The sequence below is a fragment of the Carassius auratus genome, unplaced genomic scaffold (genome assembly GCF_003368295.1).
Source record: "Carassius auratus strain Wakin unplaced genomic scaffold, ASM336829v1 scaf_tig00011856, whole genome shotgun sequence".
Classification (NCBI taxonomy): Eukaryota; Metazoa; Chordata; class Actinopteri; order Cypriniformes; family Cyprinidae; genus Carassius; species Carassius auratus.
The window spans coordinates 117994-190082 of NW_020524245.1; the positions used below are offsets into that span (position 1 = coordinate 117994).

Consider the following 72089-nt stretch of genomic DNA (forward strand, 5'->3'; position numbering starts at 1 on the left):
TGTGTCAAGCCAAGTCAGGGGAGTCTCAAAATTCACACACAAATGCAGTGAAGTTCACAGACCGCAAGCAGTTTGTGAATCAAGATATATGTGTGTGTGCATCAGAAATACATTTCTGAATCTTGTCCTGTGCATTTGTGAATCTTGAGTGCATTTGTAAATGTTGTTTGCATTTCTGAATTGTGTGTGTATTTCTGATTTTTGTGTGCATTTCTGAATTTTGTATGCATTTGTGAATCTTCTGTGCTTTTTAAATTTTGTGTGTGCATTTGTGAATTTTGTGTGCATTTGTGCATCTTGTGTGTGTATTTATGAATCATGTGTGTGCATCTATGAATCCTGTGTGTGCATATGTGAATGTAGTGTGTGCATTTATCTATATTGAGACTCTTCTGGCTCCATACTGAAATGGCCAGCCTGCAGTCCAGATCTTTCACCCATAGAAAACATTTGGTGCATCATAAAGAGGATGATGTGACAAAGAAGACCCAAGACAGTTGAGCAACTACAACCCCTGGCAAAAAGTATGGAATCACCCCTCTCAGAAGATGTTCATTCAAATATTTAATTGTGTAGAGAAAAAACCAAGCACATATATGCCACAAAACAATTTTCACTCAAAACAATATTCTGGCTGTATAAAACACTTAAAAAACAACAAAGAAAGATAACTATAGTCAATTACAAGTGTTTTTACAGATCAAACAGAGGATAAAAATATGGAATCACACAAATCTGAGGAAAATTATATGGAATCACCATGCACTTTGCATTTCTAAAACAAACACCTGTATCTGATTACAACTGCTAATTAGTCTGCAGTTAAAAAAGAGTGGTTGCACACATTAGTGATGTGTTGAACCAAGATGATTGACATAACTCATGGCTCCAACACGAGAGATGTCAGTTGAAACAAAGGAGAGGATTATCAAACTTCTCAAAGAAGGTAAATCTTCACGGAATGTTGCAAAAGATGTTGGTTGTTCCCAGTCAGCTGTGTCTAAAATCTGGACCAAGTAAAAATCAAATGGAAAGGTTGTAAAAGGGAAGCGTACTGGTAGACCAAGAAAGACATCAAAGTGCCAAGACAGAAAACTTAAAGCAATATGCCTTGAAAACAGAAAATGCACAACAAAACAAATGAGGAACAAATGGGCAGAAAGTGGAGTTCATGTCTGTGACCGGACCGTAAGAAATTGCCTAAAAGAAATGGGATTTACATACAGAAGCCAAACGAAAACCATCATTAACATCTAAACAGAAAAAAACAAGGTTTCAGTGGGCTAAAGAAAGACAATCTTGGACCGTGGATGACTGGATGAGAGTTATATTCCGTGATGAATCACGAATCTGCATTGGGCAGGGTGATGATGCTGGAACTTTTGTTTGGTGCCGTTCCAATGAAATTTATGAAGACAACTGCCTGAAGAAAACATGCAAATTTCCACAATAATTAATGATATGGGGTTGTATGTCAGGTAAAGGTATGGGAGAGATGACAGTCATTACATCTTCTATAAATGCACAAGTTTATGTTGAGATTTTTGGACACTTTTCTTATTCCATCAATTGAAAGGATGTTTGGTGATGGTAGCATAATTTTTCAGGATGATAATGCATCATGCCATAGGGCAAAATCTGTGAAAACATTTCTACAGGAAAGACATATAATGTCAATGGCATGGCCTGCAAATAGTCCGGACCTCAATCCAATTGAAAATCTGTGGTGGAAATTAAAGAAAATGGTCCACGACAAGGCTCCAACCTGCAAAGCTGATCTGGCAACTGCAATAAGACAAAGCTGGAGACAGATAGATGAAGTATACTGTTTGTCATTAGTTAAATCCATGCCTCAGAGAATTCAAGCTGTTATAAAAGCCAGAGGTGGTGCAACAAAGTACTAGTAGTGTTTTTATTTGGTGATTCCATATAATTTTCCTCAGATGTGTGATTCCATATTTTTTTTTCCTGTTTGATCTGTAAAAACACTTGTAATTGACTATAGTTATCTTTCTTTGTTGTTTTTTAAGTGTTTTATACAGCCAGAATATTGTTTTGTTGAGTGAAAATTGTTTTGTGGCATATATGTGCTTGGTTTTTTCTCTACACAATTAAACATTTGAATGAACATCTTCTGAGAGGGGTGATTCCATACTTTTTGCCAGGGGTTGTAGAAGCCTGTATTAGACAAGAATGGGACAACGTTCCTATTTCTAAACTTGAGCAACTTGTCTCCTCAGTCCCCAGACGTTTGCAGACTGTTATAAAAAGAAGAGGGGATGCCACACAGTGGTAAACATGACCTTGTCCAAACTTTTTTGAGATGAGTTGATGCTATGAAATTTAAAATTAACTTATGTTTCCCTTAAAATGCTACATTTTCTCATGTTATAACATTTGATATGTCATCTATGTTGTATTCTGAATAAAATATTGAAATTTGAAACTTCCACATTGCATTATGTTTTTATTCACAATTAGTACAGTGTCCCAACTTTTTTGGAATCTGGTTTGTATGTATATCCCTCTTTCTAAATCTAAAGCTGTAAAAAGAATCACTAATGATATATCTGTATATGATGCGAGTTGGTGGAAAGTTTGATAGCATTACAGTGGGTAGAAGTTAAATCATCTGCTGTAGTAATTTGCTCCGATTCGTTTTCAGTTCTTACTAGTTTAAGTTGAAAATTTGATTCAAGACAAGATATATTAAAATATAGAAATTATAAAGAAATATATAGAAATTTTACCAAATCTATATAGACTTAAGACTTATAATTGAGACTTAGCAGTATTTTTATAGACTTAAGGGTAACGAGTTGGTGTAATGTTGTAATGTTGGTGTGGAGGGTAACGAGGATGTGGACAAGATAGCCAAATAGGCCCTTAAACAATGTTATTTATTTAGAAATACCTGTGGGTAAATCTGAATTGAAAGACTTAATTAAAACTGATATTAAAAATATTTGGCAGGAGAGGTTGGATAAAGGAAATAAAGGTTGTCATCTGTATATTATACAAAAACACGTTGGATTGGTAAGAATTAGATATAGCAACAGAAAGGAAGATACAGTAATTTCTTATCTGAGAATTGGTCATTCTGCTCTCATCAAATCACTTCAAATGATAGGGAAACAAGGTTCAGGTCAGTGCAATAAATGTGGACTTCCAGAAACTGTAAAGCATGTAATAATCAGTTGTATGGCATATGAAAGGGAAATAATTCAATTGAAAATGTATTTAATTTGTGTTGGCATGCATTTTTTTTACTTTGCAGAACTTAACAGTTCTTTCAAAGGATATGAAGCTCTTGTTTTCTTTTTGAAAGCAACAAAGTTATATAAGAAAATATAGAAAGGTAGGGTAGGTGTTAATAAATAAAATAAATAAATGTCTCTCTCTCTTATGATATCAATGCCTCACACTCCATCCCAGTGGGTGGCGGAATATGCACCAAAGCTGGTTTACCAACCGCCATTAAACGTCAAGGAAAGAAATAAACATTACCGCTAAACAAGTAATTCACCAAAGAGCAGTGTTTTGACAGGCTTGCACAGTTGTTGTCCGCATAGTGTTTCAAGAGCTGAATTATTATTAGTATTAGTGGGTGTGCTCTCGAGACAACCAATCGCGCGCTTCTGTCATCGCAACGCAACGACCGTATTGAGTTCACCAAATCACTTCAAGTTACGATTGATAGCATGGCGGCTAATGTTGGGGGCGTGCGGGAAAGTTGGGAGATTTAAACAACTTCTAAAATAATATCACTAAATCCAGTACTAATGGACGAAATATGTGTCGTGTAATGTGAATGATCAGCACCGCTACAAGTCCAGCGCGTATGTTACTTTTAAATATGGCTAACGTTACTCGAGAGACCAGACAATACCGACGGGCCACGATGATAATCAAGCAAGAGCAGGACGACGATTCTGACGCGGAGGAGTCGACTATTTCGTTTAAGAAATCAGAAGGACGCGAGTCGCAGATCATCCACAGCGGTCATTTTATGGTTTCTTCTCCTCATACTGATCACCCGCCAAAGAAAGGTTACGATTTCGACACTGTAAATAAACAAACATGCCAGACGTATCACTTCGGAAAGACTAGCACGTCGCATCTCTCTATTGATGCTTCCCTGACGAAGCTCTTTGAGTGCATGACGCTTGCCTACAGGTGGGTTGGGTAGTAAACAAAAGATCGATTCACAATCTGTTTGATCTCCAGTTGTACCGACCACAGGAAATATTATTCCGCCATTAATAAAGCATTCATATAAAGCTATTAACGCGCTGCTTGCTGGGCACAACGTTTCTAGACAAATCAGTACGCATTTAATTCTCTAGTCATGAGGTGTAAACATTCGTTTGTGATGGTATTGGTGGTGATACAAAATAACAACGTTTCGAATTGGTTTTAGCAAGCAGTTTATATATATATATATATATATATATATATATACACACACACACACACTTGATACTTTGATCTATAAACAGTAGTCAACATTTGAAGTGGATCAAAACCTTTCATCAAAGTTGTCCAAAAGCCAAAATGCTTTCTTTTCTTAGAACAACTCAGAACTTTTTGATCCACTTCCAATGTTGACTACTATATATATATCTATATATATTTATATATATATATATAAAAAAATGTATAGCTAAGTCACGTGAGCCAATTTTAAAATATCTTGTGTGAACAAGCCTGTTGTTTACATTATTTTTGATAATAAGTTATAGAGTGCGTAAATGATGACAGAATTGTCACTTTTTGTGTGACAGTGTAGACACACTCCTATAAAATTATGCAAGGATTAATACGTTTTACAAAGTAAGGGAGAAATTTACTAGACAACTTCACATCAGCAGCATAGAAAATAATATTATTATTTTACTTATGAATGAATTATGCTTGAGAATATCAGAACAAAACACTCTTAATGATGATTTGTTTGTGACAGCCCGTAATTGTATTTGTGATTTTATTTGTTAAGCAGTGGTGCAGCTTTCGTTTTAGAGTAAAGTTTAATTCTAGAAGATATTTTTAAATCATTCAAATTTTTTTTTGCCAAAACAGAACTCATTTTGTTTATTGACATTGCAGAGTGCCACATTTAGCCTGTACAGCAATATTCCAAAGAAATCTGCAGCTTGAATAAGGAGTAATTTACAACATATCTCTTGAATAATTTTAAGTGACTTCTCCCTAAGATACAAATATGACCATAATAAATTGTTTCTTTTAACATTTTGGTAACATTTTAGTGGTATTTAAAGACAATAAGAAGGAATGAAACAATGCAGTAGACTCAAAAAAAAAAAAGTCCAACAATAAATATTACAAGAGAGAAAAAAATTAATTTTATTTGTCATTCAGTGCCTGTCCAATATTTTGGTATTTCTGTACAATGTATGTGTAAGCTAGGTGACATGAACCAAACATGCAGTTAAATAGTTAATTGCAGCTGTTTGTGTGACAATTAATAACACCCAAAATGTCATGATCCGATAGCCCTAAAATTTATACCATGGGTGCACCTGTGTCTTGCTATTAAAAAATAAAAAATAAATAAATAATATATCTGTTTTGTTTGCATAAGTGGAAGGTTGGTGTCACCAAAATGGAAGAATTTCAAAGGTCTCAAGCTTCTGTGGAGAGACAAGATTCGCCTCAACAACGCCATTTGGAGAGCCTGGTATATACAATGTAAGTCCAGTTATTAGCACACATACCACTCAGAAATTGTAAAACATGAGATTATTAATTTCCATCTGCAATGCCTCTCTTTCCTGAAGATGTAGAGAAGAGACAGAACCCTGTTTGCCATTTTGTCACTCCTTTAGATGGCAATATGGACTCAGGAGTACATCGACCGACAGAGGTGAGTCTGTAATTATTTTTTTTATCTTTAGATTTGAATGTCTAAAAACTGTTTTTTTCTTGCACAAAGGTCATTTTTTGGGGTACTTTATTTTTTCCTTTGTTTACCTAGGCAATAGCAACAGAAGGAAAGTACTGGAAAAGGAGAATTGAAATTGTCATAAGAGAATATCATAAATGGAGAACATATTTCAAAAAAAGAGTAAGTGTATTTGCTCTCTACATTAAATGTACAGTACTGTATAACCAAGTTGTTATTTATAAAGTACTGTTCAAATTCTATTTCATAGTTACAGAAGCACAAAGATGAAGACCTGTCCAGCCTTCTCAAGGTAATTTTAAAAGGATTTTATTTCTTCACTATAAAGTTAAACTATAGTTAGTAATTTAGCATGAAAGTGTACGTGCATGCTCTTACTGAGGTTGTTTTCTTTTATTTGTTAAACTAACTTTGCTGTTCAATTTCAGTTTGCCATTTATTCCTTTAAAGAGATCAGCACTAAACAAGAGAGTTTAGTCAGGGTAGACTGTTTAATTTTACACAAATGAAAACAAGACTGTGAAGGAAAGGTATAAACTCTCTGTACTGTCTTTTTTATTATAAACTTTTGAAAGACAGCAGTTTGCATTAACTTAGTTTATTTATAGATACGTTTACCGTACTTAGTAATTATATATAGAGAGAGCCAGAGCCAGATCATGGATGATCACGATTGGCTGGCTAGTGATGTGGAATGAAGTCAGTTTTATTTACAGCCAAATGGCTGTTCCAAAATCTGTTTAAGCCTGCAGTGAAAGACAAGAATGCATTGAAGATGTTTGTCATGAGCTGACAGAGGATATTAGACATCTACCCACAAAGATAGTTAAAGCTCAGGTTTTGGGACACATTTTTATTTTGAAAATAAATCAGCTTTCACTTGATTTGAGTATACTCTGCCTGTGGTTTAACCCAGGGTATAAATGCTGCTTCTCACAAATTCCATCTCTGCAAGCACTGTGAGTTTAATGTGCATTAGGAAATGCAATGCATGCAATGTTCACTTTCTTTACATTCACATTAGCATAATTTTGTGCATAGAAGATTACAGCATTTGGCACATGTTCTACTGAAAATGTGCAAGGGGTTTGATCGGAGGATGTAAAACATAAATATTGTATTGTACCTTGTAGTCGCTGGTTCTTGTGAAAACTACATCCAAGTGGTAACACCCTTAAAAAAGTAACTTCCCTTTAGGAGTATAGGAGTCTGTTGTTCTTTGTGTCTGGATGTCTCAGCCCTAGAAATATGAAACATTTTCATATGAAATAAAATTGTCAAGTTCGTTTAAATTGCAACGCTTGGCAAAATATTCACAATAAAATATTTTGGCCAAGTCGCACAGCCCTGTATCATTTTTAAATAAATGTGTTTCATGTTACTAATAATCAACATCAGAGAACCAAAAATATGTCCTTAATTCTCTTAATATTAATGTGAAAACTCCAAGTTGTTCGGCTGACAAAAAAGTTTGGAAACTCCTGGTTTAGCCCTTAGATCAAACAGATTTTTAACTCTTTGCCCACCATTGACGAGTTCCCATCATTTAGAAACCAACGCTAGCATCTATTGACGAGTTTTTCGTGTTTTCACTGAGATACACTCTTCTGAACAAGTACAAAACATCCCGAACAAAAACACACATGAAAAGAATGGAGAAACAAGCTATCTCTTATGTAAACAGATGAATCTTAAAAAATAATGCAAACATTAGCAATAGACCACATATAAATGAAAACTGCATAATGTTACAGACTAAAATGTTGAACCAGGATTTGTTATATATCTGTGCAAGCTTTGGAGGTATTGATGGAAGTGATTTACTGGATTTATGCTTTGATAATCATACTGAATATTAGCCAGATGTAGTTTTTTAGTTTCTGAGAAATAAAAAAAAAAAGCATATCAAAGAACACATAAGGTTTTACATGTCTTAATCAGCCTTACTTTTTACATAAACCATGAGAAACTGCAAAAACTTGAATTTCGCGCTTTCATTCAAGTGTATACTCACATCAGCGGCTCTTTGGAAGCCTTTTCTCTTTTGGAACTCTTTCCTCAGTTCAGTGACTATTGGAGGAGCTGGAGCACTAAAAGAGTTCATTCATCAGAGGATCATATATGCTGATATGCTTATTTTGAGTCGGATTGACTGTGATACATCAGAGAAAAATTGTTTTCATTGAGATCTTTTGTAATTTTGTAGATCTTTGCTGCTCAAGCCGCAGAAGGTTTCAGATGGTTTGGTCCTATTTGGTGAACTGGTTCATTTAGTTCACTAAAAAGAACCAGTTCAAATAACTTTCGACTGCTAGTGCATATGTTAGTACACACGCTTGATGCTTGCATTTATCTTTGCATGAACCTTGAGTGTCTCTGTTGACCTGGCCTGCTTGTTGCATTTTGACCTCCAAAGGGGGCAGAGGAACAGTTTTCACTCTTTGGGGAAGTGTGTCCAGACACCTGCCGTGTCCTCTTGTGCCAGGATGAGGATTTCAGTGTGGGAGGCCGTCATAGATCCCGAAAGAGTCATGATTCACCTGTTCCAATGGAGATGGACTCGCTCTTCGACATGGATGTGCTCATGTCTGAATTCTCAGACACACTCTTTTCCACACTGGCTTCTCATCAACCTGTAGCATGGCCCGATCCGAGGGAAATTGGTGAGAAATGACAATCATAGTCTCCCATGTTAACATGTTTATTCAAGAATATGGCAAACGTTCCCTAAGCCTCACTGTCTTCTTAGCCCATGCAGGTAATGCAGACATGATCCAGCCAGGCCTCATCCCACTGCAACCCAATCTGGACTTCATGGACACTTTTGAGCCTCTGCAAGGTACAAACACCTTAACTCTTGTTAATTGGCAAAATATGGATTGATTTGTTGACAAAATGAGTGCTTGTGTAATTAATAAGCAGCAAACTAGGAGTTTATTGAGGGATAAATCTTTGTTAAAGGGTTAGTTCGCCCAATTTGCAAAATTATGTCATTAATAACTTACCCTCATGTTGTTCCAAACCCGTAAGACCTCAGTTTATTTTTGGAACACAGTTTAAGATATTTTAGATTTAGTCAGAGAGCTCTTAGTCCCTCCATTGAAGCTGTGTGTACAGTATACTGTCCATGTCCAGAAAGGTAAGAAAAACATCATCAAAGTAGTCCATGTAACATCAGAGGGTCAGTTAGAATTTTTTGAAGCATCAAAAATAAATTTTGGTCCAAAAATAGCAAAAACTACGACTTTATTAAGCATTGTCTTCTCTTCCGTGTCTGTTGTAAGACAAAACAAAGCAGTTTGTCATATCCGGTTTGTGAACGAATCATTCGATGAAACCAGATCTTTTTGAAACAGTTCACCAAATCGAACTGAATCATTTTAAACGGTTTTCATCTCCAAAACGCATTAATCCGCAAATGACTTGAACTGTTAACTTTTTTTATGTGGCTGACACCTCTGAGTTCAAACAAACCAATATCCCGGAGTAATTCATTTACTCAAACAGTACACTGACTGAACTGCTGTGAAGAGAGAACTGAAGATGAACACTGAGCCGAGCCAGATAATGACTCGTTCACGAGTCAAGAACCGCTTCTGTCAGACATGTCCGATTCGAGAACCGAAGAGCTGATGATACTGCGCATGTGTGATTCAGTGTGAAGCAAACCGACACACAAGAGCGTCTGAACCTAACTGATTCTTTTGGTGATTGATTCTGAACTGATTCTTTGCTAATGTTATGAGCCCAAGTAAAACGAAGGCTTGCAGTCATCACCAATGACACCATTACGTCGAGTGCAAAAGAACCGGTGAACAGTTTTCTTCAACCAGTTTATTGAATCGAACTTTCAGAAAGAACTACTGGTGATCCGAAAACCGATGCAAACGGTTCTTGACTTGTGAACGAGTCATTATCTGGTTCGGCTCGGTGTTCATCTCTCTCTTCACAGCAGTTCACTCAGTGTACTGTTTGAGTACGTGAATTACTCCAGGATATTGGATTTGTTTTAACTCAGAGGGAGTTTCAGCCACATTAAACAAGTTAACAGCTTTAGTCATTTGTGGATTAAACGATTCAGTTCGATTTGGTGAACTGTTTCAAAAAGATCCGGTTACATCGAATGATTCGTTCGCGAACCGGATATGACAAACTGCTTTGTTTTGAACTGTCTTACAACAGACACGGAAGAGAAGACAATGCTGAATAAAGTCGTAGTTTTTGCTATTTTTGGACCAAAATGTATTTTCGATGCTTCAAAAAATTCTAACCAACCCTCTGATATCACATGGACTACTTTGATGATGTTTTTCTTACCTTTCTGGACATGGACAGCATACCATACACACAGTTTCAATGGAGGGACTGAGAGCTTTCAGACTAAATCTAAAATATCTTAAACTGTGTTCCGAAGATAAATGGAGGTCTTACTGGTTTGGAACTACATGAGGGTGAGTTATTAATGACATAATTTTGTAAATTGGGCGAACTAACCCTTTAACAAGAGAAATACAGTAAAAACAGTAATTTTGTGAAATATTATTATAGTTTAAAATAGCTTTTCTTTTAAAAAAATATTTAAAAATATAAAGTTTTGACACAGCCAAATCAGTATATTAAAATGATTTCTGAAAGATCATGTGACAATGAAGCTTCACATCACAGGAATAAATTACATTTAAAAAAAAAAAAATTAAAAAAAAAAACAACAAAAAAAAAAAAAAAAAAAAAAAATATATATATATATATATATATATATATATATATATATATATATATATATATATAATTACATTTTGGTATTGTTTCACAATATGACTGTTTTGAAAAAAAAATGGTGTCTGATTTTTGACTAATTCACTCTTTTTGCTGTTGATTTTATATCAATCAAACCATTTTTTGGAACATGATAATTAATATAAATTGGTCTGAAATTCAATTAATGTAGAACAAATTCACTGAATCTGTTGGAGTAGTTCAAGAATTAACAGACTGAATCAAATATTTTGTTTTACTTTCTCTCTTTTTTTTTTTTTGTAACTAGATTTGTTTCACACCCTGCGTCAGCCAGCCCTCCCCTCCATTTCCCCCACTACCCCATCAGTCACTCCCTTAACCAGCAGCAGCTCCCAAACACAGGTAACAATCCTGTCTTTGGATTCACAAATTTGTAGGGATGTAATTGGCCCTGTTCTGTAAGAACTTTCTGTCCTCCTACACAAATGTGCATTTGCTTTGTGATGATTATAAAACTCAACATTGTGAGTATAACCCATTAGAATGATTGCATATTATTACTGAACATTTGTGCATAGTATAATCAGACACCGTGAGTTGCACAAAGGTCTCAAATAAGCACCATTTTTAAGCAAAATAAACAAAGGTCTGTTTGAAGGACAAGTTTAGTATGCTTGTTTGGAGAACTGGAAAGTATGGGTGGGTTGTATATGGCAAAACAAAAAAAATATTATTTTAAAGTGACAATGTTTTTTCCCCAGTTGGAAGAACCATTGTTATGTATTACACTCATGTAAAGAACTGATTTTTTACTACGATTAAACTAAACTGAATTAACACAAAATACAACCGCACAGTGTCCTTCAGAAAAATCCTCCATGTCCTGCACTTTCTTTGTTTTTCCAGCATCTTCTTTATTATTTGAACTAGGGATGTAAATTTTCGATCATTTCCATGATCGTTCGTCATTTAAATTAATGATCAATTAATAGATTAAAGGGGGGGTGAAATGCTATTTCATGCATACTGAGTTTTTTATTCTTTTAAAGAGTTGGATTCCCATGCTAAACATGGACAAAGTTTCAAAAATTAAGTTGTACATTTGAAGGAGTATTTTTGTTCCAAAAAACCTCTTCCGGTTTGTCACATGTTTCGGAAAGTTTTTTTCGAGTATGGGTCTGTGTGACTGTGAATGGAGCGGAATTTCCTTATATGGGTCCTAAGGGCACTTCTGCCGGAAGAGCGCGCGCTCCCGTAGAGCAGAGCGGAGCAGAGACATTCACTGATCAGAGCGAGAGCGTCGCGAAATGTCACAAAAGAAGTGTGTTTTTGGTTGCGAGGGCAATACAACCCTGCACAGATAAAAAAAAAAAAAAAAAAACATTAAGGGACCAGTGGACAGAGTTTATTTTTACGGAGCATCGACGGAGTTGTGCAAGTGTTTTTGTTTGTTCCCTGCATTTCGAAGATGCTTGTTTTACAAACAAGGCCCAGTTTGACGCCGGATTTGCATATCGTTTATTTCTTAAGGATGATGCAATCCCTACGAAAAAGGGTCACGGTTGTGTGTTGGAACTGCAGGCGGTGAGTAAAACTGCTTCAAATATCTCTGTTGTTAAAGCTATCGGCTATCAAGTAAACAACATGCGATGTTTTCATCAAACCTTTCATCCACATGTACAGCTTAAAAAAAAAAAAAAAAGACGACATAAAGTGGAACTTAGTCATTTTCCAAAATCCCTAAGCAAATATATACAGTTTCAATACATACTACATAGAGATGTTGTTGCTGATGCTGCTCTTGTTAAATTTCAGCCTCTGGATCTGATTCTGGATCATAAATATACGACTGAATCTGACTGTTAGCCATGGTTTGTTTTGGATGATGTTTTTTTCCTCATGGTAATGTCACCGCTTCCAAACGCAAAAGCCTACTCGTGCTCGTGATTCTTTAGCTCCGCCCACACGTCACGCCTCCAGGCGCTCGTGTTTTTCCCGGGAAAAATCAGTACAGACTATCTTTCTCTTATAAATATAATAAAACTAAAGACTTTTTGGAGTTATGAAGGATGCAGTACTACTCTATAGGTACTCAAGATTAACAGGATATTGAGTGAAAACGAGCATTCCACAACCCCCCCCCCCCCCCCCCCCCCCCTAATCATTAGCTTTGATGCTGCAAAATGCAGCTATTGCAGCAGCACACGGCATGTCAGGATGTGCAAAAGCTACTCAAAAAAAAAGAAATAAACATTATCACCCTCTAACCAAAAAGTGTTTTAGTCTGAATAAAATGCTAGTAGCAGGACTATTAAATAAATAGACGTGATTATCATTTGATAAAATGAAGAGCGCACCATAAGTTTGAGATCATTTAAAGGGGTCACATGATGCAAATAAAATGTTTTTCTTTCTCTTTGGAGTGTTACAAGCTCGTTAAAAAGACTAAAGTCTAAAATCCAAAGAGATATTCTTTATAAAAGTTAAGGCTCGTACAACCCCCCGCCCCCCACACACACATCTCTATGTCAGTATGTGGGAAGACTTGCATAACACTGCCCAGATGTTCACGCAAAGAAAGAAGGCATACCTTTTAATCTCGTTGTAGTATTGTTGTTGCCGCCGCCACCATGTCGTGTAGACGCTGTGTTTTTCTCTGTGAAAGCAAAACTACTTTGTTTGGCCTTCCAAAAGAAGACGATATATGCTTCGTCATGCCTGGAGCTGATCTGTGCTGGTTGCTGAGGAAATACATCAACTTGCACTATGGATCAGCTTGCACCGTGGACGAAGTGTAGTCCAGCAGTCATCACATGTGGCATCCGCAAGCCCGACGGACACTCCTTCGTAGAATCCGCTGGCCGCACCGTTCTCAGGCTGGCCTCCGCTCACTCAAGGCCACGGTGTGTGACGCTGTTATGTTTGGCCTTGCAGAAGAGGACACAACTAGAAATCATGTTTGTATATCATGTTAATAATGGGTGTTATGTTTAGGTCTCGTTGCTCTGCCTGGACAGGGCATTACAATATGTTAAGGAGCGTAACATTTCTGTCACACGCTTGAGGTATTCGGCCAATCACAACGCACTGGATAGCTGGCCAATCAGAGCACACCTCACTTTTCAGACCGATGAGCCTTAAAAAATCAAGCGTTTCAGAAGGCGGGGGCATAGAGGAGAAACTATAATGTACAGTATGTGGGAAATAATGTGTTTTTTGAACCTTTAATCGCATAAACGCATTTTATTACACCTAGGACAACAGATAATGTTTTTTCATTATGTTTTTGTCATATGACCCCTTTAACTACGTTGGCTGTTTTGTATCCCGTCACGGAGACCACTGAATGCTCCTCTTTAAATGGTTTTGTGGTGCTTGTTGTTGTATTTTAAAACACAACTGCAGTGTGTTGAACTGACATTGACATTTAAAAAAAACATATAATTATCCCAAACGTAACTCTGGTATGTGATGCTGTGCAGTCAGAGAACCGCTTCATTGGCAGCAAAACACTTTTTTTGTGAGTATTAAGACCAGTACTTAATTTTATCCTGCTGGATCCTGTTCCGGAAAATGTCAGATTTTGAATTTTTGCATTCCAGTAGGCCTATTTGTTTTTTAAAAATCCTGCATTTACAATTCATTAGATGGTGACAGTGCATGCGCGCATACGAGGATAGACCGAGCGTGGGTTTGGCTGGATTTATTTGGAAGTCATTGCTCACATCTCATTCGACACAAATCCAAATGTTTGTATAAGAATTTTATATGTTATTAAACTATTATTTATAATGTAAAAGTGCATAATCCAGATTGTTCTGAACATGTGACAAGCTTCATATTAAGTCCTTTTAAAACTGGTAAGACATAGTTTATCATTTCGTTTCGAAGTAGTTTAAGCAGCTTGGCCCATCATATACTTAGACAGAAAAGCTCTGACTGAGACACAGACTACTCTGCTGTTTAATGTGTTTGAGATGTGCTGTCTTCCTGAATGCAAAACATTCACAGGTATATCCTCCATCTTTAAATGTTAGAAAGCCATGGAAATATTTAAATGTTTCTGTCTGAAGTGAATGAGACTTCTATTCTGGGATTCTCCACTAAATTTCAGTGAACGAGCACCGCCTCGTGCATGTGCGCCAAACAGAGAGAACTCAAGGGATAGTTCACTCTCAAATTAAATTTTGATATGTTTTAGCTTACCTCAAGGACATCCAAGATGTAGGTTTCTTTGTTTCCTCAGTATTTCCCATTTTGATATTTTTAGGTCCAACTGTTCTTGTCTGTGACTCACATAATGGAGGTCTATGGTCACCACCTCAAAGAGCATGCACAGAGGAGTCAAAATTAAACAATTCCCAATCGTAAGTACACATTGATGACCTAAGACATGAAACAAGCAGTTTGTGTAAGAAAACGAACAGTATTTATATCGTTGCAACCACATCCAACTGATCTGAGTGCACGAGTGCTTCCCGATGTGATGTTCGCGCGTGCTCTGGCTTTAGTCTGTGCAAGCATGGAAAGCCGCGGATGTGATCTCTCGTGCATGCACATCACTCATTGTTTACCACACGCTACGGCACCAATCTGCACTGTATGAAATATAATGCAGTAATTGTAATTAATTAATTTGTTTATAATGCACCCTATAATCGTTGCGACACATTACTCGCTCTATTGACAGCGTGCCATTGGGTCCCTCTGGCGTCGCCTCCGGTTTATACGTGGTTTACTAAACACAACGTGCAAAACGCTGGGTCTCAACTGTGGAGAAAACTCAGGATCTTCAGTCAGGCAGGTGTGTGTTGCGATACTGTCAATGTCCTCGTCGTCGTCTTGTAGTTGTTACATTCGTGACAAAATATACTCTCCACTTCTGTTGGCATCTCACAACACTTGCTACTAAAACACCACCAATTTTGAAGAGATCTCTGTCTCTCTGAGGCTTAAAGGCTGCTGCAGCGGATCGCTCCTGAGTACTTGGTCTGTGTATTCTGGTTCAAATTAATATGGTTGTGAAAAAAATACAACGTTGTCTATGGATATATTGAAATCGTCTTCCATTGCAATTTCCTGTACGTCTAAATATGTTTTGATCTTCACAGTGAAAGGTAATACTTCTGAAATCTGTGTAAACCATAGGCAGTAAGTGTAAACAATGAGTGATGTACACGCGCGAGAGATTGCTTCCGGCGCTTTCCGCGCTTGCGCAGACTAAGCCAGAGCGGGCGCGCACGTCACATCGGGAAGCACTCACGCACTCAGATCAGTTGGACGTGGTTGTGTACAAGAGGTAAAAACGATATAAATACTGTTCGTTTTCTAACACAAACCGCTCGTTTCGTGTCTTAGGTCATCAATGTGTACTTGAGATGGGGAATTGTTTAATTTTGACTCCTCTGTGCATGCTCTTTGAGGTGGTGACCATAGACATCCATTATGTGAGTCACAGACAAGAACGGTTGGACCTAAAAATATCAAAATGGGAAATACTGAGGAAACAAAGAAACCTACGTCTTGGATGTCCTTGAGGTAAGATAAAACATACCAAAATTTAATTTTGAGAGTGAACTATCCCTTTAAATAGGAGCGCTATAATAATAATCATACAAGTAAGTGTATTTTTTTTCATGAAAGCACTGACTGTAAAGAGACTGCAATGGAATAATCAAAATAGCCTAACATAACTCATAAAGCATTTTTAGTTTAGTGAATTTAACTTCTGCTTTAAAAGCCTTATTTTTGTTTTTAGATTATAATGGTACGATTTTAGAATGAAATGTGATTTTAACCCTTTTTTGCACATAATATAAAGGCTTACAAGGTTACATTAACTTTATTTGTTTTAGTAGCTTTTAATATGTATTGTTTTGTTGGACAACATTGGGCGGTAATTGAAATAAATAGATATTAAATACAGATTTGAACACCCAACACTGCACTTTTTGCATGTATCCTTGGTCTGACACACCCATTTCAAGTCTGTGGGTCTCTACTAATGAGCAGTTGATCTGAATCAGGTGTGTTTAAGAAACACGCTAAATGTGCAGTGATAGGGGTGCTCCTGGAAGTAGATTATGTAAAACTGGTTTTTCAGTAAGCTTTATAGTGTCAGTCTGTATTAATGTATGGAATTGTATCTTCTACCACAATAGCAAACATATTGCAAATATTCCTACTTGTGTGATTTAGTATTTGTTTTTCTCAGATAACTATATGGCCACTAGAACGGTAGGAAAGAGCCTGATGTCTCTGTCAGAGTGTGCTGATATTCAAATCTGTTGTTTGTTAGGCTCCTTTGCTGTCATCCATGCCGCTCTCCACAGAGCTTCCCTCTGTGCCACTGGACTACCGTCTCATCCCCTCTGCTCCATTGTCCAGCCACCTCTCAGTCTCCAACCAGGACAATGGTAACGCTGTTGGCCCATCCTATCAACAAACCTACATGCCTCTTTTCCCAGAGCAAGTGACTCCCTCCGTCCCATCACTCCTGCCACCGCCAGCTCCTCCTCTCCCACCAGCCCCACAATCTCTTCAGTGTGGAGGTGTTTCTGCAGTTGCTACAGTCCCCCAGCCTGTCCCAAGCATCCCACCTCCATCCGTAATAACGCACACTGCCCCTTCCACAGTAACCCCCACTGATGCAGCCACTACCTTCAGTCACAGAACAAGCTTTGAGCTGCCTACTGCACCATCTCCACAGCCTGCAGCCTCAACCTCCACCTCACTCAACTCACAGCCAGTCAGCTTTGCCTTGCCCAAAAACATTCTGCCCACTGTCTCTAGCAAAAAGACCAGACATACACGGAGACCGATTGTCCCGGCCAATCCGCTGCCATCTCCTCAACTCATACTCACAGGTTTGTGTCTTTCCTCAAAGCAGATTTAGTAACATGCTGAGACTGCATTAAGAAAAAAAAAACACAATGAAAAATGTTTTTTCAAAAAAAAAAAAAAAAAAAAGGTAGCTGTGGTTGTTAGAACTTTACAGTACAGTATAGTAGCAACATTATTTAAATTGAAGATGCAAGTTTTACAGGTTGAAATCTGTTGCAATCTGTGCTTTTTCATTAACTAGAAATATATTAATATAACACATTTTTAATACACTAGGCTTAGGCTGTAGTCTGTGTTACTGGTGTTCAATACATACATCAATTACATGTTGTGTAACGGATCACAGTTGATCCATGATCCGTACGGACCAGGCCTCATGGTTTGGCATGCACAGGGCTCCAGACTCGTTCTTCTCACTGGTCGCTCTTTTGCAACTACCTTTCATAGTTGGTCGCATGAGCACATGGTTTGGTCGCAGTTGTGGGAACATGGGATTAATCAATGCATGCTGATGAGCGTTTATCTTATTTTATAGTTCTATGGAAATGAAAGAGGTTAGTTAACATTCAACCTGTTCTTTTTTATTAGTAGTAGTATTTGTGATTTGGATTTTGTCAATGGGAGTTCCTCTTTTGCTATGTTATAAGCCGCAGGCTTCGGGGGCTTTCGGTTTTGAATTTGTCACGTTTTACAAGAAAAGACAATTGTCTGTTTTGCTTACATCTATACCTTTCACCTTTTAACACTAAAACAAAAGATGCATTCATTGTTGTTGTTCTTATTAAAAGGCAAAACAAAAATAAAACAGTAAGAAACAATGACAAACAAGCTTAGAAAACGTTTATGAAGCAAGATTACATTTATTTCACCCCACTCCCCCATGCCCATTTATTTCTTGTTTGCTGTTCCAAAAAAAGATCTGACTGCAATATGATCCGAGCCGTGAGTTTTGTGATCTGTTTCACCCCTGTATACATGTTCACATCACACCTCCCATTGTTTTGCTTTTTCTAGAGATGGGCAGATGGAGCCTTGTGAAGTTTTTCAGGCTTTTTCTTGATTGTACCAAAAAGATTCAAAGCTTTAAAGACAGACCCTACCATTGACATCTGTTGGTTAGATGCAGTCATAGCAGCCACTTATTATTCACACATCTTATTGATTCCAGTTTTAACACAAAAACAGTACTCAGCAATTGAAGCTGTGTCTTCATTCTGATAATCATTGTCCAGACATGAACTTGTTACTATGTTACTATGAAGCAGGGAGTGAACACAAATCATTTCATGTCTCCTTATAAAGAATGAAGCTGCACCAAAGATTCAATATTTTTACATTTAATACAAGTGTATTTTTCTTTGTTTCTTTTATTGTTTTTGAGTCTTTCATTAAAACATATACTTAGCTAGTGGCTTGTTTAATCCACCATTTTCAAGTATTCAGAGTAAACTCTACAGTCCCTAAATGTCAAAAACAAAATGTGCAGATTCACAAGTATATTAATCAGTGGCAAAATTTTCTCACTGTGGCATCCCTCCCTGTAATATACTGACAGTCACCATAAAAAAACACAGTTAAAATCAAAGCGATGACAGTTCACCGGAAGTAGACTTTCCACATGCTGAGGTAAATACCAAAGGCAGTAAAACTTAATTTAACAACATAAGTTGAAACGTGAAATCCTAATGTACATTACATTATTTTACATTATTTCAATGAAAAGCAATCAAATGTGAACCATCACAGAGAATGCTTGTATGTTGATGTGCATTAAGGGTGTGTGTGTGTGTGTTTTTATGTTCGTATGCATTATGTATGTGGTGTGAAAGCAACAGAATACGTTGTATTTTTTGTGTGCGTGAACAGGTACAGGGCACTGTTGTATTAACCTGTATGTGTAATCCACACAAATTGCACAAAGGTCTGTTTACATTTATTTACTTTAAATTAAAATTAATTGTAACTGTATTAACCTGCTTGGCAGTCATCCAGAAAATCTGTATTATCTGTATGAAAAACAGCATTGTTATTGCTTTAAGTTTGTTCTCATTATTTACATCTCCCATCATAACCATTCACAGGTCCCACCAGTGCTGTCATTGTCACTCCGTCCCCTCTCAACTCGGATGTTGTCCCCACCACTGGTATGGTCATTGCCTCCTCCAGTATTCCTTGTGTAAGCATTTCATACTTCATGTCCTATCCTATTTGCAATAGTTGTTTGTATAAAAGGGTTGTGTACCATTCAGAGCTAATTTGAGAGAAACATTTAAATTCCAATTCATGTATTTGAATTGAGGTAGCATTAAGATTTGAATGTAAAAAAAACAGGGTAACACTTTAGAATACTGTTTCTTACTTACTACATAACTAATAAGGAATTATTGAAGAACTAACAGGTGATTATTCATTAACACTTAACTCACTACTGTTAACTACTAAGAAAGATGTGTTAACTAATCAGTATGTAATATAATATTATGACTATGTTAAGTAACAGTTAGCTAATCAATAACTAATGTATTCTGTCATACCTCCTGAAGAACTACTATTAATTATCTACTAGTTAAGATTCAAGAAAAATAACTATGAAGTAACTACTAATGAACAGTTTTAAACAATTACATTGAATTGTGACCCTTTCATATAAATTTTATTAGCAATAGTAGTAGTAGTATAAAAATGCAATATTAATAAATGTAATACATTTTATAGAGGTTTTGCCTATGTAGTGAATTGTTTTGTGAGTGTTTTGTAAGAAATCAGCTTCCAATAGGAACCCTACCATGACCCCAGTACCTTGCGGTAACTTACCTTAGTTTTTATATTTTATATAAATTATCATTCATTAAATTTCTTTATGTAAGGCAAAGCCTGCGGAAAAGTGATAATACAGGTATCCAATTTGTAATTAATAAAGAATTATAAAATAATTCTGCAGGACTTATTTTGAACCTGAAACATTAGGCCTATTCTAAAGTGAAAATATTGGGAACCCATTAGTAATTAATAAATCATTATCAGATAATTCCTGAATAATTACTTAGAATCTGAAACAGTATTCTAAAGTGAAAACATGGGCAACCCATTAGTAATTAATGAATAAATAATTCTGCAGGACTTATTTTGAACCTGAAACATTAGGCCTATTCTAAAGTGAAAATGTTGGGTTACCATTAGTAATTAATAAAGAATTATCAGATAATTCCTGAAGAATTACTTAGAATCTGAAACAGTATTCTAAAGTGAAAACATAGGGAACCCATTAGTAATTAATAATTAATGAACAAATAATTCTGCAGGACTTATTTTGAACCTGAAACATTAGGCCTATTCTAAAGTGAAAATGTTGAGAACCCAGTAGTAATTAATAAAGAATTATTAGCTAATTCTGCAGGAATTACTTAGAACCTGAAACAGTATTCTAAAGTGAAAACATAGGGAACCCAATAGTAACTAATAAAGAATTATCAGATAATTTTGCAGGATTTACTTAGAACCTGAAACAGAATTCTAAAGTGAACCTATTAGTAAATAATAATAAACTACATCATTTTGACTGAAATCTTGGTTATTTCAGATGAGAACATTTCTTAATACAGCATATTTTATTCCATTTTAACATGTATACTGCCCACATTCTAACTAATTTAACAAACATTTCATAATCAAAAGTTAAACATTTAGAAGCAAACAAAATCCATATTTCATTTCCATTATAAGCTAATAAGTGGGCTGTAACAAAGTTGTTACCGTAGTAGTACTTTGTACTTGTCCTTTTACTCAAGTAATTTTGAAAATGAATAGGCCTACTTTTTATTTTTACTGGAGTAATATTTAATTGGGGTATCTGTACTTTTACTCCAGTACTTGATTTGTGGGCCACAGCCTGATTATTATAGTGATTATTTGCGTAAAAATGTTAATTAGTAGTAACTTCATAGTTATTTTTCTTGAACCTTAACTAGTAATTAATTAATTTTAATAGTAGTTCTTCAGGAGGTTTCACAGAATATATTAATTACTGATTAGTTAACTGTTACTTAACACAATCATAAAATTATATTACATACTGATTAGTTAACACATCTTTCTTAGTAGTTAACAGTAGTGAGTTAAGTGTTAATGAATAATCACCTGTTAGTTCTTCAATAATTCCTTATTAGTTATGTAGTAAGAAACAGTATTCTAAAGTGTTACCAAAAACAGAAATGGAATTTAATGACTTTTAGTAATTTTATTACATTTTCAGTGAAAATTAACGAAAAAAAGTCATTATAATAAACAATAATATTAATAATAATAGTTTTTTTAAGAATATACTGCCATTCATAAGTTCAAAATCTGTGAGATTTTTTTAAATGATGTTCTACATTTTTTATATACATTTTTTATATACATGTCAATTATGTTCCACAAGACTGCATTTATTTGATCAAAATACAGTAAAGAGTGATATTGTGAAATATTACAGTTTAATAGTTTTTTCTATTTTATTTTAATTCTGTGATGCAAAGCTGAATTTTCAGCATCATTGCTCTAGCCTTCAGTGTGACATGATCCTTTAGAAATCATTCTAATACGTCGATTTAATGCTTAACTTTTTTTTTTTTTTTTACATTTATAAATTATTTTATCTATTTTTTTTTTTTCTTTTTAATTATCAATTTAGTCCATCTTTACGAAGTAAAAGTTAACTTACAACCACAAACTTAATACATTCATTTTATGAACCATTGTGGAAGTTCACTACAAGTTCCAAAATGATCCCAAAGTATTTTTGAATTTTAGTTCTTGTCTTTTAACAATGGCCTCTGATCCTTATAAATCATGTAGTATTTCTTATAAAAAAAAAAAAAAAAATATACTAAAAATGATTGATGACTTATCTTGCACTCAAAGGTTTTGTTTTTATTAAATGCTGTCTAGAGTGATAATGTTCTCATACCTTAATACAACTTGTCTCTGATTAGCAGTAATAGGTAATCAGGGTGCATGGCTACGATGTAAACTAAAGGACTGTTGGTTATTTTTATAAAATAGACTATCTTTTTTATGCCTGTTCAACAAGCAGAATGTTGAACTATTAAAAAAATAATTCAGTAAATTCCTGTAATTCCAATTGAGCATCCCATGGAGTTTAATTTGTTACATTTCTGATTCATAAATTAAAAGGGAGCTAATTACTGCATTTTGAATTCTGCTCAACCCTGGTAATTAATAATTCAGTTTGCCCCAAGTAATGCATAATTACATTTTTAAAAATCGCACTGCCTTGCAGGGTTCTGCTGGTTTTCATATTCTCTCTCAGACACAAAAGTCGCCGCAACTTATCATACCCAAAGAAGAAACTACCACCACTATATCCACCAAGACATCAGTGCAGTCAGCAAGTACAGGTTAGATTCAGCCCAGTCACCTTCAGTTTAGGCTGAAATGGCATTGTTTTTATTTTACTGGTGGTTCACTGAATCTAGGATTCTGAAAAAGCTTTTTTTTTCTTTTTCTTTAGTACATGATGCTCGAGTCTCAGGTCAAGGTTCACCATTGGGAGCAGAACAGGTACCAAGCCCACAGTCACCTCTCAACCCCAGTGCAGGCATGGGCAAAAATGAAGGCAGTCAGGTAATAGTTCATGATATGACACTCTGTTAAAGTACCCAAATTTATGTGTGTACAGAAATGTAAAAGGTTAATTTGCATCTTTCAAATCAGAGTGCAAATCTAAAAACTTATTTGATGTAAATTACATTTATTGCAACTAATGGTCCACTGATAATGAATTTTTAAAGGCTTATGATAATCGCAGAGAGTACTGAATGGCTGATATAATGCTATGGTCGATTTAATGAATTCATTCTGTGTGATTTAATTATGGAATAAAATAAGTAAAAATTATCAACACATTTAACATGTTCCACTCTGGCCCAGACATGTATGTCATCTTACATCAATGCAGACTGACTGCGTGAAGTAGTCTATGAAAATGCAGTTATATGCCCCTAAAGTTCAAGAAATGACAGACAGATTTCTTTTTCTCCCCCGCGGGAAGTTACTGCATCATCAGAGAGAATTGGAGTAGCAGAATACAGGTAGAACTACCTTTTTAATGTTCTCAACAATAATAATAATATAGGTCTAGCTACAGCTGATCAGCCTTCTAACTAGTTTAAAGGGGGGGTGAAATGCTATTTCATGCATACTGAGTTTTTTACACTGTTAAAGAGTTGGATTCCCATGCTAAACATGGACAAAGTTTCAAAAATTAAGTTGTACGTTTGAAGGAGTATTTTTGTTCCAAAAAAACCTCTTCCGGTTTGTCACAAGTTTCGGAAAGTTTTTTTCGAGTATGGCTCTGTGTGACGTTAGATGGAGCGGAATTTCCTTATATGGGTCCTAAGTGCGCGCTCTTCTGCCGGCAGAGCGCGCGCGCTCCCGTATAGCAGAGCAGAGAGAGGCTGTGCACAGCCTGATCAGAGCGAGAGCGTCGCGAAAAGTCACAAAAGAAGTGTGTTTTTGGTTGCCAGGGCAAGACAACCCTGCACAGATTACCAAAAGAGAAACAGCATTAAGGGACCAGTGGATGGATTTATTTTTACAGAGCATCAACGGAGTTGTGCAAGTGTTTTTGTTTGTTCCCTGCATTTCGGATTGCACATCGTTTATTTCTTAAGGATAATGCAGTCCCAACGAAAAAGGGTCACGATCGTGTGTTGGAACCGCAGGCGGTGAGTAAAACTGCTTCAAATATCTCTTTGTTGTTAACTTAGCTATCAGCGCGTAAGCACATCAAGTAAACAACATGCGATGTTGTCATCAAACTGCACTTTCCACATGTACAGCTTAAAAAAAAAAAAAAAAAAAAAAAGACGACATAAAGTGGAACTTAGTCATTTTCCAAAACCGCTAAGCAAATATATACAGTTTCAGTACATACCACATAGCATACCGCCTTTGCTGATGCTGCTCTTGTTAAATTTCAGCCTCTGGATCTGTGTCACAGCTTCCACATGCTCTCAACTCAAAATCCTACTCGCGCTCGTGATTCTTTAGCTCCGCCCACACGTCACGCCTCTAGGCGCTCGTGTTTTTCCGGGGAAAATCGGTACAGACTATCTTTCTCTTATAAATATAATAAAAATAAAGACTTTTTGGAGTTATGAAGGATGCAGTACTACTCTATAGGTACTCAAGATTAACAGGATATTGAGTGAAAACGAGCATTTCACCCCCCCTTTAAAATGTGTTTGTTTGTTTTTTGTTTGTTTTTTGACCAGACAAATAGCCTGATTAAAACAAGTAATTTGAATTCTTCAAACTATATTAGTCTACATTAAACATCAATTAATACTGGATGGTGTATTTCTGGAATCAAGTTCGCGCTGTTGAGGCTCACTCTGTTTGTTTCTTTGTGAGAGATTTACTGTAAGTGCAAATGAGCGTAACCGCACACATAAAGAAACTCAGAAGAAGCCCACTGAGGTGAAAATTCTAAAATGTTTAGTTTATTCATAACATGATATAGTTAAGTAACATACCATGACAAGTGAGCAAATTTTCTGTATTTTCTCACAATGCAAAAAAAACAAAAACATTCAAAACACCTACAGTTTGCACACATTATGTGAAGTCTAGTGCGCTCTCTCACTGCATGATTCAGTCTATTAAAATACATTCAGAATGATCACAAATTCAAGACATGGGTGCAACACCTTCATATAGTTAATCAGTTTTAATGTTATACTGATTTTTTACAACACTTCAATAAACTATAAGTTAATTAAGAGACTTAAATTTTAGATTTTGTATTTCAACAACAGAAATAATTCCAAACAAAGCCACGGTGCTGTTTTGTGTCTCTGAATTCCCTTTCACTGCGATTCCGGAAAATACACGGGTAATGTGTCCTGGCAATTGTTCCCAGGTCACTTTCACACTGCCAGTGATTTTCTAGAATATGTGCGTGCGTTCACACACAACCCGTAAAGGTCCCGTAATGACACATGATATCATGATATGACATCCAGTGTGCGAGATGAAAACACTAAGCACGTTACCTTTCACTTAAGCTGGCGAATGATCTCAGCTTCAACGTGGATTGTGAGGAGCTAACTGATTTCTGCTTCATTACAGTTTGCACATATATTTTCGTTTTGACCGTTGATCTGCCTTCAAAACAACTGGTAAAAGAGTCTAACAATAACATGGGTAATCACTACGACACACCCTTTAAAGCATTGGTTCTGGCTTTTGTTCACACAGCGCTCGTTCCAGGACTGAACCCAGCAATGTTACTAGGTCCCCAACCTGGGATCGATCCCGGAATCAATCCTGGGACATGTTTGCGTTCACACAGAAGGTGACCCGGCAATGTTCCGGCAATTTTCTGGATCCAATGTGCAGTGTGAAAGGGGCTAGCAACATGATGGTGTTTCATTCCTGAATTAATCAAACATTGGACTTACAATTGCAATAACTCACATATTAACAGTGACTTACTGCCATCTAATGGCAGTTTACATTTTACATTTAAAGTATTTTTTATTATTTAAAGGGGGGTTGAAATGCTCGTTTTCACTCAATATCCTGTTAATCTTGAGTACCTATAGAGTAGTACTGCATCCTTCATAACTCCAAAAAGTCTTTAGTTTTATTATATTCATAAGAGAAAGATAGTCTGTACCGATTTTTCCCGGAAAAACACGACCGGCTGGAGGTGTGACGTGTGGGTGGGGCTAAAGAATCACGAGCGCCAGTAGGCTTTTGCGTTGAGAGCATGTGGAAACTGTGACATTACCGTGAGGGAGAAACCATCATCCAAAACAAACCATGGCTTACAGTCAGATTCAGCCGTTTATTTATGATCCAGAATCAGATCCCGAGGCTGAAACTGAACGAGAGCAGCAGCAGCAACGACTCGCTCCGAGCGGGGCTCTAACCCGGGTCTCCGGCATGGGAGGCGAACACACTAACAAGGAGGCAAAGATATTTTAAGCAGTTTTACTCACCGCCTGTGGTTCCAACACACGATCGTGACCCTTTTTCGTTGGGATTGCATCGTCCTTAAGAAATAAACGATACGCAAATCCGTCGTCAAACTGGGCCTTGTTTGTAAAACAATCATCTTCGAAATGCAGGGAACAAACACAAACACTTGCACAACTCCGTTGATGCTCTGTAAAAATAAACTCCATCCGCTGGTCCCTTAATGCTGTTTTTTTTTTGGTAATCTGTGCAGGGTTGTCTTGCCCTGGCAACCAAAAACACACTTCTTTTGTGACTTTTCGCGACGCTCTCACTCTGATCAGCCTCGTTGTACGGGAGCGCGCGCTCTTTTGGCAAAAATGTCCTTAGGACCCATATAAGGAAATTCCGCTCCATCTAACATCACACAAAGCCTCGAAAAAAACTTTCCGAAGTTTTCAGCATGGGAATCCAACACTTTAACAGTGTAAAAAAACTCAGTATGCATGAAATAGCATTTGACCCACCTAAAAAAAAAATCCAAATATCAGTATTCAATGTTTTATGTTTAATATATTAAAACATTATGTATTTGTAAAACTAGATATTTGTAAAGGAATATAAAAAAAAAAAATTAGTAGAATTAAGTATGTAAAAGTTGATAGAGCACAAATATTGCTTCATAATTGTTTGCACCACCAAAAATCTTGGTGATGCGGTGCTTTAGTGGGATAATTTGCATGGAATATTGTCTTCTGATATGAAACGTTCATCTTGGTAATAAATATTAATTACAAATATAATTTATTACAGTGATGATATTTTGTTTTCTTTTTACGTAAAACACATTAAATATTACATATGTATGTAATATAATCTGTATTTCCATTACAGGTTCAGGTCTTAACCCCTTACTAGTCACCCCGCATTTTTCAGCATGGAGACAGAAATGACATACCCAAAATAAAAAGGTTTCTGCTCATGATTCTTTCTGACTAGTTACTAGGGCTGTGAATCTTTGGGTAGGCAGCAATTCGATTTGATTCACGATTCATAGGTTTTCGATTCGATTCAAGAACGATTTAGAATGATTCGATTCGATTCACAATTTAATTCGATTCCATTATAAAGATTCGATTTTGCATTCTTTAAGTGCATTCACAGGATTATTTAAATGCTTCCCCTAAATTCATTAAATGCTTAATTAAGGGGGCAAATTACAGCAACCTTTATGGTTAGAGAACCATAGGTAAAAAACAAAACAAAAAAAAACGCTAGTTTAATGATGATATGGCGTGACATGACATACGTAAAAATGTATGTAAGCCAAGATTTAAAAAAAGAGCTTTAAGAGTATTATGCATAGGCTAAAATTATGTCACACCAGGGGCATAACTTCATTTCAGAAGTGACAGAAATGTCAAATACAATCATTTTATGTATGTATTTATTATCATAATTATAATAATCTTTATTTATTTATTTATTTATTACAAGGAGTTCACTTATTTTTTTATTACTTTTAATTAGCTGTAAGAAATAAAATACACTGCTGGACCATAATCAATCATTTGTAATCTATATTTTTTTCCTAATGGCAATTTTATTGTTTTATATACTACATTTAATTAGCAATTATTTCAATTTTCTGCACAGAATAAGGTAGAAAATATACTTTATAGTTTATGTACTGTAATAAATTATCAGTCAATTAGCACTGCATCATTCATAAATTTTATTCATTCATTGTGGGTTTTTTTACGTTTCATCAGTTCATTCTGCTTTTATTCAGTTTAGCTTCAGATAAAGCCTGGCACGTCTATAAGAGTGACATCAATTCTCTTTCAGTGTGAAAATTATTTCTCAAATTCACAGAATAAAATGCTGTAGTAGCTTTTTAACTTTTCCTCTCCATCAGCGAATGATGTTTCTGAGAGAAAACGCGCCAGATGTCTGTTTGCTAAAGCAGCAAACGCTACTTTCATGCATCTGATTATCAGATAAACCTCCCACTCTTATTTCAAGATCGTTGTTAATGCTGTGGTTATTTTAACAGTTTCCTTCATACATTCGGTTCGTCAGCATTGTTAAAACACATGTATCATTCAGTGGAACAGTGTGTGTGTTTTAGACACTTACATTTCTGCTCTGTCCATGCAATAAATACGCAGCTTTTGACTGCTCAGGTAACGCCATCAGTAAGATGCAGAGAGCCATTGAAAAACTACAGAAAAGTAAAACTACTTCCCTTTATATTACTGGCCACGAGTCCTAAGGAGAGATCACACATCAGCTGCGTCAGAGACGAACGGAGCTCTCGGGCGTTAATAGTGAAGCGTGTGAAGGAGATATAAGAGGCACGATTCACAAACGCTGTTCAGGGCCTCCATTAATTCGTGCTTGTAGTAATTTAATGTGTTTATATTTTGAAAGCATTGAATCGCTATAGAAATTGCGATTCATTCGATTCTTAGTGTTTTAAATCGATTACTGTCCGAGATCGGTGATTCAAAAATCATGTTTCAAGATCGATGCATATGAATTGTCAAGGTTTGTAATCGAGAAAACGAGTGAATCGTTACACCCCTACTAGTTGCATAATCAACATATGTTCACAAAGCTGACACTTCGAAGTTTACTGTTCAACAATCAGAATTAGAGATATATAAGCTCAAACATAAAAATAAAAATATGAAAAACATATTTTTTAAATGTATTAAAAAAAATGTTGATGTAGGATATTATTTTAGAAACATAGTGTAGCTAAAGCCACAAGTCTACCAAAGCTTCAATTGAAATTTCATAATATAATCTGTAAAACTGTGAATTTTATGAAATATTTTACCACCAGTTCAATCCCGAAAGAAGAACAGACTGGTGTGACAGAAACAGTGATGAAGGTCAAATGTGTTTGCAGTACACAAGCCACGGATGGTTAAGACAGCTGACTCCAGTGTGTGACCGTCTCTCTCTCTCTCTGTCTCTCACACACACACACACGATGAGCAAAACTCCACATCTGAACTGTCAATAACAAGTACTTAAACTGCTAACTAAACATACTTACAGTAGTTGATTCAGAAGCACCAGATTGTCGTAGCAAAGTCAGAATTACCTCCTCTCCTAGGTTCACAAAACAGTCCTCCATAAAATGCGTTGCTGCTCTGTTGTAAGTAATATTAAAGATTCCTAAATGCATCTACTTTTGGAACATGTGGGCAGCATTACGCAAACACTTAGAACATGTTAGAACAAGCCGTTTTAGGGAGGCATGGCAGAGTCTTAACTTTGATGAAGAATATCTCTTTGGATTTGAGACTTTTGTCTTTGCAACTTTAAAGATATTCTTCATGCACCAAGAGCTTGTAACACTCCAAAGAGAAAGGAAACATTTATAAAAAATAAACTATTTGGTGTGAGGTAGTTAGCAGGTCCCTCTAGTTCTGTTCGTTTTCATGTTCCCTCCCCCTCAGTTCATTTGCTGCGTTGCATTTGCACTGCTCAAAGGACAGTCTGACTGTATCCAGTGTAGACCATTGCCGCGTTTCCACTGCAGGAACTTTACCCAGGAACTAGGGACTTTGGCCTAGTTCTCTGTGTGTTTTCACCACAGGAACCAGGAACTAAATAAAGTTCCAGGTAAAATAATGCCCCTCAGAAAGTCCCTGCTGGTGAGGTAGTACTTTTTCAATGTTCCGGAACATTCAGGGGCGGGACTTAGGCGCTAAACATCCTGAATGATTGAGTTCATGCAGCATTGGCTGGGTTCATCCACCATTTATTCAGATCATTTTCAAAATATAACTGTTCTTGTGTCATGAAATGTAATTTTAAAAGTATTTCAGATGAGAATGAAGTTGTTTAAAACTCAAAATCTGTGGTTTATTTATAAAGACAGCACCTATTTAAAAATGTGTTTCGCCGATCTCGGAGACGTTAGCTCCACGCGATTAGCGGGAGCTCAGTAATCATGTATCCGCCGAGAGCAGCCTCACCTCCCCTAGACCTTCTGATGTGTGCCGCTGGCTCTGATGTCTCTTTAGTGGTTAAACATAACATATAATATGTTTTGGGTAAATCTAACAGGTTATCTTTGGTCTGTATTCAATTTATCTATTTGTTAAAATGAAAATTAAAAAAGGCAAATTTATATATTACTTTTCATTGTAATGACTGTATATACACATTTCATATAGTACATTTCTGCAACTGTTATTATGTTTAAATGAAAACGAAAGGAGGCAGTGGTATTTGATATCCCATTTTGTTTTATTGTAAATATACAGAGAGAAAAATCTTCCCGGTACTTTAAACCGCGGTGGAAACGAAGAAAGCAACAGGTCTAGGGGGAAAAAGTTCCTGGGAAAAAAAGTTCCTGGTACAAATGTTCCGGGTAATTTCGGTGGAAACGCAGCATATTTGTTGATGTGTTGCTCTGTAGGCAGTGTTTTGCTGAAAAAAAAAAAAGGCCAAAGCAGAACTGTTGTGCTTATCTAGTTAGTCAATAATTCAGTGATTGATTCATAAAGACAGTCATTTGCTTTGTTTCTGAATGAGTCAGATGTGTAAATGAATCAGTTGGATGAGTGACTGAATAATTGAAAATGTAATTTACTGACATTTTTTTCCCATTCCTGATGGGTTTTTTTTATTTTTTTTATTTCAATATTCATTTAAAAAACATTAATGCCTCTTTAAAACCCATTCTCATACCATTATTTATGTAATTCTAAATGCTGTGTAAATGCATTCATGCCACCGGTAAACAGTCTGTGTAAATATACATAAATGCCACTTCAGATGCAGCTTCTGAAAAACGATGTTAAGATCATAATGTAGCCTTAAACATTTGTGTAATAAATTCTATGCTGAATGTAAGTATTTATTTCTAAAGTTACTTTTGAAATGTCTATTTATCTAATCATTTATCTAATTATTGTTGAAATATCAAAAATAGGTATCTTCCTATTTATCAGTCTGTCTCTATTTGTAATTTTGTCATGATTTGACACAGAGCCGCAGAGTGAATCACATATCTGCTGAGCAGAAGAGGCGATTCACCATAAATGCCTGCTTCAAGACGTTGTGCAATCTTGTACCAACTCTCAGGTCTCAATCAAATGTAAATCTGAATTTATCTTACTTCACTTGATTCTTGAAATCACAACCTGATTCCTACTTGTTTTCTCTGCACAATTGTAATAAGTTTTACAATTGTGCATTGTAAATAATCAAAAGTAATTTATTTTGTTACCCACTACTGGGTTTCCAGATTAGTAATGCTGCAACACTTCAAAAAACAGTCGACTACATTGGCAAACTGCAACTAGAGAGACAACAGATGCAGGAAGAGACCAAGAGACTACGAGAGGAGATTGATGAGCTTAATACATCTATAAGGTAATGTTTATTGCAATAAAGTAGACTTTATTTTACTATTTTAAAGTATTACATTTGGATAAACTGCTGCTTCATAGCCAGGCTATTTCAGTGTACAGATACCTGTGAAGGGGAGCTCAAAAAACATACATGATTTTAAACAGGTAACCTCTGTAGATGAACTGTTAAAGATGTCCATTATTTATTGCAGCTTGTGCCAGGAACAGCTTCCTGATACAGGAGTTCCCATCACACGCCATTGCTTCGACCACATGAGGGAGAAGTATGACGACTATGTGAAGAACAGAACTCTGCAGAATTGGAAATTCTGGATAGTATCCTTTATCCATATTAGATTTATTCTGTAGCCACATGGCATATGAATCAGCCAAGTTTGGGTCGTTAATAAAAATAAAATAAAAAATGTACCCAACCATGAATATTTAGTATACAGGTCCTTCTAAAAAAAATAGCATATTGTGATAAAAGTTCATTATTTTCCATAATGTAATGATAAAAATTAAACTTTCATATATTTTAGATTCATTGCACACCAACTTAAATATTTCAGGTCTTTTATTGTTTTAATACTGATGATTTTGGCATACAGCTCATGAAAACCCAAAATTCCTATCTCAAAAAATTAGCATATTTCATCCGACCAATAAAAGAAAAGTGTTTTTAATACGAAAAAAGTCAACCTTCAAATAATTATGTTCAGTAATGCACTCAATACTTGGTCGGGAATCCTTTTGCAGAAATGACTGCTTCAATGCGGCGTGGCATGGAGGCAATCAGCCTGTGGCACTGCTGAGGTGTTATGGAGGCCCAGGATGCTTCGATAGCGGCCTTAAGCTCATCCAGTGTTGGGTTTTGCATCTCTCAACTTTCTCTTCACAATATCCCACAGATTCTCTATGGGGTTCAGGTCAGGAGAGTTAGCAGTCCAATTGAGCACAGTAATGCCATGGTCAGTAAACCATTTACCAGTGGTTTTGACACTGAGCAGGTGTCAGGTCGTGCTGAAAAACTAAATCTTCATCTCCATAAAGCTTTTCAGCAGATGGAAGCATGAAGTGCTCCAAAATCTCCTGATAACTAGCTGCATTGACTCTGCCCTTGATAAAACACAGTGGACCAACACCAGCAGCTGACATGGCACCCCAGACCATCACTGACTGTGGGTACTTGACACTGGACTTCAGGCATTTCACGGTGGCTCTGGATGTTTCTACTCCAGACTCAGTCCACTGCTTCCGCAGGTCCCCCAAGGTCTAGAATCGGTCCTTCTCCACAATCTTCCTCAGGGTCCGGTCACCTCTTCTCATTGTGCAGCGTTTTTTGCCACACTTTTTCCTTCCCACAGACTTCCAACTGAGGTGCCTTGATACAGCACTCTGGGAACAGCCTATTCGTTCAGAAATTTCTTTCTGTGTCTTACCCTCTCGCTTGAGGGTGTCAATGATGGCCTTCTGGACAGCAGTCAGGTCGGCAGTCTTACCCATGATTGCGGTTTTGAGTAATGAACCCGGCTGGGAGTTTTTAAAGCCTCAGGAATCTTTTGCAAGTGGTTTAGAGTTAATTAGTTGATTCAGATGATTAGGTTAATAGCTCGTTTAGAGAACCTTTTCATGATATGCTAATTTTTTGAGCTGTATGCCAAAATCATCAGTATTAAAACAATAAAAGACCTGAAATTTTTCAGTTGGTGTGCAATGAATCTAACATATATGAAAGTTTAATTTTTATCACTACATTATGGAAAATAATGAACTTTTATCACAATATGCACATTTTTTGAGAAGGACCTGTATTTATTTTAAATAAAGTTATTGTTGTTGTTTTTTTAACAATACAATAGCATTATTACTATAATTTTATGTTTTTATTGGTTTATTTTTCATAATTTATCTTTAAAAAATGATCAGTGTGTAATAATGGTACTAAAATACATTTTACAGCTGATTTTTTTTTTTATTTGTGAGGGGGACAGTCAACACATAAGTGAGTTTGCTGTGGCACCCAAAATGCTGCCCATGTTTTTTTCCATAGCAAATAGGGGCAGTTTTCAGTTGCCCAAATTAGTGTTTACACTTACACTAACTCAATTTCAGTGTGATTTTTTTTTTATGCTGTTCTTCAGCCTCCTGGGTGCCATTGGACTCCTCCACAAGCCTATTTTCTTTAATACTTTTCTCTCAGTTTAGCGTCATTATTCAGCCTCTGTTTGAGTCCTTTAATGGGACAGTGTCTACCAACAACAACACAGAGCTATGTGAAACCACCATGCAGTGGCTGGAACGATACTGTACCCTCCCGGTCCTCAGGCCTAGTAAGTGTTCCAGTTCTTTTTAATAAAATGTCAGCAACTGGAAACTTGTGTGTAAGTGTGCGTTAGGTCTTGGTGACAGCAGCCTAATATCTTGGGAGGGTAGCTGTGATGTTGATAAAAATGTGTGTATCAAAAGTGTTTACTAGGAGAGCAATATTTAAATTGCTTTGTGAATTGATTTAAGTTATTTAGTTGTGTATGTCTTATATAATATGTATGTATGTATGTATGTATGTATGTATATATATACACACACACACACACACACACACACACACACAGGTGCATCTCAATAAATGAGTATGTCCTGGAAAAGTTAATTTATCTCATTAATTCAGCTCAAATTGTGAAACTCGTGTATTAAATAAATTCAATGCACACAAACTTAAATAGTTTAAGTCTTAAGTCTTTGCTTCTTTTAATTGTGATGATTTGGGCTCACATTTAACAAATACCCACCAATTCAACAAATCTCAACAAATAAGAATAGGGTGACATGCCAATCAGCTAATCAACTCAAAACACCTGCAAATGTTTCCTGAGCCTTCAAAATGGTCTCTTAGTTTGGTTCACTAGGCTACACAATCATGGGAAGACTGCTGATCTGACAGCTGTCCAGAAGACAAATATTCATTGTCAAAGAAGCTGGCTGTATCCAAGCATGTTAACAGAAAGAAAAATTTGAGTAAACTTCACAAGGAATGGACTGAGGCTGGGGTCAATGCATACAGATGTGTCAAGGAATTTGGCTACAGTTGTCGTATTCCTTTTGTTAAGCCACTCCTGAACAACGTCAGAGGCATCTTTCCTGGGCTAAGGAGAAGAAGAACTGGACTGTTGCCCACAGGGGCCCAAGTCATCTTTTCAGATGAGAGCAAGTTTTTTTATTTCGTTTGGAAACCAAGGTCCTAGAGACTGGAGGAAGTGTGGAGAAGCTCATAGCTCAAGTTGCTTGAAGTCCAGTATTACGTTTCCACATTCTGTCATGATTTGGGGTGCAATGTCATCTGCTGGTGTTGGTCCTTTGTGTTTTTTGAAAACCAAAGTCACTGCATCCGTTTACCAAGAAATTTTGGAGCAGCTCATGATTCTTTTGCTGACCAGCTTTTTGAAGTTGCTGATTTAATTTTCCAGCAGGATTTGGCACCTTCCCACACTGCCAATAGCACCAAAAGGTGGTTAAATGACAATGGTGTTGGTGTGCTTGACCAGCCAGCAAACTCACCAGACCTGAACCCATAGAGAATCTGTGAGGTATTGTCAAGAGGAAGATGAGAAACAAGAGACCAAAAAATGCAGATGGGCTGAAGGCCACTGTCAAAGAAACCTAGGCTTCCATACTACCTCAGCAGTGCCACAAACTGATCAAGTCCATGCAAAAAAGGAGCCCCTACCAAGTATTGAATACATGTACAGTAAATGAACATACTTTCACATACTTAAGGCCAACAATTCAAACATTTTTTATTATTATTGGTCATGGAGTATTATAATTTGTTGAGATAGTAAATTGGTGGGTTTTTGTTAAATGTGAGCCAAAATCACAATTAAAAGAGCCAAAGTTGAATTACTGAAATAATGAACTTTTCCACAATGTTCTAATTTATTGAGATGTACCTGGAAATCAGCTGTCTGCTGGACCATGGTCTAAGTTCCAAAATACTATAATACAATACTGTAAACTTGTGCCAATGCTTATTAGACATACTTTTTATTATTTGAATTGAGTTTATTTAATTTTGAGTTAATGTATTTTTCATGTCATTTTTAAATGGAACATAAAATGTAAAAGTCTTTAAGAGCATGTTAATTTTTATGTTGCTGGTCGTGGCTAAGTTAACCTTTAAAGAAATGAGAAAGTCGAAAAATTCCTAATAAAATATGCAATGTGTTACTTATAATTCAAATAATACAGTACTATTTAATATTTTACATTTAAAAAATTGTCACTAATTTGAATGGAACACCAAATCTCTCTCTGTTTCTGTGTCTGTGTTTGTTTGTTTCTGTGTCCTCCAGTGGTACTCAGGACGTTACGACAGCTCTGTACCAGCACCTCCATCTTGACTGATCCCTCTCTTTTGCCTGAGGAAGCTAAAAAGGCTGCTCTCAACCCCAAAAAACATTCCTCAGGATCATAGTTTTAAGTCAGTGTGATTTGAGTCTTCAAGGACCCTTTAAAGCAACACTGTGGTGGAGTATTTGCTATGTTGAGAACACTGAACTCGTTTAACTTCACTCAAACAAGTGGAAATGCAATCTCTCTTGTTTACATGCAGTCTCTAGAGAGCCATACAGCTGGCATGTCTTTGTGTTTTTTAGACTTCATTAGACGTGTGGATTTTACTGCTCTGTGTTTTTTCGTGTCTTCCATATCAGTGCTCTTATTTTGAATATTTAGTGGAGCCTCACCCTCAGTTCATCCAGAAACTACAGCAACAGTTAATAAATACCAGGATCAAGACTGTTTTTTTAAGTGCATGGACAAAAAGTATGAGTAAAAATTACAAATTGAACTACAGACAGAAATTCTTATAAGTTTTTTATCGTAAGATTTATTGTTGTGCCTTAATTTAAGTAGAGCTATAGAAGAAAAGTTTGAGTTATAGAAGAATGAAGCCCGGTGAGTTTTATACTGTATAGTTTTTCTTTGTTGCCATCGTTTGTTTTTGTTTTTTGCACGCTATAGGCTATTATTTTAGGCATATTATGATCAAAACAAAACTTTTAATATTTAATAGGCCTTACAATAGCATTTTATTTTTTCCATTGGCGAATGTCTTTGTCAGCCACCTGAGTATTACAGTTCACCTTAAATGGCCACAGGTCTAAATTGTAAGGACAAGTCTATTGTTACAAATGAAAAAAATGAAAAAAACTATTCACAGTGTACACTGAATGTTGATTTGCTCTGTTTTGTTTCTGCAAAAACTGAATGAACCTTTCCAACGGTGGGCTGTTCCCAGTAATAAATGATTTTGCATTCATTTATATGCGAAGCGTTTGACTAAATGTTGTTTGTAGAGAAGCTGGATGTTTTCACTAATCTTCGTGAGCAAAGCAGGTCAATATAGAATTCTCCTGAGATAAGCTTTTAATTTTACAGAGTGAAACCAAAAAAATTGTGATTGATTAAATTAGTTCTGTTTGAAAATCTTGAACACACTAAGATTTTGAACACACTATGAAGGATTAAAAAAAATTTTTTTTTGATAAAGTACACAAACTGTTCAAACCATTTTCTTGCCTTACCCCAACTAATTGCTGGTCCTATAGAGGGCGCAACAGGATAAGAAATATTTGAAGGACTTCCACATTTACGCTCCGTTTCCTAACAGTAAAAATTACAAATAAATGTGTACTCTGAAAGCTTACTGAGTGATCCATTGACTCATTCATTCAAAATGGCTGATTCGTTTAGAAACGAAGCTAATGATTGGCCCTGTCCCAAATGGCGCACTTCATGTGGACTTTCGGTCTCGTGGACTTATATTGCGCGTGCTCGCCGAGTCTACGAGTCCGTAGGCCATCCCATTCAGCATTTTAATGCTCTGAAGTGTGCTCAGCAGTGCCCCCTTTGTACCCTTGAAGCGTTTTTTCACGAAGCCCGCATAGATGCAGGCTCCGCACACTTTAACTACCCAGGAATCCTTGCGAAATGCCATTCATACAACGTATGGGAGGAGATTTCGCTCAAGAGCAATTGATGACATAGCTGAGAAGAAAATATTTAAGTGTAGGTATTATTACGGTTTGTGGTTGATATCTCAAACATAATAATAGCGTGTTGAATAATACGATCACATTATGATTCATTAAATAAATAGTGAGCAAAAATTATTTCTTTGCATGGCAAGCCATTTCGCAAATAAATGGTAAAAACAACAACAACAACATCAACATCAACAATAGGCAGCATATTCCCCGAACCTTCAGCTCCTGTCAAAAACAAAAAAACAGACCGTTATTTCCGGCGTGACGATCAAGGCTGTCCCAAAAGTACCTCTCAATGCACCCTCATGGACTCGCGCCAAGGGCCCTATAGGTCTGCACTTCATAACATCACCAAAGTGTGGACTCTTGAGGAAGTCCACAAGTCCAGAGTGTGCCATTCGGGACAAGGCGATTGTCTTTATGAATGGGCCACTGAATCATTGACTCAAATGATTTGTTTAAAAATGGATTCATTCAGTAACAAATTATGAGCTCATTCATAACTGTCAATGGGCACAGTGCTGCTCAGAGACGCAAAATTGGTCTTACTTTGGATTTGTTCAAAACAGACAGCATTGTGACTAATATAACGCACTTAATACTAGCATCTTGTTTGTTTAGCTGTTGTGTAAAATCAATTCATTTGTGATCGTGCTGACATTTGGGAAAGAGACACTCTTCTTATACTTAGACTTTACTAATATGACATAAATATTAAAGGTCCCGTTCTTCATGATCCCATGTTTCAAACTTCAGTTAGTGTGTAATGTTGTTGTTAGAGTATAAATAATATATGGAAAATTCTAAAGCTCAAAGTTCAATGCTAAGCGAGATATTTTATTTAACATAATTCACTTCATCAAACGACCAGTCTGGACTACATCCCTCTACTTCCTGCAGTAATGACGTGACTAGAACCATTTTTTGACTAACCTCCGCCCACAGGAATATAAAAAGGGGGCATGGTCTTGTTGCGCTCCAACGGAGAAGCGGAAGAGGTGCGTTTGTGTTTGTCGCCATGTCGTCGAAATGCTGTTATTTTCATCTCAGACTCCAATCACCTTTGTTTGGCCTTCCCAGGGACGCTGTACTTAGAGATGTCAAGAATCAATGGTTGCATTACAGACCGGTATCCCTTCTTCCATTCATTGCAAAGACACTTGTGGGAGCTGTGTTCAACCAGCTTTCTATGTTCCTTGTACAGAACAACCTCCTGGACAGCAACCAGTCTGGCTTCAAAAGTGGCCACTCAACTGAGACTGCTCTGCTCTCGGTTACTGAAGCCCTGCGACTAGCAAGAGCAGCTTCAAAATCCTTGGTACTCATCTTACTGGACCTGTCTGCTGCTTAGGACACTGTTAATCACCAGATTCTCCTGTCCACCCTCAGAAAGATGGGCATCTCTGGAACTGCACTCCTGTGGGTTAAGTCCTACCTCTCTTGACAGATCCTTCAGTGTGTCTTGGAGGGGTGATGTTTCAAAATCACACCACCTTGCTACTGGGGTTTCTCAAGGCTCAGTACTTGGACCACTTCTCTTCTCCATCTACATGACATCATTAGGATCTGTCATTCAGAAGCATGGCTCTTCTTATCACTGCTACGCTGATAACACCCAACTCTACTTCTCATTCCAGCCAGATGATCCGACGGTAGCTGCTCGCATTTCAGCCTGTCTGAGTGACATTTCTAGCTGGATGAATGACCATCACCTTCAGCTTAACCTTACAAAGACAGAACTCCTGATGATTCCAGCTAACCCATTGCTTCATCACAACTTCTCTATACATCTGGGCTCATCAACCATTACTCCTTCGAGGACAACCAGAAACCTAGGAGTTGTAATGGATCATAAGTTAAGCTTCACAGACCACATTGCTACAACGACCCGGTCCTGCAGGTTTCCTTTTGCCAAGAAAATTAGGAAGATTAGACTCTTCCAGTCAGAGCAAGCCACCCAACTTCTTTTCCAGGCTCTTGTTCTCTCCAGACTGGACTATTGTAATGCTCTTCAAGCCTCTGCAATTGATCCAGAATGCAGCAGCGAGGGTTGTCTTCAATGAGCCAAAAAAAAGGTCATGTTACTCCTCTCCTCATCAGGTTACACTGGCTACCAGTAGCAGCTCGCATCAAATTCAAGGTACTGATGCTTGCCTACAAGACGACCACTGTCACGGCACCAACATACCTAAACTCACTGGTTAAATCTTATGTGCCCTCCAGAAGTTTGCACTCTGCAAGTGAACGACGCCTTGTGGTGCCATCCCAAAGAAGTTCAAAATCACTCTCAAGGACCTTTTCCAGGACTGTGCCCAGCTGGTGGAATGACCTCCAAATCTCAATTCGTACAGCTGAGTCTTTACTCATTTTCAAAAAACATCCAAAGACTCAACTTTTTCGCCTGCACTTTACCTACTAATACCAGCACTTTTTTTCCTTTTCTTGTCTTTTCATTTATAAAAAAGGAAAAAAAGATTTATACAGCGGTGTTAAACTAAGCTTTATGGTGACTGATGTTGCCCAGTCTAACAAAAAAGGTTGATGTTCTCTTACTCAGAAACTGTGCCATTTCACATCTAAAATCATTTAGCTCACAATCATCTGAAATGTCAAAAAAACAAAACAAAAAAAAACGTTTTTGGCCAAAAGGGCGTGTGAAAAAGTATGAATAATGATGTTGTATGAAGTGAAAGAGAGTGTCTGACGAGACACTGAGGCAAATTAATTATTTTGCCAAAACAACTGTAGGCAACTTTTAATATAGTGGCCCACAGGGCAAATTATGCCAAGTGAAATAATGATCATGGATTAATTTGGTTAAGTTTCCTGGCCAGTACCTAGGTCATTGTTGTCGCAAAAAAGAAAAGCAGTGCCATACTTGCGCAGTGTAGAGAAGGCAGAGCAAAGCAATCTTGCTGTCCACCCTACTTCTTACTTTCTTTTCAGCATATCATGATGGAGTTGATTTTATGTCAAAAGGATAAAACACTGTCTTTCTGATTGTTAACATAAAGAAAGTGGATTGAGTGTTTTCCAGGTCAAAAGGCCTATGCTACTGAGCAATGTAGGCCTAGGAATTTATCCAGTGATATATAGTAGAACTCTGTTTATAAATCAAAGTGACAGCAGTTCTATAAATGGCAAGGAATGGTTTGCTCCACCAATAAGAACCACTTCCATCAACTCCACAAAGCATGAAATAAAGAGGAATAAAGGGAGTGCTAGTAACAACCCTCACTTGCCAACAGGAGAAAGACCATTTGAACGACTCGCAAAGAGTACCCCTGGTGAAAATGGAATGAGTGATGGATCAGATTATGAGATGATCAAAATACTTGGGAGCAGATGTGGGCTAACAAATGGAAAAGAGGAAGTGGAAAGAGAAGGAAACAGACAAGCAGACAAATGAGGAGAAAGTGACGAGGAGAGACCAGTGACGCAAGATGAAGTGCAAAATGATTTAAACGCAAAAAGAGATAAGCAAGGATGATTGTAATTGAAATGGTTGAAAAATCATAAAGACAACCACTAGTAATAAGATCACTTTTGACCAACAGGTGGCGCAGTAATCAAATCATTTTGGTGTGTTCTGTGTGAGACATTAAAAAGTTATTAGCATTTGTATAAGTGTAATTATTCATAGTTAATGAATGGTTCATTACTCTTGACCAGTAGGTGGCGCTGTTACCAAATTTATGTGGCTTGGTCAGTGTGAGGTGCCGATGACACATACAAAGTTTGGTGCAAATATGTCAAAGCGTTGCTGAGATACAGCCTCAAATGCATTTTGGCACCCATCCAGCATATTCGTTGATGCGCTAAATGAGAACCATTTCGTATATCAACATGAAATCCATAACTTTTTGTCAGCATGGTCTGAAGATGATCCATGTCAAATTTGGTGCAAATCGGACTAACGGTCTAGGAAGAGTTCGAAAAAGTAGGTTTTTAATATTAATCAAAATGGTGGACAGGAAGTATGGACAATTGTCGCATAACTAGTATCGGTGCTCTCGGCATGACCCACAGAATATACGGAGACCATTTTCATTTCAATAGTCTAATTTATTCAAAAGTTATAAGCATTTTTGTGATATTTCATTCTAACTTTTGACCACAAGGTGGCGCGGCCACCACACTTTTTGTGTACCTTCAGGGCATGGAGCCGAATATTTTTAGGGGTTCAAGCATGCAGTGCTGAAACCCTATTGTAATTGTTAGGATTTTTATTATTATTATTATTCTTATGTTGGCTTGGCAACAAGCCAACATACTGTTATGCTATTTAAACTTCTTTTTCTTATTATTATTTTTTCTGACAGAAATTCTGAACGCTACTCCTCCTAGGGCTTTAAAGCCACAAGCCCCAAACTTGGCAGAAACCTGCGGGATAGAGCGGTGGTGTGTGCTATATCTTTTCAGACTGATCAGACTTAAAGTTGTTTTTTTATTAATTTTTAAATGTCAAAATACATTACCCATAGACTTACATTATCTGAGAAAAATTGCGCCCCTAGTTGCAATACCCGAGATTAAAGGGAGGAGTCGGGTTTCGTTTCACTTTTAAACCGGTTAAAAATACCAAGTAAATAATACAATTTCCCTTAAACTGACAAGCTAAACCAACATATCTGATTATTACAAGGGTCAGGGCTCATTAATAATTGATTTCTCTGCAGAGAGCAGTCAGAAAGATGAGAGAAGAATCACTGCTGCTCAGCTCAGGCTGTCTCCACGGAGCTCACAACGAGCGAATTCATTCTTATTTAAGACCTTTTAAAACGGCGATTGCACGCAATCCACACGTTAGAACACACCAAGAGCTAAATTCAGATGTTTCTGAACTGTTTAAAGTAATAAAATGATATATTCGCGGCAGCGCAACTGCCCGCGAGCTCGCGATGTATTTCTCTGAACACTTGAAGAGAATTTACAGCCTGTCACATTAAAACACTGCAGCGAAACGGCACAAAACAATTAGAAGAATATATTATACACATGAAAATGAGTGTTTATATGTGCTTGTGAGATTTTATCTGTCAGGCTGAACCTCACATCAATTGCTATCCATCGTCACAACATGGTAAAGTCATTTATATATATATTTTTAAGAGCTTCTTAAAATAAATATTCCTGCGAATGCACACAATCCACCAATTAGAACACACTAAGAGAAAAATCCAGGGGTTTTTGAGCCGTGTATGTGTGCAAAATGCAATATTTGACATCGCGAAGGGAAAAAAAAGTCACATGACAGCCGGGGCGAGATCAGACAAATAAATAGGCTACACATTTCATTCACTCTGACAAGCTAAATCAACATATGTTATTATTACCGGGTCAGATATCTCATTAATAAATGGTGTCTCTGACCAAAGAACAGAGAGAAAGACGAGAGAGAAATGAGCACTTCATCAGCATTTTTTAAGAGCTTCCAAAAATAATAATCCACCCATTAGAACACAACAAGAGCAGAATTCAGGTGTTTTTGAGATGTTTATGTGTGCAGAATGAAAAATAATTTAACAGCGTGATACAGCTTATGAATACTGGAAGGAAAAAAGTCACGACAGCCTTTTAACTCTGGAGTCGATTAACGCATATACGCGTTTTGAGGCATTTTCTCCTGATAACCCTGACAATTACTTAAATTACATTTTCAGTTTTAATCGTACAGATAAGAGCAATACATCAATCGAATCTGTAAAGGGTCTACTTTCTTTTGGATACAAACATAATAACAACAAAACTTTGTGCACTTATAAAATAAAGATAACAAACAAGGTGTGCTGTCTTCAACCTTGTCTGCGCTGATCTTCATTTACAAACACGTCATTAAAATGAACTGTAACTCCATGAATATTCAACGAAGAGACATGAGAGATATATCTATAGAAAGCTTGATATGTCTACTTTTAAACTAAACAAGTGCTGTCGAACAAATATTCTGTGATAAAGTACGCGATGTCCTTTTTTGACGTCTCCCTTCATTTTATCTAATGTGTATGGAAGGCCAAGAGCGTCAAATACACGTGAATTTTAACGTGTCAACAAGACGTTAAATACGTGTATTTCACGTGTAGACAACACTTATTTAAAGCGTTAAATACGTGTTGTTTACTCGTGGAAAATCAGCGTGTATTTAACGTGTAACGTTTTAAATACACGTTAAATACACGTGAAATACACCTGAAGTACTTTGAACAGGTCAGTGTCATTGGCTGCTGAGAACTTGGGTCAAACCACTTCTGTGAGCTTAGAGGGGTGTACCATTCATAGACCATTTAACATGCTATAGATCAGCTTATTCAGCCTTATTATTTAGTCTTTTTTGTTTCTGTTTTGTATAGCCTATAGAAATAATATATTTAAGTTTCAGTTTTATGAAATATTTATTTTAAATATTAATTAAAATTTTGTGGTGATAGTATGACGTTTATAAAAGTTACAGTATTTTGTAATGAAACAGAACTTTTTGTTTAGCTCTTGACTCACCAAAGTATACTATATATAGTGTCCCTTCTTTAATTTTTCAGTAGTGTGATAACTTAAAATATGTTTTCAGTACTATTAAAATAAGATTAAATTGAATGGTATTTAGGAGATTATGGTTTTTGCATGACTTATTTCGCATTCAGCTAGACAACCCTGTCGTAGCTGTTATCATAGCCTAGGCTTTTTATTAAAAAAGAAAACAGCAAGGGACCATGGAAAAAGACTGTTGCAGGTGTATTTTTTATGGTATTATTATTTTTTATTTTTTGCTACGGGGCAACTCAAGAATGTTGGGCACACAAATACTGTGGCTCTTTTGCCCCATGGCCAAGATGGCCAAGCCAACATCAAAGTTAGTTCACTAACTTTTAATTCTAGTTATTATTATTATTCTTCTGCCCTAGAACTGAACGTGCAGCCCAAACCGTAAGGCCTAGAGAGCTGAAATTTGGACAGATCGTAGAGCTCAATTTGGGGAAAACTTATCAAAGTCTCAGCCCAATCGGCCTAACGGGGGTGCTACAGCGTAAAAAACAAAAGTTTTGGACATTTTTGGCCGTAAATCGTATACCGTTAGCCGTAGACTCAAAAACATGGCATTGTTGCAATCCTTGGGTTAGCCCGAACAAAAGTGTATGGCGCCTTTTTGGGGTCTACGACGCACCGTTTTCTCGCAAAATCGAGCTATATCCGAAACCTACTTTTGCGAACTAGTCCTAGGATTTTCAACCAATCAGAACCAAACCACTTCATAAATATTCCCTGGACACTCAATATCAATAATTATCAAAAAAAAGTTGAAATTTCAATTCATACGCGAAACAGTACACCAAAAAGCTTCTATGCTAACGTTAGCCAAATGCTATTTTAACTATAACTCTTGAACGGAATGAGATATCTTCACCAAACTCGGTACACATATGTATGAGCTCAATCTTTGGTCAAATCAAAAAAATTGCGCATCTCTGCCACTTGGGGGCACTATAAGATAGAAAAAACACATAAATGGCTATAACTAGGCAACCGTTGGCTCGATCGACTTGAAAATTGGTATGCAATGTCTTGGTCTGAAGGGGCACAAGTACCTATGAGGACATTTGCATATCTCAAAAAAACATGGCCGCCATTGGCCAAACAATTTTAAGCACCTATTTGAAAGGGTTAACGGATGTTGATCGGAACGAAACTCGCTGGGTACGTTCGACTCATGAACCTTAAGGTCTGTAAGAATTTTGAAAGAAATCGGCCACTAGTTGGCGCTAACGAGTTTTATGGCTCTGTAATCACGTGGTGTTTCACATATCAACACAATATGCATATCTCCTCATAATGCACAACTTTGCCTCAAGAACCATTGCTGTCAATCAAATCGTTCAATTGTTATTCACAAATATGTTAAAAACCTACTTTTGCGAACTAGTCCTAGGTTTTTTGTCCGATCGGAACCAAACCACTGCAGTGATATTCTGTGGACTCTGTAGACCAATAATTATTAAAAAAATGTTGAATTTTGTCCTTTGGTTAGCTGTAAAGGGGTAATATAGAAAAAGGGGTGTGGCCAAACATACCCCAAAGCCTATTAAACCTAAACGAAAACTCAGTGAAATCATGTAACAGGTGACTCTTAACAAGCATGCAAAGTTTCATGGAGATCAGACCATAGGTGGCGCTATAACAGTAGAAAACACAAGATTTATATGGTAAATGGCCTCAAATTGTTTGAAAATGTTCATATATTCACTCAAAAACACTAGATCTTCATATCATATGATAAATCTCCTCATTCTGAACAACTTTGCCTTTGGGACCAATGTTGTCAATAAAGCTGTTAATTAAATATTCAAGATTATTTAAAAAAGTTACTTTGGCATACTTGTGATACGGTTTAAGATGAAAATCAATAAAACCACTGAAGTACAATTCTCTAGACTCTGAAGGTCAATAATTATCAAAAACATGTTGAACAATTGCATTTGGGCAACTATAAACCAATAATTTTATAATATGTTATTTGCATAGTGTACACAAAGGCCTATTAATACAAACAGAAAGCCCACAAATTATCAAAACTGTGTAAAATAATGCATAATTTCATTCTAAACAAGCATGCAAAATTTAAGAGAGATTGGGCAAAAAAAATAACAACACTATAACAGTTATGTTTAAAACCAGGGTTGTTTGAGTAAATGCAATTTATAACCACTAGATGGCAGCGGAAGACCACTAATGGGCTCATTCAGCTAAGTTGAACAGCACTGTTTTCATGAATTCTTGCCAAAACATTAATAAATTAACTGTTATAACATTTTAAATCTTACTGAATCAATGTTTTCCATTTTGTTCATACAGATGTATCAGTTTTTACAATTTTGCCACATTATGATTACAGTTTAACCTGAAAATGACATCTAAACTCTAAAAAAGAGAAGACTTGCAATAAGTTTATTGTCACCTATCACTTATTTCAAATACCTATATCTGCAACAAAATGTGTGTCCATGTATATGTGTGTCTTTGTGTGTGTGTGTGTGTGTGTGTGCATATGCTTATAGAGTATACATATATTAGTCTAATCATTTGCTGTCAGTGTGTGTGTCTGTCTGTTAGCCTGTTCTCCATTTTGGATGTGTTTAAATGTCATCCAAACATCCAGGTTGGCTCTGACCACCTCAGAGGCCTTAATGTGCTTGAACCCCGGTAAAATGCTGCTTGCAGCTTTAATTGTAATTATTTTCATAACGATACGATGCTGCATTCAAAAAAATACAGCATTTAAAAACAATTCAAAATGGCCGATGCCTAAAATGGCTGACATGGGAAATTTGCATATCATACGACTCGACATGACTCACTGTATCTAAAGAGACCAGTTTTGTGATTTTTGGCCAAACCATTCAGAAGATATAAGCCAAAATATGCATTTTTCATATCTCCTGACAACTAGGTGGTGTTACGTCGAAACACTGCAGGTAGTCTCAGGTCATGGTTATTATAACACACACCAAGTTTGGTCTCAATATGCCAAACCGTTGCCGAGATATAGCCTCACATGCATTTTTGCGTGCTTTTCGTCAAATTTGTTAACGTGTCATCCGAGAACAGAATTCCATAACTTTTAGCCAGCATGGTCTGAAGATTATCTGATCCAATTTTCGTGAAAATCGGACTAACCGTCTAGGACGAATTCGAAAAAATTGAAAATAGCGAAAAAACTAAACCTTGCGACTTCAATGGGCTACCATAGACTTTCGGCGGAAGAGGAGGAATAATAATAAGAAGAAGATATCTAACGGATACAATAGGTGCCCACGCACCTTCGGTGCTTGGCCCCTAATAAACAGTTAAACAGTTTGCACTACATGCCAGTGTGTTCATAGTTAAGATAATAAATTAAATACACTGTTAAGTGTGGTATCCTTACTGCAATAGTTTATGTTGAAGTGTAATTCATATAATGGCCACAAGAGACTGTTATTATATATGGGCTGTTTTTTTTTTTTTGGGGGGGGGGGGGGGGGGGGGTTGAGGTTACTCTTCTGAGTGAGTGCTAAAAACTGAACATTCTGCAAACACTCTTTGAGATTAAAAAGATCAGTCTTTTGGGGATACATATCTTTTTTGTTTAATTGGCACAACACAATTTTTTTCTTGGTGATGAGGCTCAGTAGATGTTGTAGGTGATAGAAGATTGATTTGAAGTGGAACTTCCGACGGATGTCTTTCTAAACTTGAGGTGAGGGGAAAACATATGGCAAATGGCAACTATAGGAACTTTGTCAGCTTTTAATGGAAATAATCAATCCTGGGAGGAATATTGTGTGATTCTCAAGCAGTTTTTTGAGGCAAATGGAATAGATGATGGGGACATATAGAGAGCCATTCTGATTTGCATGGTACTCCATTTTACAGCTTCATGCACAATCTCTTTAATCCTGAAAAACTGAAAGAAAAATCATATCAGCAAGTTGTGTTTATCTCGAAGAATCACTTTAACCCACGACCAATTGAAAGTTCAAAAAGGTAAAAATTTGACTTTCACACTTGTAAGCTGGAAGAGTCTATAACCAAATATGTTGCAGAGCTGTGAAAACTGCCACAAAATTGCAATTTTGGAGCCATGCTAGAGCAGATGTTGAGAAATTGGATTGTGTGTGGCATAAATGACAACATAATTCAAAGACATCTGCTGGCTGAAGCAAATCTAACATTTGACAATGCACTGACAAATGGCTCTGTCTGTTGAAGCAGCAAATAAAAATATTCAAGATTTGCAAAAACCCTTCTCTGCTGTGTGTCACTAAGTGAAAAGCTCCCTCACATACTTTGGGTTGCCTCACATACCAGCTTGGTAGTATGAACTGTTCAGAGATACAAATAGAAACCCTATACAGTCAAACTGAATGTCAATGGACAAAATGTGAATTTTGAATTAGATATAGGTTTTGGCCTGACCGTTATGAACAAAGCCTGCTTCAAAGCTACATGGAAAGATCCACTGAACCCTGAGTTGAAACCTGTACAGATAACACTGAAAACCTATACAGGTAAGCCCATTAAGTTAAAAGGACCTGCTTACTTGGATGTCATGTATCACCAACAGAGAAAAAAGCTTCCTCTCATCATGGTTAAGCAAGAAGGACCTAATTTGTTGGGCAGAGGCTTGCTGGAACAGATAACACTGTGTTGGGGAGAAATCCGAAATGTGATAATAAAAGAATATAAGGTTACCCTCAAAGTCAAATTGCAAGAAATAATGCATCATTGTGAGGAAGTTTTTAAAAAGGAATTTAGAAATTACAAACTCTCAAGGAAATGAGAGCGATGATACATTAACCCAGGTTCGGTGCCAAAATTCTATCATCCCAGATCTGTACCTTTTGCTATGCAGTCTAAGGTTGATGCGGAATGAAAACATCATTACTCCTGTGAAGTCCTCAGAGTGGGCAGCACTGGTCGTACCCATCCTCAAATCTGATGGTTCCATTAGACAATGCAGAGATTATAAGCTCACTATAAACCAGGCATTGCCTTTGGAACAATATCCCATTCCATGTGTGGAAGACCTTTTCGCAACCTTGTCTGGGGGCTCATCATTTTCAAAGCTGGATATGAGTCATGCCTACCAGAAGATCGTAATGGATGAAAATCCCAAGCAATATCTCACCATTAACGCCCACAAGGGCATGTTAACCTACAGTACAATCTTCTTCCATTTGGAGTGGGTCGGCGCCCATGATAGGAATATCTCACAATTAACACCCACAAGGGCATGTTCACCTACAATCTTCTTCCTTTTGAAGTGGCTTGATATTTCAAAGAACCATAGAAGGGTTGCTGCAAGGATTAACCATGTTGCATTCTATCTTGATGACATACTGGTCACTGGAGTAACTGAAGAAGAGCATTTGAAAAAAAAAACCTTTACGCTGTGCTCACTCCACTTCAAGATGCTGGGTTGTGCTTAAAAAGGGAAAAATGTGAATTTGAAAAAAAGAAGTGTGTTATTTAGGTCATCTAGCTGATACCAAGGGGTTACACCCATTGAAAGACAAGCTGCAAGCCTTGACGGAAGCTCCGTGCAGAGTATATTAGTGGATTGGAGCATCAACAATCTCCCCTCTGCGTTCTGAGCATTTAAAAATCACTCTGTTCCGGGTTCACCATTTCCCACTCCTAACTTTTTTCCTACCTCATGACATGGTTTTCGGCATTAAAAGGTATAATTGCTGCATTTTTGCTGTTCAAATTTAGCTTAGGATGAAATTAACAGTAGGCTAAATTTTCTTCAGTTATTTTACCTATGAATTGATGCTTTTCTTACAGATTTCTGCTCATTTGAAATTGGATACAGAAGAATTAGCAATGTATTTGGCTACATTTGTTTGAATGCATTATTGAGAGAGCGACTGAGTGTAAATAAGTGTTGAAGGATACTTGTTTAAACCATGATTTCAGCTGAAAATATCTTAGAAGGAACAAACTAATTCCTTGAGAACTGTAACTTTCCCGCTCATGTCCATTGCCATCATCATAACATTCACATTCTTTCTGATTTAAGTGATCCTTCTTTAGTTAAATATGCTAGTTAAATATGTTAAACACGTGAATTCTTGCTATATATGCAGTTATATTACTGGTCGTTGGCATGAACTGCACTCGTGATGTGGTGGAGCGAACTAGGAGTGAGTGAAACCACAACGCTCCGACTTTTGAAAAATCTGCTCCTTGCTCCAGTCAAAATCACACTGCTCCGCTCACATACTCTGGCTCCATGTCCCACTAATGTCACTGAATTGAAAGCCTACTTAGTGTTGTTGAATTACTACAACAATTTTCTTACCTAATTTGTCCAGTATCCTAGCTTTCCTCCACATGCTGTTAAGAAAAGATACTAAATGGACCTGGGGTGAGTCACAAACCTCCTACAGTAACTCCTACAGTCCACAGATGTGTTGGTACACTATTATTCAGAACAAGACCTAATTCTTTCATGTGATGCTGATCTTATGGTGTGGGAGCTATGCTTTCTCATCAAATGGAGGATAATACTGAGAAACCATTAGGTTTCACATCCTGTACATTGACACCTGCCAAGCGACAATTTTCTCAGTTGGATAAAGAAGCTTTAGCTATCATTTTTGGAGTTAAAAAATTCTGCAAGTATTTATTTGGTCGCAAATTTACTATTTGTACAGACCATATACCCCTGATTTACCTTTTCACAGAAAATAAATCCAGATGTATTCCCCTCGAGTGCAAAGATGGGCTCTGCTGATGAGTGCCTACTGTATGAATACACAATGGAGTACAAGTCCAAAGCCAGCCATGCAAATGCTTAAGCAGTCTACTCCTTCCAGAAGTGGAACAAGATAAGTTAAGAAAAAGTTTTGATTTTGGACATCCTGGAGTTTGAGCTAATCAGTGCCACACAACTTAAAAGTTGGAAAAACAAAGATGTGCTACTTTTTCAAGTTCACAATGTGCTGAGGCAATGGCCAAATCAAGTGGATTCACAATTCAACAACTAACATAAAAGAAAACTGGAATTAAGTTTGCACGATGGATGTATGCTCTGGTGAGCCAGAGTAAGTGTGCCCAGTCAGGGTCAGGCAATACTTCTTAAACTTTTACACCACTCAAACGCAGAGATGGCAAAGATGAAAGGATTGGCTTGTTCCTATTTTAGGAGGCCTGTGATGGATAAGGTGGATGAGAAGGAGTCCCAACTTTGTGAATAATGTATGAAGCACAGTAAAATGTCTCCTTTAGTGCCACTGCATCCCTGGGAATGGTAATCTGTATTCACATAGATTACATGGACCCTTTCATGGGAAAGATGTTTTTGGTGGCTGTAGATGCACATTCTAAGTAGATGGACATTTATCCTATGAACTCATCAACATCCATTGAGACCATTGAGAAACTTAATCAGAGTTTCAGCATTTTACCTCAGATCTTGGTTCTGAAAATGGCTCCTGATTCACAAGCACATAATTTGAAAATTTCATGAAAAACAATGGGATTTGTCATGTGAGATCTGCACCATTCCACCCTTCTTCTAATGGATTAGTAGAGCGAATTGTCCAAATGTTTAAAGAAGGCCTGAGCAAGGTGGGACACCTTGGAAACTAGGTTATCCTGTTCTTGTTTAACTATTGGATCATCCCACATGCTACAACAGGTATGTTACCTGCTGAGATGCTTAAGTCAAGGAAGCTGAGATCTACTTTCCTTCTCTTGCCAGACATTAAAACCAAGGTGCAACAAAATAAACATGAGACATGACAAAAATGTGAAGTTGAGAGTTTTCATAACAGGAGATGACATGTTATTGCGTGATTACAGTTATGGTCCCAGGTGAATACGTGCTGTCATTGTGAATTCCTCGGGTCCAGTTTTCCATAAGATAGCTGTTGGAAGCAGATAAATCCTGAAGCAGCATGTTGATCAAATCCGAATTCAACATACAGAAAACTTTCAGGACCCAGTTAACAATGCCCTCTGACGAAAGCCACCTGAGATTCCCTGTTTTACTGAAATGGAGACATTACCAGAATTAGCCATTCCAAGCCAGGACACAACAAAAGTGGTAGCTATAAAAAGCTATACTCGCCTGAAAAGTTAGAGACACCAGATGTTTCAGAGTTGCATCGATCTTCACGGGAGAGACACCCCCCTATTTGTCTCCAGGACTATGTTCAGTAGCTGAGAACAAGTTATCAGAATTATTGTGAGAAAGTATGCATTGTCTGTTTTGATCTCAGTTGTGTGGTGTCCTGTTATTCACTATAATTCTGACTGAGACCACTAGGGGGAAGTAGCATTTAAGAAGGAGATACTGGGAGGAGTAAAAGAAGAGAGATGAGCCCAGGAAGTGGTTTGTTAAATTAGTGAGAAATAAATAAAAACATGTAACCCATTAACTTGTTGCACCTGGCTTCGTTTGATAACGAGAATACAACAAATTGGCGACGAGACGACCCACTATTGCTGCAAAGATGGCATTGTCTGCACCATTTCCGAACTTATTCTTACCTGCTCCGGGTTATCCCCCGATTCCTTTCAAGACATGGGAGCGGCGGATGTTCCAGAATTATCTGCTAGTGATCGATCTTGACAGACAGGAATGGTCGGAAACCAGGAAAAGAGCCCTTCTGTTACATTGCCTGGGCACGGAGGGGCAGAGAATATTCTACACATTACCAGAAACTGGCGATACAATAGACACTGCTATTACTGCTTTACATGCTCACTTCACACCCAAGTTGAACGTGGTTATGGAGAGACACACATTCCGGAAAAGAACTCAACAGGCTGGTGAGTCTATAATCCATTATGTTGCTGCACTGAGAGAACTTTCGTCTACGTGTGAGTTTACAAATGCAGACGATATGATTCGCGACCAGCTGGTGGAAAGCGTCACTAATCCGTGTATCCGAGAGAGACTTTTGCTGCATGATAAGTTAACATTAGCGGATGCTGTAACAATCACACAACAAGTCGAATCTGCTGGAGAGCATGCTAAAGCAATATCAAATACACAGAACTTCTCGTACAGACTGTGAATGTGCAAAGAAACGCAAAAGTACAAGGATGCGGCACTGGGGGATCTAAAAATAGAACGGCTGGCGTGCGCTCAAATGCCTCATTCACATCGCCTCGGATGGTTACTTCATGTAACTGCTTTCGCTGTGGATCGGATAAACATCTTGCAAATGCAGTAGAATGTCCAGCAGCCAAGGTAATCTGTAAAATTTGCAAGAAAAAAGGACATTTTGCACGTGTCTGTAGATCGACGCAAACTCACACAGTGCATGAAGTAGTAATGCCTGAGTACACACTACTGTTACTACAAGAAAGTGATGTGAGCGCTAAACTCCACTGCACTGTTCAGGTCGAAGCAGGTGCGGTTCAGAGGCCTGTTACACTGACTGCTGATACTGGTGCTTTTGTATCAGTCCTGCCAAAGAGCATGTATGATGATTACTTTGGGGAAGTACCTCTACAACCACATGCAGCATGCTTAGTCACTTATTCGCGTACGCCAATTAATGTGATCGGCTGCTTGCACGCAACTGTAGTAAAAGATTGCCGCAAATGCTCAGTGAACTTCTATGCGGTGGATAAAGAAACTGCATTAATGGCCATGGATCTCATAACAGCTCTTAACCTGTGCATTAAAGGAGATACAATCCTGCCAGATCATGCTACAACCTCCACATTTCACTCTTCGGAACCAGTGTTGCAGCTTTCTACTCAAGTGGATACACCCTCAGTTGGCTGTGTTGAAGGGTTTATTCATAAAGTCAAAGTGTCCGATTCAGTCATTTTACATTTACATTACATTTATTCATTTAGCTGAAGCTTTTATCCAAAGCGACTTACAATTGCTATATATGTCAGAGGTCGCACGCCTCTGGAGCAACTAGGGGTTAAGTGTCTTGCTCAGGGACACATTGGTGTCTAACAGTAGATTCAAACCCGGGTCTCCCACACCAAAGCCATGTGTCTTATCCACTGCGCCAACACCACCCCAGTTAGAAAAAAACTAAGACGCCTTCCCTTTTCTGTGAGAAAAGCCGTGTCCGCTGAGTTGGACAGACTACTTTTTGCTGGAGTTATAGAGCGAATTGATGCATCTCCGTGGGTGTCACCGATCGTGGTTACAATGAAAAAGACTGGTGGCATAAGAATGTGTGTAGATCTCAGGGAACCAAATAAGCCTGTAATAATAGACTGTTATCCCCTGCCTCACATGGAGGAAATATTGACTGCTTTAGCTGGATCTACAATGTTCTCCACAATCGATCTTGAGAGTGCATATCATCAAGTGCCTTTACATACTGAGAGTCGTGATTTAACAGCGTTTATCACAAATGAAGGACTGTTCCGATTTTGCAGGGTACCGTACGGTTTGGCGTCAGCACCGTCGGTATTCCAAAGATGAGTGCATACTTAAAGGTGTACCAAATGTGCAAAACTACCTTGATGACGTCATTTGCTTTGGACGCACAGCAGCGGAACATGACATTGCGCTGAACACAGTACGTCCCCTTGGAATTATAAGGTTCTATCTGCATTCTGAGTAGTTTTGAGATATTGAGCTTTAAAATGTTTGTGTTCCATAGACTTCTGTTGATAGAACCTTTTTGTTTTTTCAATTAAAAATCCCAGAATGTACACAACTTAAAATAAAACATTACATTATGTAAATAAATTGTCACAGAATAAGAATATGTGAATAACTCAATTTTGACAAAAATGTCAGATAGAACCTTATAATTCCAAGCGTTTTTTGGGACACTTGGTTACAGCACAAGGAGTTCAGCCAGATACTGAGCACTTACAAGCCATTGTACAAGCTCCAGCTCCTGAGGATGCGTCAACTTTACGTTCATTCCTGGGTATGCTCTCATGGTATAATAATTTTATAACCAATTATGCTACAGTAGTTGAACCCTTACGTGCATGTCTCCGCCAAGAGGGACCATTTCAGTGGAGTGAGGAAACGGAGAACTGCTTTGTCACTTTGAAGAAATTGTTGGTTGCCAGTCCAGCATTAGCATTGTACAACCCTAATTTACCATCCATTATCTCTACAGATGCATCAGATTATGGTCTTGGTGTAGTGTTTACCCAGATTCACCCAGACAACACAGAGCGGACAGTCGCTTTTGCCTCCAGATCCTTAACTCAGACTGAGAGGAAGTATGCAACAGTGGAGAAAGAAGCTTTGGAACCATGGAAACAAGCAGTCTTGGACTTTTTGCAAACGTATCGTTCCACTCCACATGCAATGATTGGTGTTTCACCATTTGAACTGTTGTACGGTGGGAAAATGAGAAACAAACTTACTGTGTTCACATCTCACTCCAGTCACATACGGGACCAGGAAGTCAGACAACGAGTGTCAATTCGTCAACACAAAATGAAGCAATACTCTGATGCGAAATGGGGGGCTCGGGTGTCTACATTTCAGGTGGGGAATAAAGTCTGTATACGCAAACCGACGCATGTTCTTAAAGGATATTCAAAGTTCACTCGGCCAGTGGAAATAAAGAAACAAGTGGGCCCAAGCACGTACAGATTGGCAGATGGAAGACTTTGGCACTCTTCTCACTTGTCTTTGGTTCCAGAGGTCTTGAAGTCGACATCAGATCAGTCTGCTGTTGATGTTTCAGTTGGAAATGTTCCGAACACGGAACGAAGCACAGAAAGACGTTCTGGTCGCCAGTGCAAACCACCTTTGGGGTTGAAGGACTATGAAAATACATAAGAGTGTAAAGTGGTTTGTATTACTGACTGTATGTAGTTAAAGCCAGTTGGAGATTGAATAAAGTCATGTTATGATTCTGTAATTCTGTTGGAATTATGAGGAAGACTTGAAATTGAGAATTTAACAGATGTAAGTACAGTTGTTTAACTACTGTAAAGGAACTTAGTTGTAATAAGGCAAAAGCTTACACTTATTTGTTCATATCAAAATTTAGAACTGTTTTGAGTTACTTGGTACTACTGAAATTGTTTATGTAATGGGGGAGATGTGGTGTCCTGTTATTCACTGTAATTCTGACTGAGACCACTAGGGGGAAGTAGCGTTTAAGAGGGAGATACTGGCAGGAGTAAAAGAAGAGAGATGAGCCCAAGAAGAGGTGTGTTAAAATAGTGAGAAATAAAGAAAACATGTAACCCATTCACTTGTTGCACCTGGCTTCGTTTGATAATGAGAATACAACAAGTTGTTATTGGGAAAATAATTTCCTCTTACTTTTCAAAGAGTAAAGTTATTATGGGTATTTTTGTTGCCATCAGAAATGGGGTGGGGGGCAGTAAATGTGGTATCTTTACTACAAAAAATAGCGCAATTCACATAATGGCAATGAATATATACAAGGGAATATGTTATTATATATGGGCTTTTTTCTGTTTGAGGTTACTCTTCCGAGTGAGTGATAAAGTTGTACATTTTGTCGACACTTAGAGGCAATGCAAGTTTATATATATAGCACATTTCATACACAATGGTAATTCAAAGTGCTTTACATAAAAGAAAGTCATGATAATCATGAAGAACAAAAATAAAACAAGCAATTTTAAAACTTTGGAAATGATTTAAAATGATTTTATTGACATTTAAAATGAATTTAAAATGGTTAGAAATAAAAAAGGATTTTACATTAAAGAGCCAGTAAGATGAAAATTCTAAGCTTCCTATCACTGTTTATAAGTCCTGTACATTAGGTTTAAATCCATCCAAGGTTAAGAAAACATTGTCATTTTGTCAAAATATCATTTTAAAATTACCTCAATTCTCAGAGATCCCCAAACGGTTCGCGCAAAGCTGTTCAAAAGATTCAGTTTCCTTAAACCCCACCTTTCGGTAGCATACTGTGTTCTGTTTGGTCAACTGACATAGTTTTGATTGGTTGTTCCGCACACAACTTCATGGTAAACAATGCGTTAGCATCTTTTTGGGGTGAATTATGTCTTATTCCTCTCACCACGAAACAAACAGTAAAATAAAAAACTTAAACAGTCTCGCTGCTTTTTCTTCTGTGTGTGCGTATTCTAGCCGTGCGCTTCAGTTTGAATCTGAATAGCGAGTTCAGCGCAGGGGCGTGGTCACATTAGATATAACGAAGGGAGACATGAAAACAGACATCGCGTCGTTTTCAAATGGATTACTTTATCACAGAATATCTGTTTTCGGCAGCACTTGTTTAGTTTTAAAGTAGGCATGTCAAGCTTTCTATAGATATCTCTCTCATGTCTCTTCGTTGAGTATTCATGGAGTAACACTTCATTTTAATGACGTGTTTGTAAATTAAGATCAGCGCAGACAGGCTGCAGACAGCACACATACTGATAAGATGCTCGGGGGAAAACAAACACATAACTTCATAATCATACTTCGCGTTGTGATTCGGAGATGCTCGTTGGTCTAAATAAAGTTGATAATGAACCCTCTTTTATGGCCAAACGCTTTGAAAATCCCGCCTTGTACTCACCGAGATTAGAAAAGCAGTCATCAGTGAAATGTTGTGAACACAACAAAATGGATTTGTTGTACTGCTCTGGTATTGTGGTAAAAATGAATTTTAGCCATTGGTTCTTCTGATCTTAATTCTTTGGCAGTGAAAATAAAACAATCTTGCCTTTACAATTAAAAACACACTGTCTCCTCGACATGACGCTATCACACCAACCAGAGCGTCTTTGTGGGGGGGTGGGGCAGGTCAGAGTTCCGTTTCTCCCAAGACGGTAGGCGGAGATTATTATGCAAAGTGTTCCTAGTGACGTACATAGAGATGGGCAAAAGATTTGAAATCTATAACGACTCGTTTCAGCGATTCAGAGTCGACCTTACTTTAGAAGCCAATAACTTTATAAATCTTGTACTTTTTGGTTTAATTACTTTGCACATTGTTTACACTGACGGACAGCTACATCATACACTGTAATGCAGGTAATTTTTGATTTTCCATCTGTGTGGCTCTTTAAATACAATGAATAAGTAAAATACAGTGCAATCAGTTCGGACATTGCACAGTGCTCATTCAACAAATGCACAGATAAACAGATGAGTTTTGAGTCTGGATTTAAATGTGACTAGTGTTTTAGCACATCTGATCTCTTCTGGAAGCTGATTCCAGCTGCGGGTGGCATAGTAACTAAAGGCGGACTTCCCTTGTTTTGTGTGAACCCTTGGTATTTCTAACTCAATCCTAATGATCTGAGTGGTCCGTTTATATTCAGTGAATATATCTGCAATGTATTTCTGTCCTAGGTCACTGAGTGACTTATTGTATTAAAGGCTCCTGTAAGAGGGACTTTTATTATGAAACCAGAACTGTTATAGTATAGTACAACGTTAGGGGGCAGTGTATTTTGCTGAGCTGCCGCTGTTTGAAGTGTTAGTGTGATCTGTCCAAGCCATCAGCTGCAAGGATGATGCTTCCAGTTTGTTTGTGGAGATTGTTGCAGATTTAATATCAAGGTGTTAGTCACTGACCACTAAGTAAGCCTATTTTATTTAAATTTGTGTTAGCAGTGATCGCTACAGTGTTATATGCATTTATTCCATATAAACATGCCTAGACATATCCAATAACGATCATTCTTTAGTGTTCCGATCGGGAATATTATTTAATGTGTGATTATTTACTCTTTATAAAGATGTCAATCAGTGTTATGATGTCTTAACAACGTGATGTTGTTCTGTTATTCTGCTACAAGACCAAATGAGTGTTTAGCATTATGTTTATGTAAATGTTATTCATATGCGCCATGATTCTATCCATATATGGAAGCTTTATGTTCATAGGGACAAACGATCATTCATGACTTGATGTTTTCTGTAAAATATCTGGTCTCCTTTCATTTGACTGTTCAGGAGAGAAATGCCAATGTGAATAATTATGAATGCTTTGGTTTCATTATGTAACCGTAAATGTTACAATTGTTTATATAGATATATATCTTTAGTTTATTCATTTCTATATTGTATTTATTTTTGCAGACTATCTTCACCTTTGTACATCTGTGGACCTTCCTTTTCTCTACAAATACACCATTGAAAGCTAATCACCTGTCTCCTCATTATTGGTTATCTGACCGGCACCTAGGGGGGTTTACTTATCCATTACCTGATCAGAACCTAACAGTCTTAAAGTCTCTCCAACAAATTGGTGCTTCGATCCTGATGAGTATTCCCTTCTGACATGATGGATCTTGATGAGGAGATTGTTAGTGGAGCTCGTCCTAAACACCATACACGTCGACCAGCTCGTCTTAAGCAGTATGAAGTACAGTATACCCGCGTCAGACCTGTCGCGGAGTATGATCCACCGGACTACCCCCATCCTTCCAGCCTTACACCACTCCCCCTGTTGGTGACCTGGTCTGTTCTGATGGCTCACAGATCATATCCTCAAATTATCAGCCTCCACAGCATGCTGAATTCCATCAGCCATCCTTCTCCCCTCAAGCGGCTGGTTTCATTTCCTCTGCACACAAAAGTGAATTAGAGCACCTGCGTCAGGAGCATGCACAACTAATGCAGACTCATCAGGCTTTCCAAGCAGATCTGAGAGAGCTGAGAGAAGTCCGTGCGGAAGTCAGAGAATTAGTTCAAGTTGCTCAGTCACTTCGAGCTGACCTTAGTCTAACCAGAAGCCAGAATCTCTCAATAGCACAGCCGCAGCACGGCATAGCAGCTATCCAGTCTTCCTGTGAGACGGTATAAATCCACATCTTCGTGGATGAGGGAAATTTCGCTGATCTTCCCCCACCACCCTGGCCTGAGCCTGACGTTGACTGGATAAACCAGGTGGGTGACCTTACACTCTCTGACACAGGCGCCACTGTTTACCACCCGGTGATGCCAGAGAATAGAAAGTATTTCTTTGTGTTCCCAGCTACTGAAACACGCGCTCCTAAGCCTTATGCTCCTGACACTTGTGGGTTCCCCCCACCTCCTAAAGAGCTTCGAGAGTTACTCACATCTGCGGCCATGCCTTTACCTGCTAACAGAACGACTGTGCCTGTTACTTCACGATTCAGTTCAGTACCTGCTCATTTGAATCCTCCATCCTTTGCACCAAAGGCAGAGCCCGGTCTATGTTCTGTAGCACCTCATGCTAGGTCTGAATATTTATACCGGGGTCCTTCTCCTACAATTCCTAAGTTCAGCTGGTCTGATCCTGGTGTGTTTGCTCGGCTCCGGATAGCTCTGAAGAACCTGCTTCCACCAGATGGGACTGAACTTTTCTAATATCAGATCTTAGTGGATCACCTTAAGCTGGAGGAGGCTAGAATGATAGCAGATGCTTATCTTAACTCACCTACTCCATTCACTGATACGATGGCAGCGCTTCATGATTTGGTCAACCACATCAGCTAGCTTTAAGGAAGATTGATAGTGTCCTTGAGAGTCCTGACATAAAGAGAGGTGATATCTCAGCCTTCCAGAGGTTTGCTCTCCAAGTGCAGTCACTAGTGGGCCTATTGAGAACTCTGGGACGTGATGGTGAGCTGGAGATGAGATGTGGGTCCCAATTCGCATGCCTCCTAAGTAAGTTACCCCCTGAGCAGTGAGCTGAGTTTCATCGGCATATGTTCCTCCAACCTGGCACAACCCCTAATCTGACTGATCTTTCGAACTGGCTTCGTTATGAAACTTGGTGCCACAGTTATGATACTGAGCCTATGTCCAAGGGTTCACATGCAAAATCAGATTCAGGGAAAAGAACCGTGACCATCATACATGGAGTTGGAGAATCCCCTGTTGAGACTCCTGTCCATCGTAAAGGTCCTGTTTCAAAGACAACAAAGACAGAAATTTCGTTGACGAAGACTGTGACGAAAAATATTCGTCAACTAACCTTTTTCACGGACGAAAACTAAATAAAAAGTCAGATATGATGACGAAAAACGTTACGAAATATAACTGACACCTTAGTCAACGAATAAACATGAGACGAAAATATATGGGAAGGACGAATGGAGAAGAGATCCAATCAGAGCGAATCTTTGAGGGTAGGTTGATCTATGCAGAAGCAGCCGCCAGCCGAGCCATTTTAAAAAGCCGCGGCAAATGCAAGCGCAACAGCTAAACAAACGCAGCAGCAGTTACACAGAAAAGAGAACAAAGATGAGTTTGCAGAAATTCGCACAGTTTCGAAGACGTTTTCATAACAGTTAAGTTGTTTACACAGGGAACTACACTGTGACCAAAATGGTCGCATACTGGTGTTCAGGGAGCAAGTCAAAAGTCTTCTTGCTTTTGTACCGACAACAAATACATACTAAATATGTCGAAATACCCGTCTTGGAAAGTGTGTTCGAAAAAGTCTGTGGTTATGTCTTCAGTGAAAGTAAAGAGTTGGAAAGAAATCGGATGTGTATCTTTATAATGGATGCATTTGTCTCTTAAAGTGACCGCGCCTAATTTACTAGCTCTGCTGTCAGTGTCTTTAATGTATGAAAATGAAAGTAAATCACTCACTGCTCTTGATTGATTTACTTTGTAGTTTTAACAAGAATTTATCCAAAGTCAATCCAAAAATCTGATAGAATAGATTATATTGTTTTACTAGTGACTAAAAAAAAAATTATTAGGGACCTGACCATATTTTGCTTAAGTGTTTCTTTCTTTAATTGCTAATGCAACCTTTTCACACCACAGACTGAACCAAATTAAGCATTGCATCCGGCATTATCAAGATGAATTTGTTGTTCTGACACAGTTTAACCCTGAGTTATTGTCATATTTTATTACCAATTTCTAAACTACAGCAAATAAACTGTGATATTGTAAGAAACGTTGAAAGTGTCTGAATACATTTTGGTTTGATTGTGTATTTTGTTTTACAGTGAAGACTATGCAGTGCTATTTTAAATGAACAAAAACAAACTTAAAAAAATGTAAACATTGTGTAAATAGCACAAATAAATAAATAGAATGAACATACAATACAAATTAAACCCTTTTAAACAGGGCCCACTGTACAACTTCCACCGGGGTCCTTCTAACCCCAGCTACAAGACGGAGCAATGCACTGTGTGTACTGTAAGAAATAGAACAAGGTATGAGGTTTAAAAGATGGCAAGTAAAATAAAAAGCACATCTGTATGCAATACAGTTTCATTATTGTTGATTGTTATCCAGTAATTACTATACTATAAATAATTTGTGCGACCAAATCTTGTTTTGCGCCATTAACTGAAAAAGTTAGTAGCGCAAGTGCCACCAGTGGAAAAAGTTAGTGTAGTTCCCTGTTACATTATATTTAGTTGTGGTTGCACAGTCTTAGTTACACAGCTTTGGGTGATTTCAGTTGACTTTTTTCATTAGCAACACGCTAACGTTTTGCCGTGCACCTGGTCGAAGGGCAATGACAGAACAGAAATGTCAGAGCTAACATTAGGTCTAGGACGAAGACTTTTTATTGTTTTTGAGAATTGCACTTTATTTTTCTTAATGTTTTTGATTTTGCACAGACAGTAGAAGACAGTAAGTTTAGAGTTAGGTGGTTGTCTATTTCAATAATACTGTACTTCATCTTGAAAGAATGTCATATGCATTGCATATCATTCAGGACGAATGCATATCTTTATCAGAGAGCATGTATATTTTACATTGAGAGCAGGCCTTATGTTTATTTTATAAATACCATTCCATAGCAGACTGATGGAAACATTTAGTCAAGTCAACTTGTCAAGTTGACTGTTCTACTAAAAAAAAAACTAGACTAAGACTAAAAGACTTAAGACTAGACTAAGACTAAAACTCTTATGATATTTAGTCGACTAAAACTAGACTAAGACTAAAACATTTCAGATGACTAAAATGTGACTAAAACTAAATGGTGTGTTATTCAAAAGACTAAGACTAAGACTAAATCCGAATTTGCTGTCAAAATTAACACTGGCCAAAGGGAAACTTTATTGTCCTTTCTGTGACAAGACTGAGCATTACCTGAGTCAGTGTGCCTCCTTCACTAAGCGTACCTCAGACCAGGTCAGGACTTGGATTCACAGTAACAACCGTTGTTGGCGCTGTACCAGGGCACACCATGCTGCACAGTGTGACCTTAACAAGCCCTGCAACATCTGCCAGGGCACCCAACTACGCCCTCTCCATGAGGTGAATGTCAGTCCATCCCCAAAGGAGGATTCAGCTAACATGGAGAAGAGCTGCCTAACAAATTCCTCCCAAGATAGATTCTTTCTGGATAAACCCTCTGTCAAAGGATGAGTTATGCTCAAAGTGGTTCCAGTGAATCTACATTATGAAGATCGTTCCTTGGATACCTTTGCTCTTCTTGACGATGGGTCAGAGAGAACCGTTCTACTCTCTACTGTAGTTAAGGCCTTGGGGATTCAGGGTATCCCAGAAAATCTTCCATTACGGACAGTGCAAGATGATATTCAGGTCATTCATGGTTTTTCTATTTCCTTTCAAGTCTCTTCCCTCTTTAAACCTCAGACCAGTTATAAGATAAATCATGCCTTCACAGCTGATCAGCTTAACCTGTCACGTCAGTCTTACCCAGTAGAACAGCTGCAACAGAAGTACAGACATCTGCGCGGTATTACCCTCCGTCCACTAACTGATGTCCAACCTTAACTTCTCATCGGTTCAGATCAACCCCATCTCATAACCCCGACAGAGCCTGTTCGATGGGGCGGAACGGGTGCACCAACTGCAGTTCACACATGCTTAGGTTGGACACTTCAGGGTCCTATACCGTCCATGGGCTGTCCTCCTACCCCACGGCAATGTCTGCTAACCTCCATGGATCCAATTCAGGATGAACTCCTTCAGAATGTTCAACAACTGTGGCAGTTGGATATGGTTCCACAGTGGGAGGGCAAAGAGGTAACCAGGTCCAAGCAGGATCAGGAGGCTCTTCAGATGCTTGACCATAAGACTCTTACAGTGGAAATGGAGGGAATCAACAGGTTGGCTACACCCCTACTGCGGAGAAAGGACATGCCTTTGTTGAAGGCACCTAAAGAATCAGTCTTACCTAACCTTCGCATTGTGCAGAGGCATCTACTGAAGGAGCCTGTCAGAGCTGAGGTCTATAAAGAGGAGATGAGGAAACTCATTGAAACAGGAGCTGTTAGGAAGGTGACGGACCCTATATCTGATTCAGATGAATGCTGGTACATTCCCCACTATCTCGTTAGTCACAATGGGAAGTTCTGCCTTGTCTTTAACTGCCCCTACCAGTATCAAGGACAAAGCCTTAATCAGTACCTGCTGCCAGGACCCACCCTCAGGGCCTCACTGTTGGGCGTCCTTATCCGTTTCAGAGAACATCCTGTGGCAGTGAGTGGGGATATTAAGGCGATGTTCCATCAGGTTTGCCTTATACCTGAGGACCGTCCTCTTCTCCGTTTCCTTTGGCGGGACCTGAAGATTGATGAGTCACCCAGAATTCTTGACTGGCAGGTATTACCCTTCGGCACAACCTCCATTCCTTGTTGTGCTACCTATGCACTACAGTGTCACGTGCGGCAACACCCCCTGACAGATGAGGCAATTAGATTCTCAGTGGAGAGGTGTTTCTATGTTGATAACGGCTTGCAGAGCCTGCCTACTGCAGATGAGGCTTGGAACTTGATTGATCGACTACGGAATATCCTGTCTGGAGCTGGATTCGAAATTCGCGAATGGGCCTGCAGTGATCCTACTGTGCTGAGACACCTACCTTCTCATGCACATGCTGCAACTGTGGACCTTTGGTTGACGCAGGAGAAGTCTGACATCCGGGTCTGAGCTGGAACTGGCAGACGGACACTTTGTCCTACAAATACCGACCTGTGATCTATAAGATTCCAACTTTGAGGAACATCTATAAGGTCCTAGCTACCCAGTACGACCCCCTGGGATGGCTTCTACCTTATTCCACTCGGGCAAAAGTCATCATTAAGCAGCTGTGGAACAAGCAGAGAGGGTGGGATGACCCCAACCTACCACCTGAGCTCTTCCAGTCCTGGAATGCATGGGAGGAAGAACTCCGATACCTTCCTTGTATCTCCTTCCCCCGGTCTTATGTTCCTCCTAAAGTTGTGAGGGACGGAGTCACCCATGAGGTACATATTTTCTCAGATGCCTCTGAGCAGGCAAATGGAGCGGTCGCCTACCTCCGGACTACTGACCAGGATGGTCAGACCTACCTGTCCTTCATTATATCACGCTCTCGTGTCACTCCTAAACGAGCTCACTCCAGTCCAAGACTGGAACTCTGTGGTAGTCTAGTAACGGCTCAGCTGGCTAAGTTACTGGAGACAGAGTTAACCCTACCAATCAAATCTATTTCCCTGTGGACAGACTCTACTACAGTCCTTCAGTGGTTGAATTCTGACTCCTGTCGTTACAGAGTCTTTGTTGGGAATAGAATCGCTGAAATCCAGGAGCTGACGGAGAAGTGTTCCCGGCATCATGTAATTTCTGCAGACAACCCCGCTGATGACCTCTCCAATACCTTGCTGTGCCAAACCAATGGTCTCAAGGACCCCCTTTCCTCCTCCAAGATCCCAAGGACTGGCCAGTAATCCCTAAGACTGAAACAAGGGAAGACTTTCGGGCCAACTTGGCTCCAGGGACTTCTCCAGAGGCAAAGTCCAGGGACTTCCCCTTCTCCAGGGGAAATACGGAGAAACTATTGGATTCTCCGAGGACGCGAAGCTGTCCGCCGGTTTCAACGTTACTGCCCAGAATGTCAACGTTGGAGGGCCCAACCGAAAATCCCTAAGATGTCAGATCTACCTGAGGCGCGCTTTCAGCTATACAAACCTGCCTTTTATTATTGCGGAATGGACTGCTTTAGGCCCCTTTTAGTCAAAATTGGTAGACATACAGAGAAGCGATGGGGCATTCTCTTGAAATGTCTGACCACTAGAGCGGTCCATCTAGACCTACTCCCTAGCCTGAGTACCGACTCATTCCTCATGGCTTTAAGAAGATTTGTTGCAAGGACAGGAACGCCAGCAGAATTATGGTCAGATCGAGGTATGAACTTTCGCGGGGGTGAAAGGGAGTTACGGGAAGCTTATGCTGCTTTGCTTCCTGACATAAAGGGGTCATCTTGCAGGCCAGAGGATCCACTTCCCCTTTAGTCCTCCATCGGCCCCTCATTTTGGTGGAGTTTGGGAGAGGGAAGTGAGATCAGTTAAATCTGCCTTATACACAGTTTTGGGAGCACAGTCAGTACCAGAGGAGGTCTTAATGACGGTCTTGCTGGAAGTATAGGCCATCCTTAATTCAAATCCCTTAGGGTAAGTTTCTTCAGACGTAGCAGATGCTGACCCAGTAACTCCAAATAGTCTCCTCAATGGGCGGCCTGATGGATCTCTGCCACAAGTCGTTTATCCAGTATCAGATTTATTAAGTCGCCAACACTGGAGACATTCTCAGGTCTTAGCAGACCGATTCTGGTCCAGGTTCATACGGGACTACTTCCCTAGCCTACAAACCCGGCAGAAATGGCAAGCCACTCCTCCCAACCTTAAGGAACAGACATTTGTTATGATGGTCGACCCCCAACGAAGCTCATGGCCTGTAGGAGAAGTGATAAAGACTCACCAAAGCCCAGATGTTCATATCAGGTCAGCTGATGTGTTGATAAAGGGTCAAGTTTATATCCGACCGGTAGCTCTCCTGGTCGTCTTGCCGGCCTTACCAAAGAATGGAAAGGACTTACCAAAGGACTTAATGCCCCGACACTGGCTAGTTAAGTCGCCTTTCATGGAAGCAAAGAAGCTCCGCCTCTTTGGGGGCGGCTGTATTAAAGGCTCCTGTAAGAGGGACTTTTATTATGAAACCAGAATTGTTATAGCATAGTACGACGTTAGGGGGCAGTGTATTTAGCTGAGCTGCCGCTGTTTGAAGTGTTCGTGTGATCATCAGCTGCAAGGATGATTGTTGTTTGAAGTGTTCGTGTGACCATCAGCTGCAAGGATGATGCTTCCAGTTTGTTTGTGGAGATTGTTGCAGATTTAATATCAAGGTGTTAGTCACTAACCACAAAGTAAGACTATTTTATTTATATTTGTGTTAGCAGGGATCGCTACAGTGTTATATGCATTTGTTCCATATAAACATGCCTAGACATGTCCGATAACGATCATTCTTTAGTGTTCCGATCAGGAATATTATTTAATGTGTGATTATTTACTCTTTATAAAGATGTCAATCAGTGTTATGATGTCTTATCAACGTGATGTTGTTCTGTTAATCTGAATATGTGAATATTAAAATCCCCTGTAATAGCAAAACAGTCAAACTCTGAGGAAATCATTGATAACATTTCTGTGACCTGTTCAACAAATACTGGAGAATATTTTGAAGGCCTGTAAATAATAATAAACAGAATGCGTGGAGCACCTTTCAGCACAATCCCTAGATATTGAAAAGACAAGTACTATCCAAAAGACACTTGCTTGCATTGATAGACATCTTTAAACAGAGCAGCTACACCTCATTAAATTAAAGTTAGGAGAGGGGCTGCTTCATTGAGGATGGTTGCACTTCAACTGTCTTCTAGGCATGTTTCATTTAGTAACATAAAATTCATATTGTTTGTGGTTTTACAGTCATTGATTAGAAATTATTTATTTTTTAGTGAGCGAATGTTTAAAGTTGCTAACTTGATGGCAGTGATTTGTGTCTTTTTAAATCAATCAATTTTAGTTTGATGCATAATAGGGCGCATATTAGATGAGTTTGCCCTTCGGCTTGAGATGGCCTTAAACTTTCTATCACATGATAAAACTGAAATAGAGAAAGCTACAGGCTCACTGGGTTCCCGCTTGTTCTGTAAACATTTGTGAATGTTGCTGTTATTGTAGCGGGGACCCAACACATATCACTGAGAGCTGATATCAGTTGTTTTTGGTTTTACTTAGAGATTAAAAAAGTTCGGTTTTTTGATGATACATGTCTTTTGTCTTTAATTGGCATGACACCACAGTAAGACACACCAATTTAATAATGATAACAATTTTTATGATGGTATATACAACATTATTATGGAACAACATTTTATTGGTGATTGCAGTTGGCAGGCAGCAGCATGTATTAGTGCAAACAAAATGAAGGGAATTTTCCATCTTTTTCCTTAGAGCTACTGTCATCGATGACAGATGTAACAGAAATGACTCGAACCAGACAAATTAAAGAGTCTATCAGGGCTGTGTTTGAAACAAGGAGCCGAATTCCTCAGGAAGTCATGAAACATTCTGTGCCACAAGACCCAAGCAAGATGACCAACCAACCAACTTGTTCACACAACAGCTTTCAACATTAACACCACTAGAACAATTATTTACAATTTCAATTCGAAGAAGAGAAATTTGGTGTCAAATTTGTTGTTCGTTAATGGAAATGCAACGCTGAACATCACATGTAAACCCATGAGATTTAAACACTTCCATTGACTTCGCCCACCCAGCAGAACCAGACTGAAATTCCTAAGGGGGGAAGGGCTTTGAACCTCTGGTCTCCACAGAAATATTTGTCAAGAGAATGGCAAAGAAATTGTCTTTTGTACATATATATGGACCAGAATGAGCTCAAAAAGACTTATAAATGAATCAGTCCATCGCTTCACTCCATATTCATTTATGTGTAACCTACACATTCGACTATCATGTTATAATCACTTATTGTGTATGTCTTTTGATAACTATAGGATACATAGTCATGTCTAGTATCGATATAATCGAATCTGCTTGCTTGAATTTATTCAGACAATCATTTATTTGTCAAATATATCATAACATGGTTATAGGAATCATGTCCAAAATTAGACCCTGCAAGAGTGGGAAAATTTGGACCACATGCTTGGAAAGATAAACATATGATTTATGATACCCCCGAGCCAAGACAATATCTGATTGGTCAAGACAACATTTGAGGTGTGGCCAACAGGCCAGTTTAAATACTTAGGACACCATAAAATCTTGCTTTTAGTTGTTAGCTTTGCTTCTGCTACTAGTCATGCCTGCTTTTAGTTTTAGATTTTTTTTGTCTTAGATTTATCTAATAAAACCTTATTCATATTGAAAATAGAAGTATATTTGTGTTTTGTGCTTACAAGTTAATGTCTTAAACTGCCGATCTTGTTACTGTGCTAATTGATAGTGTGTTCACTATACTTTGGATATTAATATCCAGCGCAGATTTGATGTTAAACGGCTCGTTCAGTAAATCACAGGGTGTCTCAGTGATCAGTCGTGAAACAGTGATTCTGTTCAAATTCCCTTGAAAATCTTAAATGATTCCCTTTGAGCTAAATTGACCTGTTTCCCTTACACAGACTTAATTCAAAGCAGCAAAATACAGCAAGAGTGACTTACACCTTATTTGCCCCTAATTTACATTGCACGGGTCTGCGACACGTTACGGCTCTAACGCGGCCACTCTAGTCAATACTTTTGTTTACACCAGCAGCATCAGGGCACCTTTCAGAAGTTCCCAGAAGTGGCTCTCCACGCCACTGGGCTAAATATATAAATCTTTCCTATTTTTGACGGTAAGAGTGTGCACTCAAAGATGCTCTAGAACCTCTGCTCTGCTCACACGTAAATGATACAAGACAGAACCAATCACATTTCCATTACAAATTTGCACAAAACTTTGGTGTTATTTAATAAATGTTGATAAAAAAGTATTACAAAATGACGTTGTTTCCATTAACGAATGTTATGTGACTAAAACATATCCTTTTGCTTCTTGCAATAAGTCATGGCAATGGATTTTGGTGGGATTTTGATGGATTTTAGCTATATTTATTCAAAGGAGGCATATGCATGTATCTTTATTATTATTTCACAATAAATAAGCTGAAATTGTAGCCTAAGTTTGAGCAATTACATTTATTTAAATTGAACGTTAAAAGTTCAAATTGATCATGTTCTATTCTGAAATGTTAGTATAAAGCATACACTGTCAGAATAAAAGGTTGCATTTTACGCATGCAACAGCCTGTCACTGGCAGTCCCTTATGAAAATGAACCATGGTTTTACTAAAGTGACCGTGGTTTAACTGTAGTATTTGTAGATTTCCATAGTTACCACTACAGTAAACATATTCTAACCATGTGTTAGCAAAAATATAACCTAATAATTAACAATTAAGGTGTATTGAGTGTTAAAATGTGTTTCAAATATAAAGTTAACTTGATATAATTAACCACTTTATTCTTAGTAATTTAATACTTTAATACATTTCATAATTTAAAAGTTCAGTTAAGAAGCATTGTATCGTTATTGATATTGACGATACCGGTCTTTAAATGTATCGGTATCATATTGAAAATAAAATTTGTGGTTTCACCCATCCCTAACTTTGATGTCATGCATCAGTCTGTGCTTCAAGTCAAACACACCTGTTGGGTTTGTGGTGTTGTTGTTTTGCATGCTAGGGAATGTATATCCGCCATATGTAATTGCATCGATATATCATTGATCTCGATATGATACTTTTTTTAATCATATAAATATGTATACCAATATTATTTAAAATATCCATAAATAGCTTGTAATATCTTAGAGTGAATATACCTATAGTCCCTAAGGAGATGTATTAGCTTGATTATTTAACTATGATAGAAAACCTAAAGAGCATAAATAAACATATAAATATAAAATTCTGGTGGACCCTACCTCTAATAATAATGGGCCATGTGAACGCTATTAAGATGGTGACATTGCCCAGATTCTTGTATCTTTTCAGAACTTACCAATATATTTGCCTAAAAAGTTGTTCAATGTTTTTGACTATATTGTATTGCCATGTGTTTGGGGCTTCAAAACACATATAATATCTAAATTACATGTGTGCAAGCCAAGGTCACTGGGGGGTCTAGGTCTACCAAATTTTCAGCACTACTACTGGGCTGCCAATTGTAGAGCCTTAATGAACTGGTATGACCCACACCCCGATAGTTTCTCAGATGATCTTCCTTCATGGCTTGTGATCTCTCCTCATTGCTATTTACAGTCCCACAGACATCTAAAGCTGCAGTAGGATCCCACTTCATGATTAATAATTATCTTAAGGCAGGTGTACACGGTGTGATTCTGAAGCTCGGAACGTCGTGAGCCCTTGCACATGTCACGATTGAGTTTATACATAAATCGCAAGGAGGCAGTAAAACACAACAAAAATTTACTATGATTTTACAAACTATGCACTCATGCAACCCCACACCATCAGAGATGCAGGCTTCTGAACTGAGCGCTGATAACAACTTTGGTTGTCCTTGTCCTCTTTAGTCCGGATGACATGGCATCCCAGTTGTCCAAAAATAACTTCAGATTTTGATTCGTTTGACCACAGAACCGTTTTCCACTTTGCCACAGTCCATTTTAAATTAGCCTTGGCCCAGATAAAATGCCTGCGCTTCTGGATCATGTTTAAATATGGCTTCTTTTTTGACCTATAGAGTTTTAGCTAGCAACGGCGAATGACACTGTGAATTGTGTTCACTGACAATGTTTTCTGGAAGTATTCCTGAGCCCATGTTATGATTTACATTACAGATGCATTCCTGTATGTGATGCAGTGCCGTCTAAGGGCCCAAAGATCACATGTATTAAGTAAGTTTTTTTCTGGCCTTGACCTTTACGCACTGAGATTGTTCCAGATTCTCTGAATCTTTGGATGATATTGTCACCACCGGTGA

General features: G+C 37.9%; 1 protein-coding gene across 1 annotated transcript; it reads left to right on the plus strand.

Moving 5' to 3' along the window:
• The first annotated feature begins 3483 nt into the window (after nt 1-3483).
• Nucleotides 3484-37171, plus strand: LOC113073304 (MLX-interacting protein-like). The gene is made up of 17 exons (XM_026246198.1): nt 3484-4176; nt 5603-5709; nt 5799-5884; nt 5996-6085; nt 6174-6215; nt 8340-8586; nt 8673-8762; nt 10968-11062; nt 16959-17526; nt 19585-19679; nt 22785-22902; nt 23016-23128; nt 31482-31589; nt 31740-31867; nt 32058-32181; nt 34049-34178; nt 36198-37171. Exons 1-17 carry the CDS (start codon nt 3812-3814, stop codon nt 36317-36319), a joined length of 2628 nt encoding a protein of 875 aa, XP_026101983.1. The 5' UTR covers nt 3484-3811; the 3' UTR covers nt 36320-37171.
• Nucleotides 37172-72089: the final 34918 nt, after the last annotated feature.

What these genes read in the sequence shown, in the direction of transcription:
- LOC113073304 (XM_026246198.1), top strand. Translation starts at nt 3,812, where the DNA reads ATGATCAGCACCGCTACAAGTCCAGCGCGTATGTTACTTTTAAATATG. An exon ending in GAGAGCCTGGTATATACAAT is followed by an intron (nt 5,710 to 5,798) that starts GTAAGTCCAGTT and finishes TCTTTCCTGAAG; the next exon opens with ATGTAGAGAAGAGACAGAAC. An exon ending in CCTCCCGGTCCTCAGGCCTA is followed by an intron (nt 34,179 to 36,197) that starts GTAAGTGTTCCA and finishes TGTGTCCTCCAG; the next exon opens with TGGTACTCAGGACGTTACGA.